The sequence below is a fragment of the Bidens hawaiensis genome, unplaced genomic scaffold (assembly GCF_021521415.1).
Source record: "Bidens hawaiensis isolate Kalapana, Puna unplaced genomic scaffold, B.hawaiensis_p1.1 tig00001179_1, whole genome shotgun sequence".
NCBI lineage: Eukaryota > Viridiplantae > Streptophyta > Magnoliopsida > Asterales > Asteraceae > Bidens > Bidens hawaiensis.
Genome location: NW_027491068.1, coordinates 133863 through 205951, shown reverse-complemented (window position 1 = coordinate 205951; position 72089 = coordinate 133863). Strand labels below are relative to the sequence as shown.

Genomic DNA, 72089 nt, shown 5'->3' with positions numbered 1-72089 from the left:
AAGTTGTATATATATCCAATGAGTATCTGTAACATTAGCAATGGCCAGTACCGGATGATCACGAAACCGATCTGGTCCCTCTCTCATCGGGAAAAAGGTCCGGCTGCTATGCGGCTCGAGAAGTATCAGAATACAATTAAATGCTTGAGCAACGACGTATCCATGAGTGGGTAACTGAAACCAACGGTTGCGAGGCGCATCTTGAACCGTTTCAAAAAAATCTAACTGGCTACGGGCCCTCTTAAAAAACTCTGGTTGCTCCGTATTTAATCTTTCCCTCCACCAATCTGGGTTCCTATCCATCTCATTCATCATGGCAACCCTAAACTCCCTCCAACTCTTTTGACCGATTCCTAAACCCTCCGCAATTGCCCGAAAACCGCAGTTACCATCAGGCTTTACGTCTATGATCCTTGAGATGTAAAGGTAAATCCAGCTGGGAACAAGGCCCTTATACCGATTTACCGCTGCAACATCTTTCGGATAAACCACTAAAGGAAAACCTATGGCAGCTCCAGTCTCCTTTTTCTTAGACGACCATTTTGAAGGTTTAGGAGGGGGGCATCTTAAGCTGTGAATTGGACTGCGACCGCGAACGCACCAAGAATGAGGGGGTTTGCTCAATGTTATGTGAGGACGAACTAGGGTACGAGGAAGGGATATACGAGCTGTGCCTCGCGGCCTCGACCCTTTTTGTTTGCTGGTTTAAGTTTGGACGCACGCGAGGGTCCTCCCGTTTCTCTTGCTCTTTTTTATTTGAGTTGCCGGGAAGAACGGACCAAATCTTCGATAAAAGACTTCTTTTCTGTTTTGGATCTTGACGTATCAAAACCGTCTGTTTAAGCTCTTCCATTTCTGCGTCGAAGTCTTCTTATTCTACCTGTGCGACCACTAGATCGAAGTAAAGCTTCCTCCAGAACAGGTCTATCGATTTTAGTGGAATAGGTACGCACGTATTAAGGTGACGCTCCAACTCACAAGCACACAGCAACCTCATAGACGTTCGCAACTGGTGTCGGGACGTATGTCCGGACTCGGTCATCTTATCAAGCTTTCCATACTCCTTTTCTAGTAGCGTAAGAGCCTTAATCGACACTTTATAATGTAGCCTGTAAAAAACTTGGAGGTTATAGTCTTTCTTCAACTTAATCCGGGATTGTTCAAATGTTGCTCTGATTTGGACCTTCTGGGCTTCTATAAGCTCAAGGGCATAAGCTGCAAGTGCGTGGAGGGTGTTGTTGGCCCCGTTAAGGTGCCTTTTCAAGTTCGCGTACTGACTCTCGACTCAATTTGTTGTAGTCTCGCTGAAGTTTAACCGATCGGTCATCCAGCAAGACACAAACTTTTCCTTGTCTCGTAACAGCCAGCTATGATGGATATAGTCCCATACCTCTGAAAAGGAAACAAAAATAAACTTATGAAATGTACTACTAGATTAACGCTTATTGTATATTAATAATCAGAAGGACTTAATTTCTTTCCAATATTGCATAACATTTCTTGCAACTTTAAGCAGTTATATTCGTAATCATCGAACGTGGGAGACTCACACAAGACCGACCATAATAGAGCAAAATCTTCTCTTGCCTCGTTGTCATAGATAACCTTCCACTTTTTCTTTATATTCTCACGTATGTGCCACCGGCATAGGTTTCTGGTAGCATTCGGGAATACTTGTTTACAAGAATTCATCAGGGCGGAGTCTCTGTCGGTGACTATGACGCACGGCTCAATAGAATCCTCGAGCATACCTTTGAGGTGCCCGAGGGCCCATGTGAAATCCGTCTGTTGTTCACTAAGTAGAACCGCGTGCGCGATACAAAACGACTTCGACGACGACGTCACGCCAATATACTGAACAAACGGCCACTTGTACATGTTGGTGTTGTACGTGGTGTCAATCAGCAACAAATGGGGGAATGCACGCCACATTTTATACGACATATCATGACAAAAAAATACGTCTTCTACGCGGTTTGTGGCAGGGTTGATATAATGCTAAATATTTATGTTTCCCGTGTATATTTTAATTAATATTTTAATAGTTTTTGTTCGTTTTTAGTCGATATTTATATACTACTAACGTTTTTATGTTTCGTAGGTTCCGGGGTTTGATCGTGATGAAAACGGGCGAAAAAGGAGCTAAAACGAGCCGAAACGGAGATCCGGAACGCATCAGGAAGGAACCGGTCAGACCGGTCAGACCGGGCCGGTCTGACCGCCCCCCAAGGAGGAGCACGCCGCGCCGCGCGAAGGCAGAAGGCTAAAAGCCCTTGGCGCGGCGCCTAGGCACAGCTGAGCTAGATTATTTTCGTTTTTGCTTCTTGTCGGGCCTTGTTTTGGGTATTTAAACACCTTTAACTTAATCCTGACAGAACCTTAAGTAGCCAGCTGATTTTGGAGTTCTTGGAAGGATATTTTCGAGTCTTGTGGTGATTTTGAAGGCAAGAGAACATCCGGTGAAGAGCTAGACGTTTAAGATCGAAGAATACGGGTTTTATCGCCTTTAATCTTTCGTTCTCTATTATTACACCATGTTTTCGTTATTATTTACTTTGTTTGAGTTAGACTTTAATATGCTAGGCTAAATTCCATAGACTACCTAGGTCGTGATGAACCTTAGTTCGGTTTGATTTTATTTGGATTTTCGTTTTCGTTATGGATATTATGTTCTAAGTAAACGGTTGAGTTTTATTTAGTTGATGCGTATGATTGCTTGGTTTTGTTTACTTGAATTTATTGTTTCACATTGCCCTTGTTGATTGTTTCATAGGATAGGGTTTTGTTAGGTCATTTACTGTGTGTTCTTGACTAGTTTATGATTGATATCGATTAAGATCATAGAAACAATAAAATCAATTAAACAAATAAAAGTGAGCTGCTAGTCTAAAAAGTTGTAAAGTGATAGGCTATTAATAGATCTTTGCTTGTCGGGATTGCTAGATTTAGTTTTTCGTAAGGAGTCCGTCTAGGTTTGATTGTCAGCTTAGTCTATTAAATTAACTAGGTTTGTTTTGCTATCTTTTGAATTCCGCGCTTTAAGGTAGGTTTTCGTCATAAAAGATACTTAGACATAAGCAATTAAATAACCGTAAGGAAGTTTAATATAAAGCTGGTGAGTCTTAAAACTTGTTAGAAATCCATAGGCGTCTTCTTGAAGTTCAAGGGTCATGTTCGGGTTTTCTGTCAAGGATCTATCTTTTGATCCCGGTTCCATAACTTGCGTCTTTCCAGTTAAATTAATAACCATAACTTTGGGGATTCCGGCCTGGGTAGTTATTTTAATCATCTGAATCAATCCAAGTTTTCTAAATTGTTTATTAGTTAAAACTAATTAGGGTTTAAGTTTTATTAGTTAATTAATAAGTAATGATTATGTTTTATTATTATTATATTAATTAGGGTTAGGTTTAATTAGTTTATTATTAGTTTAATAGTTAAGTAATCATTAGTTAATTATTATTAGAGTTTTAATAATTAGTTTAAATCCCCCTCAAATATTATTAATAAGTAGTCGCGTCTTGTAGTTGAGTCTAATTTAGCTAATTTACGTAATTAAAAGAGTCTCGTGGGTTCGATATCCGGACTTATTTAGCTGTACTAGAGTCGACCGGTTCACTTGCCGGTTAGTAGTTTAAGGGTCTAGAGTATTACTTAGTGTCTAGATTAGTTTATTTTTAGTTAATAATTATTTGACTACTTCAAGCACATCAAGGGTTCTCTCGTGTGTGATAAACGAACCCGTTATTTACAGGAATCTTTCAAATACCTGCAACCGATTTATTTTACATTAATATATTTTTTTAAACATCCATTGCATCAAATCAAATTCAAAATCGTGGACCTGCATTGGGGTATCGCCAACTCTATTTTCTTTTCTCCACTTCTCTATAAGATTGTGTACGTCCTTGTCAATAACGCAGGCTCCGGGAAACCGTTGTCGTAACAGTGGAGCTAATTTTGGCGTCTTCAAGCCACCTCGCAAACATATCAACCATCTCGTCGGACATTCTCCTTAGATACGCGTAACCCTCCTTAAAGACGAACGGGTCGTGGTTGTGCGTCTCGATTACGACCTCAAACTTCCAAAAATTACCAACACGGTTGTGCCTTCCTTTTAGCTTAAATGGACAGCCCTTCTTTATACTGCATGTACGCCTGATTGTGGCGGTGAGTTTTGGTTTGCCGCCGCGATTGCATCCAAGATCCACGGCTTTTGCCCTAGACCGCTAGACAACAACAACACACCCATGTGCGTGCCCTCTTTTCTTAGCCCACTCCTACAGCTCCTCACGGGAAGAAAATAACTGAAACAGTTATAACGTCAAATTTAAAACAAGTTCAAACGACTACTAATTACAAAATATTTTTATTAAACAAAACATATGGTCTCGTACGTTATCCGTTTTATATGACACCCTAGCCTCGCAAATGTAATTATCACCATCGTCGGCATGATCTTTGTAACCAGAATTATGTCCGTCGTAACCTTCGTCAACAGTCTCGTGAGGGGTTTCAAGAATATGGTCTGGTTTTGGTTGTGACCGATACGCGTCACCTACTGGTAATGGGTACGAACGTTGACTACATGAATACGGCTCCTCGGTATTAAAATGGTACGAAGGCTAGGCAACGTAATGCGGGTCTCCTGATAAATGGTATGACGGCTGACCGTAATCATGTTCAGGCTGTGACAAGTACGAACTGCTGCTAGGCGCCACATGCCAATGCGGATGGTCGTGCACAAAATATTCCTAACAAAATATATTGTTAACAAATCTAATTTTAGAAATTAATGACGACGGGTAAACCAATGTGACGATACTTGGTTCAAATTACGGCTGACCGTAATCATGTTCAGGCTGTGACAAGTACGAACTGCTGCTAGGCGCCACATCCCAATGCGGATGGTCGTGCACAAAACATTCCTAACAAAATATACTGTTAACAAATCTAATTTTAGAAATTAATGACGATGGGTAAACCAATGTGACGATACTTGGTTCAAATTTGGTAACGCCCCCCCCCCCCCCCCTCGATCATAATCTACAAACCCCGGCGGCGCCTGATTCAAATCTCAAATACTTGACTCATCGTTTGTCCTCGGCGGGCTCGGAAAATAACCGTCGAACATCCACGACATTTTCTTGAGTTGGGAATTTTGACACTTTGTATATATGCATATTTAGGCTTGCATGCTAATATATACTACCACAAGTCTGGGAACCAACCTAAATAATTGAGAGGACTATACTGGTTAACGCCAGCCTTCGCCAATCAAATCATCCAACGAAGTCGACGTCGTCGATCAAATCAGTCACGTCAAAGAAATCGCCACGGTTAGAGCTATACGCGGCGTCTGATGCGGTGTGGGGTGTGGTTAGCAAGACCCTCAAAAATTTATAACTATGTTATTTAGTATCCAAAGGTGTTATGTTGTGGTACAGTAGTGGTACTGTGGTCGAGGCTGTTTGATGAAATAATATAATAGTGTACCATACAACGTTTAATACATTCGCATTCTTTTTCATATCATCAAATCTAAAGTTATACTAAAAATTATTTTTCTCTTTTTCAATTAAATAATACATTTATATATACTTATCATTACAATTATTTCTCATTCATCCTTAATGACTTTCAAAAAACTAGTAAAAGTTATATAAGGTAAACATTAATTTTTCAAATATACAAAAAATCATTTTATTTTATGACTTCTTCATATCACATGTTTAATAAATCGATAAGATATTAAATTGTTTAAACGCTTTATAAAAATTACACCTTAATTATATAAAGCCTTATTTAAAAAGTGTTAGAATTTTAAATTTCAGTATTTCGAACTTTGTATCCTTTTTTTTGAAATGGCAAATTATTAAACCAGTTTTGTTTATTATCAGACTTAAACCTAGTGATTTGAAACCTGGCCCGACCGGTGGGTCTGGGTATTTGAGTCGTTTCTAAAAACTCGACCGGGTTTTGCTGGTGGAGATTGGCCCGGACCTGGTGAACCGATAAAACCCAGTTTTTTAATAAATCTGAAATGAAATTTGCATGTCGGGATTCGAACTTGAGTCATTTCCGAGATATAAGCTTTGATAATTACCTAATGAGCCACCCAACCAAGCTTCATTCATATCTTTATTTATCGAACATAAATCATATATATTTTAAAAAAAACAATGTATATAACAAAAATAAACATTAAAATTTGTTATTATTATTTTTGGTTATTATTATTATGTATATGAATTATATATAAGATTGAGATCGTGTGAGAACTATTTGAAAATTAAGAACTTTGAGACCTATTTTGGACCACAAAATTAACCTTCAAGAAAAAATAAAAACAATTATAAAACCAAAACAAATGCAAAAATAAAAAAATAATAATAAAACGTTTATCAAGCATCCAAGTTTCATAAAATAAAATAAAAACTCTCAGTTTTGCTAAATTATACACCGGTCCGTTCTCCCGAACCGGTCCGACCTTTGACCCGATAGGACGTTCGGGTCGGGTCTAAAAAAATTGCTTAAACCCTTATCATTTAGATGATCATCATCTTAAGTCATTAACAAACAACTTGTCACTATAATGTCATTGGACTACAAGCCCTTTATAAATGTAATTCCTTATGAGACTAATTAAAGTGAAAATATTATTGATATTCTTTATTGAATTTTATCAAATCATAATCACCAATTTTATTTATTCATTTTAACTATTGATTTGTGAAATGAATTCAATTACAAAAAGACTTTATTTAAGTAAAAGACTTTATTTAAGTTGAAGCAGTTGATTGCTCAACTTGTTACTAAGCATTCTCTAAGACTATGTGTTACCGTTAAATTTATCATATGAATGAGTGATAGGATGTCGATTGGACACTTGTTGAAGCCGCCTGAGCCTATTGTGATTCATACGAACGGTGGTTTCAGTGAATTTTCTAATTTTCTATTCTTTTCTTTTCTTTTCGAAAATATGAAAGAACAATATAAAATAAAAAATAATTTTTCGAATAAAAGATTTATAAATATTTTTTTATCTACCAAACCATCTAAAACTAAATTGAGCCAAGTAATACAAAATAACTTAATAAATTGGGCAAAAAAAATAAGAAATAAAGCCCATGTAGTAAAACAAATTAGGTCACAACTTATTGCCTTCGTCTTCATCGTGATGGCTTGCTGCAACAATATGCCTTCTTCTGCACAAGCCAGCACTCAAAAGGGCAAGATTCAACGACTCTTTCACGAATCACAAGATGCAAAGTCTCTTTACCAACCACAAGTGGGCACGCGCCCCATTGCTTGCGCCTCCCATCGCGCCACTGTGTTACGGTGTGCGCTACTGACGTGACTCACGTCAACATACCTGCGGCTCCGATCACAGACCACAACATGTAGTCTAAGGTAGGGATGAGAAAATTCGGTACTGATTTGGTACCGAATCGGTACCAAAGTATTGAGTTTCAGGATCGGTACCAGTACCGGTAATTCCTGAATTTTTACCTTCAATACCATACCGTGCAGGTACCAAACATAATAATTCGGTACCGGTACCAAGAATTTGGAATTTTTGGGATCGGTATTTTCGGTACCGATACGGTACCGAGCTCATCCCTAGTCTAAGGATAAGAGGTATGGCTCATTTGAGTTATTCCCTATCATTCGTCATGTCTGTCACGTTAGTTTTTCTTCCATTATTTAACCTCACATTTGTAACATCCTACTTTCGATGATAATAATAAAAGAAATTTGGTTTATTTAATTATGCGTTATTATCTAGTTTAGATAAATGAAATATTTCAGTGTGGGCATGGACATTAATTGATGGAATAAGGGATGGTGATGGGCCTTAGGTTCATAGGCTTAAGGGTATATAAACCCCTTAAACAACCCAAAACTCTCATTCTTATCTCTTAGCCTCCATACACTCTCAAAAACACACAAAAACACCTTCCCTTCATCTCGTACCAAGATCCGAAGGAAAAGACCCGAGCTCGTTGGTGTTAGAGCATCGTGACGAGCGAGACATGCATCAAGACGAGATCGTGTTCGTAAAACCGATTCTTTTATGGTACGTTTTATAACGAAAACTTGTTTGTTTATGCTCTGCTAGTTTGGTACCCCTAGATCTGTACAAGTGATAAAGACAAGTTAAACGTGAGGATTCTCGTTGAAATTAGTTCACGTGTAATAGGTTAATTAATCAAACGTTTAGCCGTGTATATATATCGATCAAACTCACCATTTAAACGTAATGTTTTGATGTTTTGTGGACTAGGGTTTGTAGGCGACATGTATACGAACCTATTGTCTCATTGCGATTTGAAGGTTAATTGCAAATCTGGTGCCTGTTGACTATTTTTGTTCATATCGATTTTGACTTTGACAGCTAGAGTCAAATATTGGATAATTTCTGATATCCATTCTTTATGATAAACGAATGGCTGATCATTCGTTAAGCAGTCATAGCGAATAAGATACATTCGTATGTTTTGGTAACGAGCATCCCATTCATCCTATAGAAGTCACAAATGATTTAATTCATTCTTTATCCATTCAATCGCCATGATGAGACAGCGAATCAAACCATTCGTTATATATACACTCGTGTGTTCTTGTAACGAATAGACCTCAGACCAGGCTATCATCAGCTGAAGGTGAAAGAGGCAGACATCCCTAAGATAGCGTTTCATACGCGGTATGGACACTACGAGTTCCTCATGATGTCGTTCGGTCTAACGAATGCTCCCGCAACAGTTATGGATATGATGAATAGGGTATGTCGACCGATGTTAGATAAGTTAGTCGTCGTTTTCATTGAAGATATTTAGATTTATTCTAAGAGCGAGCTTGACCATGCTGAGCATCTAAGAGAAGTATTGGAGATTTTGAAGGACGAGAAACTGTATGCTAGGTTTTCGAAGTGCGCGTTCTGGTTGCTTGAGGTACAGTTTCTAGGTCACGTAATCAACCCTGAAGGGAATACTGTAGACCCAGCTAAGATTGAGGCAATAATGAATTGGAAAAATCTACAGAAACCGCCCGATATACGCAACTTCTTAAGGTTGGATGGCTATTATAGGAGATTCATTGAAGGCTTCTCCAAGATAGCCGCACCGCTGACCGGAATGACTCGGAAGTCTGTAGTATTCAATTGGGGTAAGTTTTAGGAGGAGACTTTTGAGGAATTGAAGAAAAGACTCACACAAGCTCCAATCCTTGCTCTAATCGATGGTGACGAGGATTTGGTTGTTTGTACTGATGCCTCGCATCGTGGGTTAGGTTGCGTGTTAATGCAACGAGGAAAAGTGATAGCTTATGCTTCCAGTCAGTTGAAGGTTCATGAGAGTATTTACCCGACGCATGACTTAGAGCTAGCAGCAGTAGTGCATGCTCTCAAGATACAGAGACGTTACCTATATGGTACTAAGTGTACTATTTACATCGATCATAAGAGTTTGAAGTACTTCTTCGAGCTGAAAAAGTTGAACATGAGACATAGGAGATGGTTAGAGTTGATAAAGGACTATGACTGTGGTATCAAATACGATCTTGGTAAGGCTAATGTGGTTGCTGACGCACTAAGCCGTAAGAATGAAGAAGTCATTGCAATAGTGAAGTCGTATAAGTTGATCATTAACTCAGATCTCTTTGAAGCGATCATCAAAGTACAGTCTGAGGTGCTTAGAAATGAAGGGCTAGTGAAGAAGGAAAGAATCTTCGGACAACAAGTCGAGCTGATGGAAAACAGTCATGGTGTGAAGACTGTGTTTGAACCCATGTGGATTTTGAATCCTAGATGAAGCTCATAAGTCAAGATACTCGATCCATCCAGGATCCACCAAGATGTATTAAGACCTAAAGAGAGACTATTGATGGCCAGGTATGAAGAAGGACGTAGTAGATTATGTTAGTAAGTGCTTAAGTTGTTTGCAAGTCAAGGCTTAACACCAGAAACCTTATGGGAAGATGCAGACTTTTGAGATACCTGAATGGAAATGGGAACACATCACCAGGGATTTCATAACTAAGCTACCGCGTACAGCTAAGCATCATGATACCATTTGGGTGATAGTGGACAGTTTGACTAAAAGTGCTCACTTTCTGCCTATACGAGAGGCTATCTCGTCAAAAACGTTAGCAAATGTGTTCATAAAAGAGTTTGTGGCTAAACATGGAGTGCCATTTTCGATTGTGTCTGATAGAGATACTCGCTTTACTTCAAGATTCTGGAAGAAGTTCCATGAAGCTATGAGAACAAGATTGAACATCAGCACGACGTATTATCCTCAAACAGATGGGAAATCTGAAAGGACTATTCAAACCTTTGAGGATATGCTACATGCTTGTATTTTAGACTTTGGGGGAAGTTGGGATGATCATCTGCATCTTGCAGAATTCTCTTATAACAACAACTACCATTCGAGTATTCGTATGCCACCGTTTGAGATGTTTTATGGTAGACGTTTATAGAACTCATGTATGTTGGGGAGAGATTGGTCAGAAAGAGATTGGAAGCTTGGAAGTTGTGCAAGAAAACTCTTTGAGGTTCGATCAAATCAAGGCAAGAATGAAATCTGCTTAAGATTGTCAGAACTCCTATGCTGATAAGCGGTGACGACCGATTAAGTTTGACGTTGGTGACAATGTGATTCTCAAGGTCTCGCCTTGGAAGGGAATTATTCATTTCAGAAAGAGAGGAAAGTTAAGTCCATGGTATATTGGACCGTTTAGAATCGTAGATCGCGTGGGCGAAGTAGCTTACAAATTAGATTTACCCGAGGAGTTAGAATGAATCCACTCTACCTTTCATGTTTCTCATTTGAGAAAGTGTCTAGCTGATGACACGTCACATGTGCCATTAGTAAACATCGAGGTTGATGAACAGTTAAACTATATCGAACAGCCTGTCGAGATCGTTGACCACAAGGAAAAACAACTCCGTCATATAGTTATCCCTTTGGTGAAGGTGATATGGAAACATCGTAAAGGATCGGACTCTACTTGGGAAGTTGAAAAAGAGATGCGCAAGTTTTACCCAAATTTGTTTAAGTAATAGTAGGTTTCGGGGACGAAACCTCTTTAAGGAGGGAAGGCTTGTAACATCCTACTTTCGATGATAATAATAAAAGAAGTTTTGTTTATTTAATTATACGTTATTATCTAGTTTAGATAAATGAAATTTTTGAGTGTGGACTTGGACATTGATATATGGAATAAGGGACGGTGATGGGCCTTAGGTCCATGGGTTTAAGGGTATATAAACCCCTTAAGCCACCCCTAAAACCCTAGAACTCTCATTCTTATTTCTTAGCCTCCATACACTCTCAAAAACACACACAAACACCTTCCCATCATCTCGTACCAAGATTCGAAGGAAAAGACCCGAGCTCGTTGGTGTTAGAGCATCGTGACGAGCAAGACATGCATCAAGACGAGATCGTGTTCGTAAAACCGATTCATTTATGGTACGTTTTATAACGAATACTTGTTCATTTATGCTCGGCTTGTTTAGTACCCCTAAATCTATACAAGTGATAAAAGACAAGTTAAACGTGAGGATTCTCGTTGAAATTAGTTAACGTTTAATGGGTTTATTAATCAAATGTTTACCCATGTATATATATCGATCAAACGCACCATTTAAACGTAATGCTTTGATGTTTGGTGGATTAGGGTTTGTAGGCGACATGTATACGAACCTATTGATACCAAATTTGTGTTGTTTCATTGCGATTTGAAAGTAAATTGCAAATCTGGTGCCTGTAGATTGTTTTTGTTCATATCGATTTTGACTTTGACAGCTGGAGTCAAAGATTGGATAGTTTCTGATATCCATTTGTTATGATAAACGAGTGGCTGATCATTCGTTAAGCGGGCATAGCGAATAAGATACATTTGTATGTTTTGGTAACGAATGAGCATCTCATTCGTCCTATAGAAGTCACGAATGATTTTATTCATTCGTTATCCATTCATTCGCCATGATGAGACAGCGAATCAAACCATTCGTTATAGGTACACTCGTGTGTTCTTGTAACGAATGAACCTCCCATTCATTCATAGAAGCCACGAATATTTTACTCATTCGTTATTCATTCATGGAACCATTCGTAATAACGAATGAAATAGAGAAAAGAATAATAATTTAAGAATTCTAATGAAATTTGTGTTAAGGACTGTTAATGAAAATAATTTTTTTCCAAGCTACCAAGGGCTCTGTCCCTTGGACCCTGCTAGGGGCTGCTGCGCCTAGACCCGTCTGCCAAGGGCGCTTCCCCCGGACCCCGTTCGTTGAGGGTTATTTTAAACTAGAAATACGATATGGGTAGTGATAGTTAATTGAAACGTGTAATTGTTATACAGTTAGTCGCGCCCCAGTTAAATAGAGGAGTTACCATTAACTCGGAAAGGAATCGAGCTCAAGTGAGTTTCTAGCCCCACTTTCTTGTTATGTTTTCGGGGCTGTGTGCATACTCGATGTGATTAGTTAATACACTTACCTTAAGTGGTAAGTGTATGATATGCGATTGCTTTATAAATGATGTACAAATGATACTTGAATGATATAGAAAAGATTAAGAGTATGTATGAAAGTATATAAATATATATATATATATATATAAAGAAAAGTATGTATGGTTGTATGGTACGAGAGTGGCACACCCTTATAATATCTGTGAAGGAGGGTGGCAGACCCTAATAATATATATGAAGGAGGGTGGCATACCCTAATAATATCTGTGAATGAGGGTGGCAGACCCTAATAATATCTGTGAGGTTATAGGGCGAAAGGCTATTTAAAACGTATAAATATATATTTAAAGCAAGATAGAATATGAAAGTATGAAAGAAATAAAGAATAAAAGAAATAAAGCATATACTTATGTATGTACGAAAGAAAGATGAGCAGGTTAAGTAAGTAATATGTATCTACGGATGCGCATGAGTAAGTATGTGAATGTATTGTATGTTACCTGCTTTAACTAGAATTCACTCAGCGTAACTGACTTTTAGTATGCGCGCGGGTTAATAGACTGAAGCAGTTAGCTTGAGGGAGACACATGACAGGATCTGAAGAAACTGGCATCTGCAGAAAGATTTGTCATGGTGTTAAATAAGATGTTTTATGTTATGTTTTTATAGACAAGTTTGAATGTTTGTAACAAATGACTGAAGTTTTATTTATTCCGCGAAAGTTTTAATCAACTCTGATATTTAGAACTGTGTTTATGAGTAAATCCAACGTCAAAGTAGGGCACCTAGATCGGGGACTTACACCATTTAACCCCTGGTATAGGTCATTCTCATCATTCTCTATTTTCTATTGTTCTATTTTGTTTAATAAAATTTAGATATTTAAAACTATAATATTTATAAAATAAATTAAAATGCATATATTAAAATAGTTGAAACGATTACATTAATTAAAAAATTACAAATCATAAAAAATTATTTAAAAAAAACTAATGAAAACTGAACATACATAACTAAAAAACTAGAAAGTTTTATATGATTTATTTATTTTTAATTTTTCATTTCAATGTCAAAGCCAACTTGAGCTCTTCTCCGTGAAGATGGCTAAGATATCGCATTAAGAGATCGAAATCTTTATGCTCAGCCTCGTTCCTCCACTCGACCTCCTTTAAAAGGATTTTTTCTTGTTCGATCCCGATCGCCTTTTCGCTTATTTTTTATTTCATTTTCATATTCTCAATTTGCAACTTAGGAAACTTTAAAACTTATCCTTTATAACAACCAATTTCGGGTCATCGATTGTATTTATAGGCGATCCTATTCCCTTTGCCTTGTCCCTCCTAATCGGGCACTCTAGTTCAACTAGATCGTTATCGCTAAATTCCATATTAAGATCGTGGTTACAATGGGCATCCGAACCGCCCATTCTATACTCTCCTCTTTCGGATGTTTTTTCCCGCTTCGCCGACACAACTTCATTCGACACCGAATGCTACTTCTTACAAACCCGAACATTCCCAAACTTGTGGGTAGGGAAAGACAGGCTTATGTTTGGCAACAAATTGTTCATTAGCCAACTTGTAAATATCAACGTCACTACTACCACTCTTTGGATTACTCTTGGCGTTGAGGTAACGGGTGTTAAACCTTCCCAACTTTCTACCCATCTCCCTCCACTTTCTGTTTAGGGAACCATGTGACCGATAGGTCGGTACTTGTAAAATTTGATGAAACTTTATTGTGACGGCCTCCTAAGAAAAACTGTTTCGATTGTGCATTACCTAATAACACATATATATAAAACTAAAATATAAAGCAATTTAGACAAATTTAAACTAGTGATATCGTTAAAAAAATTAAAGAATGATAAACAATACCCATTGACGCATTCTCGCTTTCGCTAACCCAAGCTTTTACCAAAGCGACTTATTCGACCGAATTCCACATGACAACATTCTCTCTAATCGGTGGTTCAACTGTTTCTTTAGTGGCTTGCTTTTTCCTCGGTTTGGGTTTCCGGCACCACCTCTTGGATATCTTCTTCGATTTGAAGGGTTTGACTTGAACGGCCTTGTGAACCGAGGTATGTTTTATACTTGACACATTCGTCGTAAGCTAAAACCAAACCTTACGTTACCTCCGGGATCGGGTTAGAGTTCAAATATGTTTTTAGAGTTGTAGAAATTAGTGTGTAGAATAGTAGAGAAATAGAGAGAGTTTTGATTATTTTAGTATGTTGTTTTGGTTTGGAAATGATTTATATATATATATATATATATATATATATTTTGATTTAACATAATAGCCGTTAAACGACCTGGCCCCACAAAAACATGGAAAATGAGCCGTGTGACCGTGTGTCACACCCCGACCAAAGGCGATGAAACATGCCGGGATGCAATGGATTGCTCAAGAACACAATGACACTATTAAAGTGACGATATTTACTCAACTCAATACAACTTGTTCAAAGATTAAATACAAACAATTCCAACAAATTCTAATTCATTAAAATATCTTAAAGGTGTCATCTAAGTGATGAGTCTTCAATCTTCATAAGCAACCTAAAAGCAAAACCTGTAGCATGCATAAAAATATATTTGATCAATACGAATGTTGGTGAGCGATACACTAGTTTTTGTTGTATATATATATTGAGGCAAAAATCACAATTCACATGTGTAAATAGAATACCGCAACAACCATTGTAAATATAATGTAAATAACTGAGGATCCTTTCTAATTGGTAACAACCAACATACTCGGATAATGAGGTCTTATTCTACTAGCACAAGGCTAAAGAAGTTAGGGGTGCGTACGATCATACGTATTGAGGCTCAACAACATTAAAATAAACACTCGTGTACGTAATCAATTTGAGGCATAAACAAAGATCGAGTAAATATTCATATAGACACATAATGTTGAATTGTGGATTTAATAATTAGGTCATTAAACATATAAGTTTGAATAAGGTACACATGCCACCCCCAAAAGTATAAAAGCGTAAAAAGGGGGTGTGTGATCACTCACTTAGAATTTTAGCGAGTGATAAAATAGACGAGCCGTTCCTTAAGCGGACGAACAGGAAGGTTCGGTTTTTAACAAGTGAGTCCGAGAAATAAGTGAGTTTAGGATTGGGGATGTGTCTAGAAGTAAATATTAAATAAATGTAAAATAAGCTAAACTTGAATTCAAATTGAGGTTTTATTTGTAAAATATTGAGTTTAAGTGAAAGTTCGGTTTTGGTTCGGTCCATGACTCGGTATGAGACCGAGGTTAGTTTCCACATATCCAAAACATGATAACTAACCGCAAACTAAACTAAAACAGATACTTGAAAGAAAATACAAGAATCAGTCGCTTGAAACATAACTTGTGATTTTAAGCGAGTGATTAAGATTAAGGCGGATTGCTTGGTTTATTTAATCTGGGGCTTGGTTTGAGACCGAGTCCAGTACCAATCTCCCTTTAACATGAAAAATAACTACAAAACATTAGCCATGAATGATCAAGCAAAAATATATAACATCTAAGGTGTGAAAACAACCAAAAGGATTTTGATCAGTTTTAAACTGAATCTGTCCTTGATTTGAATAATACTTAAAAATATAAATAAATTTCTAAAACTTATAAGAATCACCGGTCTACTTAATTATGGTGTTATGAACATCTTTCATTTAGAAACTTTCCTCAAATTATGAATTGAGATAGGCTTAAACAGCCGGTTTTCTCAGTTGGTACAGATTTACATACTAAAACTAAAACAGTAATTGTGAAACCAGACGAATGAATTAAAACGAAGTTAAATGACCAATGAAACCAGAACTCAATGAAGTTATCATAGGCTTTGGTCGTGCACCATTCCAGTTCTTTATGACTAAGTTATGGTCCAATCTTTGATGAGTAAATTCTGTCCAGAATTGAAACACCATTAGAACCTATGTTCTTGATGTATTGAAATGGTTTTTGATGAAAAACAATTATACCACTCATTGTGTGATGTTAGTATATATTTACCATCTTATTACACAAATCCTCATGGCAAATAACCAGCAAACAAATTCATATAAAAATCAAAAACTTTAAACGAGTAACAATCCCAAATCAGGTCAAGTTAGCCTTTAATAAGCAAAGACGTGCCTTAGGATGACATAAACACCTTAATCAACCAAGGTTGAATAAGGGAAACAATGTAAACTATATGTAACAGTAATTAAACTGAAAACATCCCAAAACATTCCTCAAATCGGATTGAAAAGCGAGCACTTGTTCTGTTTGACTTTTAAAGACAACTTAAGCAAGAACACTTTAATTTGCTTCCACAAATCCAAAAATTAGAGAGAAAGGAAGATATAAGCATTTGGAAATGTTGAGAAGTGTTGGTATTTATAGGAAAAAATGAGAGGAAAATTTGCATTGATGGTTGGACATTAAACCATCTTACAACCACTTTTGCATTCAATGTGGTTAGTTGGTTTTTAAAATAAATTAATTGAATAAATTAAATAAATAAAATAATTAATTAAATAAAATCTGATTTAGAGGTTGGGGAAAGTTTGGTTTTGGTAAAAATGGTCCTTGTACTTTGGTTTGTGTTGGTTTCGAGCATAAAATAAGCGAATTTAAACACCGTTAAAGATATTAAAACAACACGACGAGTATGAGACATGATTATAACATAAAATACACTATTTGATTAATATCAAAGGATCTAAAACACAAAACGGGTCGGGTTTACCGTAAATGTACAAATATGAATCAAATAGAAAATGACGAATGTCATACCGTGGTCCGCCAGCTCATGTCACACGTGACATGAAGAGTGGAAGGGGGCATTGCCACGTAGGATCATTCCCTAGTCTTCACCGGTGTATACCGGTTAGCATAAGCGCTGCTAGTCTTAGCAAGTAAAATTGCCCGAAACATAACACAATTTAAGCATGTCCAACACAAATAAATATGTGGCTCGTGTTAGGGTAGAGCAATTCAACCATTCAATCCAAACCCGTCACAGGATATAACTGTCATTCATGGTTTTAACCCAAAAATTAAAAGAATAAGTTATTAAAAACAAACCTTTAGAATTTTACTTATAGTTGTTTAAGAACTTTGATATTTACTTAAAAAATAGTGGATTCAAGTATCAATTACGCCAAAAGAAATAAAAGGAACCAAGATCAAATTATACTTCTTTTGAGTCACTTGGACAACGATATCAATAAATATGACTCCTTGGTTGGATGAAAGGTTGGTTACTAGTCAAATTCAAGTGGAGACAAATTGAACTTTAGACTAGAGTTTAAAGTTACACGAGCCAGCCAACTCAGTTTTTATAATGTATATAATTCGTATAAACTAACTAAACAATCAGCTTTACAAGAATAATAATAATAATATACCATACATATCACATGTAGCAGATCCATTACAAAACATCTCTCGGAATAAGGAAGACGTAAAAACAGGTTACATGTTCTACAAGTAATCCCCGCCATCCATCCGTACGAACATAACTATAAATTACACCATCCTAAATATATAAAATATGCTTCATCGATCATTAAGATTGTGCACCTAGTCCCAACCATGTCTTGTTGTCATCTTGCTTTGAAACAACCTTAGCTTGGTACGGCGCTCGAGCAGAGATTCTGTCATAATTTCACAAATCCGTTAGAATCTTACAAACCAAACTATCATGGTTGTTCATTACTTAGCATCAAACGACTAAACCGAACAAATTACAAATTTGGTTTTCAGTTTCAGAAATCTGAATTTGGCTCTTAACAAATAAAACAAATATCAAATAACGTTTATTTAAGTTTTGTCATTTAGCGTAATACAAGTACACCTTTTGCTCAATTTCATTTTACTCGAACTAATCGGGTAACAATAATATTATTAAACATTAATAAAAGGTAAAAAAGAAATTTGGGTCGAAAACCGAATCGAATTTAATTACCTATCTTTTCTCTTCTCAAAGAATCTAGCAATGGAATTTCTTCTAGCAATAGGAAGACCTGTAAAAAACATAAAAAAAAAAAACAATCAGTTGTTTTCAAATTATAATCATAATTAAGTTACTTTGTACCAATTTGAAACAGAGATTTTGTTAATTACCAGAACCTGACACAACAATATTCTTGGAAGGTTCTGCTGGTTTTGAGGCTTTCTGTGCAGCCCCTTGCTCAGCTAATGTCATGATTTCCTTAACCTTCTCAGGAGCTAAATCACCAAACACGACAACCTGACCGTTGTAGAATATAGTCATCGTTCTCGACTGATCTTGCTGCTTCTGCGCACGTGGAGTTTCGACCACTGGGAACAGATTCATGGTGGCAGCTGGTGAGACCCTTCTACCTGAACAGATTAAAGCCATTTTTTATGGGTATGTATGAAACTGAAAAAAAAAATGATCTAAAACAAAAAGTTGACGGTTTGATTTTTATATTTTTTAAAAACTGATATAATAAAATCGGGCCAACCGAATATAAATCAAATATTTTATTTCAAATGTATAATGATCAATTATTTATTGATTAAAAATTGATTATTTTTTCAAACCAAAATTTCCAAGCTCAGATGACAAAATTGAAAAAACCGAACCCAAACAGAAAACTGAATAAACTAAACGGTTTTAAAAATTTCAAAAACCGAAAGTTCGGTTGGTTTACAGCCCAAAACCGAACTATGCACACCCCAATTCAATATTTACCTCCATAATAAAGTCGGGCCAACGAATATAACTCAAATTATTTATTCCAAATATATAATAATCAATTACTTATTAATTAAAAAACGACTTTTTTTCTAACCAAAATTTTCAAGCTCATTTGACAAAATTGAAAAAACTGAACCCAAACATAAAACTGAATAAACAAACCAGTTTTCAAAACTCAAAAATTCGCAAACTGACGTTCCGTTTATAGCCCAAAACTGACCCAAACCGAATCGCACACACCCCTAGCTAATTCAATATTTACCTCCATAAGACATCATCAAGAACCAAAATGAATTGAATAATTCAATTAACTAAGAAAGTAAAAAACTTACCAAGGGTTAGATCCGGGAAAGTGGAGTTTTGCTTCAAGTACTGGGAGAAAAGATTACATGTCTGAGTAAAGGTGGAGTTGACCGGCATGTTTTGGCCGGAAAAACTAGTGGAGTCCTGGATTTCCGATGAAGAAGACATGGTATGATATATTTTAAAGAGAAGGATAAAGTTGGAAGTTAAATATACGTAAATGTAACATAACATAACATATATAGAAATAGAAGCAGGAATCACGTTGTTGGCAACTTGCAGGAACCTACCTTGTCCCCCTGTAATATTAATAATATATCTATATTTTTATTTACCACGTGATCTATACCCTAATAGTCGACTTCTTTTCTGTACTACTTTACATATATAATAAAATATTACCACTTTTAAAATATCTTATTTCCGTCACCGTAGGTCTATAGTATATAATATTATAAGTTAGGTTGTGTTTGTTTTTGTTTATAAGGTCTCATGTCTGCGGGCGTGTAAACATAAGTTTTTGAAGACTGTTTATTTAAAAAAAAATCTGAAAACTGTTTTTATGGTCTTAAAAAATAAGCTAATATTATCATCTTCACACTTCTTCATACTTCTTAACATCATATCAACACCCAATGTCCAACACCATCACCACCCACCATCCGCCGCCACCACCACCAACCACAATCGTCCACCACCACCACCCACCGTCCGTCGCCGCCTCCACCACCGTCCACCACCCACCACCACCACCGTCCATCACCGCCACCACCCCATCGGCCACAACCACCGTCCACTACCACCATCATCCACCACCACCACCCACCATCCGTCGCCACCACCACCCGCCACCACCACCCGCCACCATCCACCACCACTACCACCCGTCGTCAGCCGCCACCACCACCCGCCACAAACCATCCACCACCACCCATTCTCGGCCACCATCACCGTCCACCACCCACCACCACAACCGTCCATCACCACCACCCACCGTTCACCGCCTACCACAATAGTCTACCACCACCCACTTTCATAGTTCGTACACCACTACCAATTATTTTAGACGTCTACAAACGTTAAATGAATTTTATCTATTGTAATATATATATGATAGGTAACTAATTTCCAGTTTATGCAGACGATATCCAGTTTATAAAACAAACAGTATTATATTTTCAGATTGCAGACCTTTAGACCACATCTTCAGTTACAGACATTAAATCAGATGAAATCAGATTGTAGACATTTTTTGTCTTCAATAACAAACAGCACCTTAGTTGTACTTTTTAAATCGAAGTGTCGTTTCCATGTTGAATTTAAAGTTGTGCATCAAAAGAGCATAACTATCTGGCGTAACACATGATGGGACGAAACCCGAACGGAAACTGATAACCTCACAAGATCAGCTCAAATCCTTTATTGTTATTGTTATGATTCACCAAATGTGACACTACCCCTAGAGCACAATAGTGATTCATCATCCCAATTATTTTATTTATTTAAAAAAGTTATTTCTTATTCTCGTGTTTATTACATATTGTGTTCATGTCATTTGGGTGTGGAAGTATCCCCGTCCATTTTCAGTCCAAAAATCTAAAAAAACTTTTATGCCATTTATGTTGTCCAATTATGTCCCTATGGTATTCAAGTATGCAGTTTGAGTCCCTTCGTCTATTTTTCCCTCTAGAACTAAAAAATAATAAAACTCAAATAAACATTTACATTTTAACCATCCAAAGTGGTACATAATCATCCTAAACTAGCAATAACATTACGAGATCATATTACATAAAGCCATAATCATTACATAACATTACCATATTATATTAGAAACATACAAGCCGATTGGATATAGTGAATTTAATCAAGAAAATAAATAAAAATTAAAGATAATTGATCAAATAGGGAATGTCTTCCATTCAAATCGTACATATAGAATACCTAACTTTGATGTAAATATGGTGGCAAAACAAAGGAGTGTGTGGTGATTTGGGTTATATAAACTATAAAGAAACTAAACCATTTGGGTGTTAATCCTTGAAAGATGTTGCAAGGTCAAAGACTAAGTATGTTTAGGCATGAGATTCCTCTGCAAATAAAGTGAAGAAAGATGAAAAAGATACTTCACAACGTTTAAAACATAAATTACAAAATGTTTATGCAAGTGACCGTGGAAACTGCCATGTAATTGACCTAAAGTTGTCACTTGTGTTCAACCCTGTCTTTATATACCAAACTCATTCCACACTTTGAACTTACCCCTTTGCTCTAGTAAAACACATACACACATATACATAATCTTTCTCTTGATTCTAGCATCAAATTAAAGAAGATATCAAGATAAAAAAGACTAAAAAGAAGAGCTACAACATCAATTATTCGATCTTGTAGTATTATAGGGCATCACTAGAGGTTGTTATAGTGATTAGTTAGAAAAATATTCATCACTTTGTTGATGACTGGGAAACACTATCTTGATATAGTGTCACTACTGTAATTGGGTTAAAAACTCAAGATTATCTTGGACTTGGTATAGAGTTATGTTAGTTGTAAGGATACACTATCATAATCTAGAATAGCATGTTACATGTGATGTGTTTAAGGGTCAAAATAGGAGGAGTTTTGATTAAATATTGTAACTATGGATAGACATGCATAAAAAAGGATTAAAGAATTGGACAGGGGAAGAGTGGAAAATTGGAAATTGCCGTCTCCCACCTAATGACAGCCAAAATATGAAAATATCAAATAATTACACCAACCCTTTTTATGGATTTTAAAATGCTATTACTTCTCATACTCGTATTTTTTAATTAACACCACTATCACATTTGAATTAAGAATAGTAAAAAGAACCCTAGTTTTATGACTAAATATGTGATTAGTTTTATAATTTTTCATGGATATAAGACATGTATTGTACTAGAGTATTAGATAACACAAAACTACTTATCAAATCTGTTTACCCAACCTAATAAATATATAATTTTATAAATATTGTAAATAGAATGCTAAAGTTGTTACAAACTTGATGATATTATACATATAATTGAGAATTGGATATTTTAAGTCGGTGTTTTAGATGAAGTTAACATCGGATGTTGAGTAATGAGCATTCCAACAAGTATTTTAAAACCACATAAGACAACAAATAGACATCTCACAAACCCAAGACTTAACAATAGATATCCATACCGAACATGTTAAGAGAATTGTGCGTAACAGGTGTTTTCATTATGATAACAAAAAGGCTCCTCAACATATAAGAAGCAAAAAGAATATACCATGGTGACTTCTTAGGGAGGAACACAAAACAGTTTGTGACAAACAAATATAAAAAAGGACTAAACTACCCCTCTAGCTATAATACACAAATGCACACATAAATACTCACTCTCAAACACATACTCGGTACTCCAACAGATATGAACCGAATGTGACACATGATTTACTAGCTTGGCCCCCATGTTTCAACAAAGTCATTTCGTTGTGAAAAACTGGAAATGGAGCAGGTCAAAATAATATTTTATTTAAATATCTAAAAGACTTGACTCATGTGGTTAGGCTAATTATTGACTTAATTGAAGACTAAGTAAACGTGTTAGTTAAATTAACTATTTTTTCTTTGATATTAGTTGCCACTTGTTTTTCTTAATTAATTATTGCCACTATCAACAACTTTAACTTTAAGGGTGCATTTTTTTATTCTTGACTTTTTCAAAGTTCAATACATGTTATGTCCCCTTTATTATTTATTTTTCTCCCAAAGGACTTGTTCTGGTCTTCCAATTTTTGTTCTTGTTTTAATTCATGGGTAACATTAAATATATTTAGAAAGACTTAGATTGTTATCAACATGTTCCTGTTTGATATACTGTTCCAGGAGCAATTAATTCCAGAAGGCCTTTGGCCTAATTATATTGGTGAATGCTCTCAACCAAGTGATAAAGGTTTCTAAGTATCAACATATGATACAGCATTCGCATCATACATGGCTTGGTTGTAATAGAACTAAAGGGGGAAGGCGCAAATTCCGCAAAACAATCATCTAGTATGAGTGTTCCTTGGCAAAATATGTTGGTATACGCTTCTAGTAAACCGATTATTTACCCTCCATCCATCGATCCATCCCTTAAGTTTTTCCTTTTCTTTTGGACAAAAACTGATTACAATTTACAACCAAGCTTTATCTTTGTAGTGTGGAGAATGTTAAGTCATTTAAAGCCTAATATTCATCAATCATCAAACAACATTATATTTATGTAATCAAGATTGTAAAGTGACATGAGTTAATAATTGTTGATCGACATTATCTTCGGTTAATCCAATAGTCTGTAATCAAGTGCATTTAATCAAACTAGTAGAGTGACACGAGTAGAGTCGTTTAGGCTGAGTAACATCATTTAATGTAATTTGAACCTTACCATTAGTTTTGTTAATTAGATACTACGTTTGAGACAAACACAATTATACGCAGTTCTTTTTAATTCACATGCATTAGAGGAGATGGAGTATTTCCGATTTCCCCCATTTTATCACACATGCTACATCAGTTTTTTCCGTTTTTTCCTAATTTCTTCCTACTTTTCCCCAAACGTCAGTGACATCTCATTTTGTCCTAGTTTTTCCCGTTTTGATTTATTTTTGAAAATACAAAAATACTAAACATATTTATTTTTATTTTTTATTGTTAAAATAATAATAAAACTACAATAACTTAAAAAAATTATTTTCAAAGTTACGCCTACTCGTTTCAATAATAATATTCAAAGTTACGCCTACTCGTTACAATATTTTATTCTTCAGAACCTGAAAAATCATACGCAACCAAACTTCGAACTCATTCAAGGATAATGTTTCTTTTAAGTGAACTGCCTTAAATTAAAAAAGAAATAATACAAAATTTTCTTGACACTTTAAATATTTTTTTTCAAATGATTAACACATGAATATGAATTAATTCATGTGGAAACAAAAAAAAATGGCCAAAAAAGGATCGGGAGAAAACTAGGGTTTGTAAATTATTGAACAAAAATCTCAACTGGGTTGGGCTTAGACCCGTCTCCTCTTTTGATTTGAATTAATAAACTGACTCTTTTGATTTGAATTAATAAACTGACTCAAACAAACTAACAAAGCCTACGAAACCCAGCATTCGACAACAAATCTACCGTACTCCTACACTATTCGAAACCAATATGCTACATGCCCGGATTTTTCCCCTAATATAAAGAATAGAAAATCAAAAAGAAAAAGGCACACCATAAGGTTTTGGAGTCTATTTCGTTAGTATAAACATACATGCATTACAAAAACCAAAAGCAAGAACATTAGATCACCACACCTCCTATATCAACATTCCTACACTAGAAAAGTTACATATAAAAAATTAAAAAGTTACACATGATCAGAGCCTACAGTTGGTGGAACAGTGCATAGCCGGCAGTAAAGGAACAGTATACAGCCGGCCTTGTCACTATCGGCCGCAGCCTATCCACCAACCAGCATGGCTTGTGCGTAGCCCACTGTTGGTAGAACAGGAATACTATTCAGCCGGCTGTACCTTCTTGGAAACCTACCTTCGGCTATAAATACTCCAACACCTTGGAATGGTAAGGACATCATCCGATATCTCATTATCTTATCTTCTCTAGCAATCTCTTAATATACACTTATATTCAGAGCAATCTAGTCTGATTCTCACGCCGGAGGGTGGTCACAAGGAGGAACCCCCCCTTCTCAGTGACGAGCTTACGGTGTCTGTTTTGCATGTCACCTGAAGAACAAGTTTCTTTGCTGGACCTCATCCTCGTGGGAAACATCTATTTAACCCCCAGATTATCCGTAATCTACCCGGGGTCGATTAGTGTTTCTTCATTGGCGCCATCCGTGCATAAAAGCTAGAACTAATTCTTAGTTTTTTCAAAATTTCTGAAGAAATGGTTAACGTTACTCCGGTCCCAAAGCCAGTAAGTGACCAAGAAACCCCGGTAACCACAACCCCAGCAACTGGGGGGAACACCGGCGGTTATACAAATTTTACGAACACTACCCCGGTTACCCAAGCCGGGACAAGTGCAGTAAACAATATTTCACTGGGGTTCACTGATGCCCAGTTGGAGAAACGGACGAGTGTCCCTCGCCAAACACTCGATCAAGTTAAGGCGTGGGCCGAAGCACGTCAGAAAGAGTTCCAAGCTGAGTTGGATGAACGCTTGCGTTCACTTCAAAAGGCTGACGAATTCGGCAGTACTCGCCAACATCTCAACATGAACAGTGAGTGCGAGTACTCGGACGATGAGCGGGAAGAATCCGATACTGACGCAAACCCTCGCCATAAGGCAAAAGGGAAGCGTAAGGAAACGGACTTCCAACCGACAAGGAATTTTGGAGAAACCTTTAAACCAACGAACGCGGGGAGAAACCCACGTGACTTCTCCAAAACCTTTAGACCAACTGCTGCAAATGCAGGAAAGTCCAAGTTTGCAAGGGACATTGCGGAAGCAATCGCCCCGAGAAGTGCCAAACAAATGTCCAACATCGGCACTTATGATGGTCTATCCGACCCAGACGACCACTTGAACAGATTCATTGCGGGGGCAACCGTCAGTAACTGGACGGAACCCACGTGGTGTTATATGTTCCAGATGACTCTGGTTAGAGCGGCCAGGGCATGGTTCGATCGTTTATCGGTCCACCACATCTATGATTGGGCAGACTTTCAGAACAAGTTCAGCCAACACTTCAGCCAACAGAGGAAATATACTGAAGAACAGTGGACGATCCTCAACTGCGTCAGAGAGGAGGATGAATCTTTACTAGACTTCATCACTCGCTTCAACTCCAAAAAGCTGAGTCTGGGCAACATAAGTGAAGATCTTGTTCGCGCCGCTTTCATCCAGGGTGCCGAATACCCAGAGCTTATCCGCACATTAACGGGTAAGGACGGCATGCCATCCACATGGGATGCCATCATGACGGCGGCCAAGCGCTTTGCCGAGACGGAGAAGCAACTGGGAAGAGATCTTCCCCAGAGTACACACCTCTACACGCAAAGGACTAGAGAAAACAATGTTCGGATCGCCCGGCAGAACAAAAAGAGGAAGCTAGGTATTTGGCAGTCAAGGGTAAACTTTGACACCTCATCCAGCTCTCACCCTCTTGTTGGCGGAAGAGATAACACACACCCTTCAAGCCGAAAACACCGGTGGACGCCACTCACCAAAAGCGTCACGGAGATATTTGCCACCGAAAAACTACCATGGCCAAAAGCTCCAATGATCCGGCAGCGACCTAATGCGGATCAAAGCAAATCCTGTGACTTCCACGGGACAAAAGGTCATAGTACGGAGGAGTGTACATCCTTGAAGGATATTGTTGAAACATTCGTCAAGGATGGAAGACTTGCACACCTTGTGGCATCAATCAAGAAGGGAGGAAGGAATGATAACCGGTACAGAGGCAACGGACGAAAGCCCGTTGACATCAGCATCAACATGGTTCATGGCAACATCAGAGGAAGAAAAAGGCGAGGGACAGAACCATGCGTGTGGAAGGAAGCTGAGGTGCGCTTCCCGCGAGTGCAAGGAGGACCCAGCAAAGAAGGCCCTATCGTCATCAAAAGCCAGCTGGGGCACTACATCACTTCTCGCACTCTTGCTGACAACGGCGCCTCGTCAACGGTGATGTACAGGCAGTTCTTCGACAAGCTAGATGACGAAGACAAGGAACGCCTGGAAACGATCTACGCCTCGATGGAAGGGTTCGACGGCAGCACAAACACCCCCCTGGGTATCCTATCTTTCCCTGTCACTCTTACGGACGGGAATCACTCACGCACAGAAGACGTGGATTTTGTCGTGATGAGGAAGCCACACCACACATACGACATTCTCTTCGGAAGAGACGGGATGGCAAGATTCAACGCCGTAGTATCTTCAGTCCATGGCATGATGGGATGGCCAACAGCTGAGGGTGTAGCGATGATCACCGGCATTCCCCAGGTATGCCTCGCATCTGTCTCATCTAAACCCAAACCAAAGATGGCTAAACCAACCATCACCGAACCGGAAAATTGGGCCTTCAACGGCAAATACCCTGACCAGGCCGTTACCATTGGCCCAACAGTTGTTGATGCCACACGCACCTTACTCAAACGCTTACTATAGAAAAACGCTGACATCTTCGCGTGGACACCAGCTGACATGACTGGTGTACCCCGAAGTAAGGCAGAGCATAAGCTCAAGTGCGATCCGGCTGTTACGCCAGTCGTACAAAAGCGCAGAGTAATGGGGCCAGAACAAACTAACGCGTGTAGAACCCAAGTCAAGGAACTCCTTGACGCAGGCATCGTACGCGTTAGCAGATATCAAACATGGGTTGCAAATCCTGTTATGGTACCGAAGAATAACAAACAATGGCGCATGTGCATAGATTTCAAGGACTTAAACAAAGCATGCCCCAAAGATTGTTATCTGTTACCCGAAATTGATCTTAAGGTGGATTCGTTAGCACCGTTTCGCCTTAAATGCTTCCTGGATGCGTATAAGGGGTACCATCAAATCCACATGGCCGTTGATGATCAGGACAAAACCGCTTTTCGGACGCCCGATGGCACATTTTGTTACCAAATGATGCCATTTGGACTTAAGAATGCCGGGTCCACATACCAACGCCTGATGGACAACCAGTTTCATGCCCAAATTGGGAGGAACTTGGAAGTCTACATGGATGACTTGGTCATCAAAAGCCCTGACGCAGAAGCGATGTTGAAAGACATCGAAGAAACTTTCAACACGCTCAGGAAGATAAACATGAAGCTCAACCCGAGCAAGTGTTTTTTTGGAATGGAAGAAGGGAAGTTCTTGGGGGTCATCGTCACTAAAGATGGCTTCAGAGCGAACCCTGAAAAGGTCGAAGCCATTATCAAAATGGAATCACCTACTACCATCAAACAGGCTCAGACACTGAATGGACGACTAGTCGCACTTAATCGCTTTTTGGCAAACCACGCGGATAAGTCGTTTCCTTTCGTGTCAACGTTGAGAAACTGTTTAAAGAAAACGCACTTCCGCTGGACACCAGAAGCGGAAGCAGCTTTTCAGGAGATTCGGTCACGCTTGATCGAACTCCCAACGCTCACAGCACCAGAAGCGGGGGAGGTGTTAATCCTATACCTTTCCGCAACAGATAGAGCAACCGGGGCGGTCCTGCTAGTTGAACGGAAAGGCATCCAGATGCCAATCTATTATGTCAGCCGTATCCTAACAGACGTAGAAACCTGGTACTCTACCCTCGAAAAATTAGTCTTAGCACTTATACACGCTTCACGCAGGTTAAGACGATATTTCCAGGGTCACCCAATCACCATTCTCTCCAACTTCAAACTTGCAAACGTTATACGCAAACCCGAGTTATCGGGACGCCTAGCCAAATGGGCAATTGAGTTGGGGGAATACGCGATAAAGTATAAGCCAAGACCAGCCATAAAAGGCCAGGTTTTGGCCGACTTTATTGCGGAAGTGCCTGCATCGCGGGAAAAAGAGTGCCAGGAAGAGGCTCAACCCTCTCCAGCACAAGACATCAATGATGTCTAGCGACTCTACACTGATGGAGCAGCCAGTAACGAGGGTTCAGGCGCAGGGCTGAAACTAACCAACCCAGCAGGCCAAGAATACACTTACGCTATTCAACTGGATTTTCCAAGTACGAATAACGAAGCCGAGTATGAAGCATTCTTGGCCGGGCTGAGAATTGCGCGTAAGATGGGAGTGAAACACTTGGAAGCCCACGTGGATTCCATGTTAGTAGCCAATCAAATCAACGGAACGTACACGGCCGTGAACGACACAATGGCCCTGTACCTCGCACAAGCAAAAACCCTTATGCGCGATTTTAACGATTGCAAAGTCATACACGTCAAGCGTAGTGAAAACAAATCTGTGGATGCGTTAAGCAAGCTTGCATCATTAGCCTTCACCCACTTGGGAAAGGACATCCGCATTGAACTCCTCGAAGCACCTTCGGTCCCGCACAAAGAAATTTGTGTCATCCAAACCGGCACAGAAACGTGGATGACACCAATAATAAAATACCTTGCGGCAGGTACACTACCAAAGTCAAAAACACAGGCAAGAAAACTACGCTGTAAAGCACTGAATTATCAACTCATCGATGACATCCTTTACAGACGTAACTTTCTTGGCCCACTCTTAAGATGTGTGGACAACCAAGATGCTGACTACCTCCTAAGGGAAGTACACGAAGGCATCTGTGGAGTACACGCAGGTCCACGCGCTGTTGTAGCTAAGCTGAACAACGCGGGATACTTTTGGACGGGGATGCATACGGATGCGCTGGCATACATCAGAAAATGCAGGTCTTGTCAGCTCTACGCACCCAACACGCATCGCCCGAAGAATGAACTTGTTCCAGTCACCTCTTCATGGCCATTTCAGAAGTGGGCCATCGATGTGACAGGCCCATTTCCTACAGTAGCAGGAAATGTTCAGTTCCTAGTGGTAGCCATCGACTACTTCACCAAGTGGATAGAAGTAAAACCCTTAGCCCAAACAACCGCGAAACATATCAAAAAATTTATTTGGGAATTTATTATTTGTCGTTTTGGACTTCCACAGAATTTGGTGAGCGATAACGGCACCAACTTTGCTGACAAGAAGCTACAAAAGTGGCTGGAAGAACTTCAAATCACCCACACTTTTACCTCAGTGGCGCACCCGCAGGGTAATGGTGAGGTAGAAAGAGCAAATAAGAGCATCGTCGAAGGCATAAAGAAAAGACTCTTGGAACACAGATCCGGCTGGGTGGACGAGCTTCCGCACGTCCTTTGGGCAAACAGAACGCTGAAAAAGGCCAGTACGGGAGAAACCCCGTTCAGTCTCACTTATGGCACTGAAGCCATGGTCCCGGTCGAAATTGGTTTACCCTCACCAAGGGTCTTGATTCAGCCAGAAGACAATGATGCGGAAAGACGGTTAGACCTTATGCTAACCGAGGAACGCAGAGACTTAGCCGCAGTGCGTGAAGAGAACTACAAGCGACAAATGCAAAAGTACAACAACACGCGGGTAAAACTCTGCAACTTCAATGTAGGAGACTACATACTGCGTAACAACGAGGCTTCGAACCAACAACGCCCAGGAAAACTGGCCCCGGTCTGGGAAGGGCCATACATTATCAAAGAAGTTCTGGGAAAGGGCGCGTACCGGCTCGAAAGGCTCGATGGCACTCCCATCCCAAGAACATGGAATGGAGCTCAATTACGCAAATGTTACATGTAGATCAATTCCAAACTTGTAAAGAAAAGGCCTAGAGCCACTTCTAATGGAAATGATTCTCCTTTCACAATGTGTTGATAGCCTTACCTTTATACTTATGAACTTCCCACACTGATGTGCCGGTATTCACCGCATAAATATGGGAAGAAGTAAGTCATTACGTGTGGAAGGCGGCAAAACCCGCATAAACACAAAACGGAAAAATTTCAAAAGTTTAAGGAAAACCTCCACGCAGGTCAGATGTAGGCAAAGTTTAGCCATCCTACTAAGTGCAAGTGACGGTCTTACCCGCACAATCACGAACAAGGAGGCAAAACTTCAACCTATTATCTACCACGTTCAAAGGTTAACTTATTCTAAACACTTAGAAAATTTCAAAGGAAAACTTCCACGCAGGTCAGATATAAGTAAAGTTAAGCCATCCTACTAAGTGTAAGTGACGGTCATACCCGCACAATCATGAAAGAGGAAGCGAAACAAACTTATAATTTGCCACGTTAAAAAGTTGACTTATCTAAGTACTAAAGAAGTTGCTAAGTTAAATCAAAACATGCGTAAAATAAACAAGGCAAGGAATTAACACAATCTTTATTCCATCAAAATTCAAATATTACAAAGATTGCTGGGTGCATACCCGCATACAAAAGAAGCTATACAAAAATAAAAATCTACTCTAATGGTGGAAAGGGATCTTCAGGATCAAGCTTCAGGACCACTTCCACTTGGACCCGCACCATCAGTAGAGCGTGGCGGTTCAAGGAAAGCTTTAAGGATAGCTAGCCCATCATCAGCAGCAGCGACTTCGTTCACCTTCTCCACCACCGGATGCGGGAAGGCGGCATACTGGTTCACTGCTTGGTCATAAACAGCTTCAGTATCCACATCATACAAAGGGAAGTTGGAAGGCGGGATGCCTTTCTCAACAAACCCTAGACCAAGCAGGAAGCCGGCCTTTTCCCCATCCTCATGAGAAGCGTTGAGGGCTGCGCTCATGGCATCGTCGTATGATGTGTCCGTAAAGACTCGATGCACAACCTACAAGAAAAAATACAAGTATCAAAACCTTTTCTATTTACAAAGAAAAGCGTAAAGACATTATGAAGTTAAACTTACCTGAGACAACGCTTCTCGAAGAAGCCATTCCTTGGCAACCAGAGCCTCTTGGAGGGCGGCTTGAGCTTGGTTACGGGCGCGTTCGGCTTCACTTTTATTGAGGTTGGCAAGCAACACTTCCTTTGCAGCAGCCTCTTCAACGCCCTTTAGCTTCCGCTCAGTGTGGTCAAGCACGCCCCTCTGGTCCAAGATCTCTTGGAGCTTCTTGGCATCTTCCATCGCCAAGGCATCATGAGCCTGTTGGAGCGCCTCTAGTTTGGCTTTAAGTTCCTCATTCTCGAGGCGTAGAGGCTCAGCAACAGCTTCAGCCTTGGTGGCCCTCTCGGTTGCGTTCCGTGCAGTTTCCTTAGCCAGCCGAAGCTGTTCGTTAACAGCTTGGGCAGCCTTGGAACGGGCCTCGAGTCGGGCCTGAACTTCAACCTCGAGGGCCTTGAATGCCTTCTCCTTTTCCGCAGCCACTGCGGTAAGCCTCCTATTCTCCTCCCGGACAGCCCGCGCCTGAGCTACTTCTTGGATGCGAGCTGCTTTTAACTTGTCGTTTTCACGACAAAGCAGCTCGACGCGCGGCTGCATCCGGGCCAGGAGAACCCGAAGCTCATTGGTTAGCCTACCCTCCTGGTAGCTAGCCATGGCTTCCCCCAACGCACCACTGGGAGCTGCGTGACGAGCCCACTCCACGCACTCCACAGGCGTGCGAAGGGTTGTTCCTCGGCGGATGTTCCATCGTGGAACATACACTTCATTGGAATCCGACACTGCAAAAAACAAAAAGCAGTTAGGAAAAGATGATAAAAAAAGGCCAAAAGAACCCTACGCACCTGTAGGGTCGACAACAGGCCGATAGCCGCCAAACCCATCACCTGAACCCAAGGGAAATCCGTCCAAGAGGTCAGGCAGATGGGAAGGAGGCAGAGGTTGGCGAGAAGCCCCAAGCATACCTGAAGGATCGGCCGTCGTTGCCGATGACGGAGGAGGCATGGTGAAGGCCGCCGCGGTAGTAGAAACCAACGGAGGCGAACTCACCGTAGGTGAACTCACAACCGTGGTCGCCGCGGCGGAGTCCGCAGAAAAAGTAACCGCCGGCTCAGTGAATGATTCAGTAAATATGGCACTGACAGCCGGCGGTGATGTCATCACAGTTGGAACAGTTGGCTCAACGGGGTGAGCAACTGAACCAACTGAAGCAGGCGTAGCCGCCTGGGTTGTCGCCTCAGGTAGGCTGACCAAGCCTACCGTCATGGGTCTGGAGGTACTCCTCCCCGCTCCACCCTGGAATGCGGTAGCATCCACGCCTGCACAAAGGAGATAAGTATTAATGATGGAAAGCTATGAAGTTAAAAATGAAGGAAGTTTGTACTTACGGGTTTTCTTGAGCCTAAAAGTGCGGACAGGCGGGGACGAACCCGATGGAGCCGGCCTCTTTACGCCGCTCACCGTCGTCATCCTGGGCTCTCCGGAGGTGACAGTCGTCGCAGCCTCCGGAGCAGTGGTCTTATCACCACCAGGGTTCCCCGCCACCTCCTCGCTCTCGGTCTCTGAATCAGACCGAGGCACCGGATCGGCAGTGGAGGCCACCTTCGCCTTCCCCTTCCCGCCGGCAGCCTTCTTCTTCCGCACCAACGGAGGACCATCTGCGGATTCCTCATCAGAACACAAGATTAGAGGAATTCCAGCAGAGGTTTCAGCATTGAGGGGCCGAGGGTTGAATAACGCCTTACCTGGCCGCCTGGCGCTCAGGATCTCGTGGCCCGGCGGGTAGACCTCCACGAACCGAGCCGCCGTCTGTTCAAGGATGGGCAACTTGTTCTCATCTAGAGCACGAGTACCCATCCGAGCGGGACTATCAGCCTCCCGCGGATATAGGAGCGACTGCAAGTCGTTCCCTCTGAAATAAAAGAAAAACAGTTAGAAGACAAACCTATATAAACAAAGAAGACAGAGCATACCGTAAGGGACAGAGTTCAAACCGTATTCAAGGACGATCGGATCTTTTGCGCCTCCGCATCCTTCCACACCCGGCTCATCCCGAGCATCACCATCCCGGACTCCGCAAAGCGGTAAACCGGAGATTGGACTCGGGAAATCTTTGAGAACAATTCCGCCTCCTGGTAGTTGGAGGCGTGAAGGCTGGGAAGTGCTTGCCCATTCTTGAACTTCATGGCAATGGGGATGGCGCGAGTGGAGATATAAAAGAATTCCCGCTTCCATGAACGAAGACTGCGCTTGGTTGCGCAAATCTTCAAACCCTTGATCCGGGTTATCAGAGTATACCACCCCTGGATGCACCTCCAAGAGTAGAAGGTCATCAGGCGGTCGACGAAGGGCTCAACGCCCAGAATCCGGCACACCCACTCGGAGTGGCGAATCTTCGCGATCGCCATCGGGTGTACCTCGGTCAAGTGTACACCGTGCCTCTCCAGAACACGGTACACAAACTTCGTCAAGGGGAACCTAAGATTCCCATAGACAAAGAATGCGGCATATACCCCGATCTTGCCTCTGGGGGCATCATACACCGTCTGGTGAGGTTCAGGAAACTCAGGCTCGAAAGACTCGAGCATGAACTTCCTGACGATGTACTAATATAGATCGACAGGCAGAGCACACTGGCACTCGCCAGCAGTACTCTTGTCATCCTTGTCGGACGTGGATGACGGGTTCTCGGCGTACACCCCAGCCTCCTGGGCTGTAGCCTCAAGATCGTGAGCAGAAGACATCTTGCAGGTATGAAAGAAGAGAACGATTTCAAGAGAATGCTCGACTGAAAAGGTGAGTATTCGCCGGAAATCGTTTCGAAGATGAAGAGAAAAGTGAAAGTGTGGATTGCAAAGGACCCTCTCCCCCTTTATATACTAATCGCAATTAATGCGATGAATTTAATGCGGAAGAGAGAGAAATCGCAGGTGCAATGAAACTATGACACGTGGCAATAAGCAAGCTGGCAACAGCTGTTGAAAGGACGCGTGCCATTAATTTCGCGGCCACGCGCCCGAAAATTCGCGCCCACGCGCCTGAAAAAACGCCTGGAATGACCATATACTGTCACGTCGCCATAACTTCCTGCACGTCCTGACACTGTCAGAAGAAACCGTCGGACGACGTTTCAATAGTTTGGACTGTTCTTATCCTTTCACCAACTCTTCGAATTTCAAAATTTCAAAAAGATTCAAAAGTAAGCGGGAAAATACCCCTTACCTTGACAACCAAGTAACTATAAGACAAGTGCGGGTACAGTGTTAAGGCAAAACCCTTCACATACTTAGCACCCGCAGGGAATTGACGCCAGGAATACCTTGGAAGTAAAGTAACCGTAAGACGAGTGCGGGTACAGTATCAAGGCAAAACCCTTCACATACTTAGCGCTCCGCAGGGAATTCAAACCAAGAAGGATCTTCTGGGCCATGCTTGCGGAAACGGGAATAACATCCCCACATAGCGGGAACGTCGAGAACTATATTGTTTGAAACTCCAAGATGGAATTGGTGGTTTTAACATAATTGATCACTATGTTCAAAACTACCAAAACCCCATGGAGAATCCACACAAGTGGGACTCAACGCTCCTGACTTGCGAGGAGGTTACAGACCTACCCGCTTCATACCCAAAGATCAAGCAGAAAAGTCGGGAATTTCTGCGTGACATTAGGAAAACCGCGGGAAGAATCCCCACGGAAAACCTTAAAACTAAAAACCCTTTTCAAAACCCCTTGCTAAAGTCCAAAAGTTCACCTCACTTATTAATAATTCATGAGAAGAACATTGGACTGGGGGGACTTGAAGAGGTAGGTCCCAGCAGAGCCCAGTTGGACCCGCAAGACTCACCTTGAAGAGGGACGTCTGCGCAACGACCAACTGCTTCCGCAGGACCCACCATGCTCAGAGATGAAGACCTTACGCGCAGTACGCCAGCTGTTCCCGCAGGGAAAGCCTCCCAATGGTAAAGTACCCCGCCTGTTCCCGCAGCTGCGGATACAAGCCATCAGGGAAGGCTACCCGCACTGATAGCAAGGCTACACGCACAAGGCACTAACTCTTGATACTTCAGTAATGTCACCTGAAGGAATGAGCAAGGCGGGAATACTCCCGCCCAAATGAGCCAGTCCATATGCTTCTGGAAGATCTTTTGTACTATACCTGCCAAGGTATGGGCAAAACAGACGATCTGACCAAAACAGCCCATGAACCAATCACAGGGTGACAGCTCACCGACAACAGTACGAGGAGGAGCACCCTCTAGTACTGTTTGTCACTATTAGCCGCTGCCTACTCACCAACCCTTACTATGGGACGTGCGTAGCCTACAGTTGGTGGAACAGTGCATAGCCGGCAGTAAAGAAACAGTATGCAGCCGGCCTTGTCACTATCGGCCGCAGCCTATCCACCAACCAGCATGGCTTGTGCGTAGCCCACTGTTGGTAGAACAGGAATACTATTCAGCCGGCTGTACCTTCTTGGAAACCTACCTTCGGCTATAAATACTCCAACACCTTGGAATGGTAAGGACATCATCCGATATCTCATTATCTTATCTTCTCTAGCAATCTCTTAATATACACTTATATTCAGAGCAATCTAGTCTGATTCTCACGCCGGAGGGTGGTCACAAGGAGGAACCCCCTCTTCTCAGTGACGAGCTTACGGTGTCTGTTTTGCAGGTCACCTGAAGAACAACTTTCTTTGCTGGACCTCATCCTCGTGGGAAACATCTATTTAACCCCCAGATTATCCGTAATCTGCCCGGGGTCGATTAGTGTTTCTTCAGTCGGTGTTTTAGATGAATTTAACATCGGATGAGCATTCCAACAAGTATTTTAAAACCACATAAGACAACAAATAGACATCTCACAAACCCAAGACTTAACAATAGATATCCATACCGAACATGTTAAGAGAATTGTGCGTAACAGGTGTTTTCATTATGATAACAAAAAGGCTCCTCAAAATATAAGAAGCAAAAAGAATATACCATGGTGACTTCTTAGGGAGGAACACAGAACAGTTTGTGACAAACAAATATAAAAAAGGACTAAACTACCCCTCTAGCTATAATACACAAATGCACACATAAATACTCACTCTCAAACACATACTCGGTACTCCAACAGATATGAACCGAATGTGACACATGATTTACTAGCTTGGCCCCCATGTTTCAACAAAGTCATTTCGTTGTGAAAAACTGGAAATGGAGCAGGTCAAAATAATATTTTATTTAAATATCTAAAAGACTTGACTCATGTGGTTAGGCTAATTATTGACTTAATTGAAGACTAAGTAAACGTGTTAGTTAAATTAACTATTTTTTCTTTGATATTAGTTGCCACTTGTTTTTCTTAATTAATTATTGCCACTATCAACAACTTTAACTTTAAGGGTACATTTTTTTATTTTGACTTTTTCAAAGTTCAATACATGTTATGTCCCCTTTATTATTTATTTTTCTCCCAAAGGACTTGTTCTGGTCTTCCAATTTTTGTTCTTGTTTTAATTCATGGGTAACATTAAATATATTTAGAAAGACTTAGATTGTTATCAACATGTTCCTGTTTGATATACTGTTCCAGGAGCAATTAATTCCAGAAGGCCTTTGGCCTAATTATATTGGTGAATGCTCTCAACCAAGTGATAAAGGTTTCTAAGTATCAACATATGATACAGCATTCGCATCATACATGGCTTGGTTGTAATAGAACTAAAGGGGGAAGGCGCAAATTCCGCAAAACAATCATCTAGTATGAGTGTTCCTTGGCAAAATATGTTGGTATACGCTTCTAGTAAACCGATTATTTACCCTCCATCCATCGATCCATCCCTTAAGTTTTTCCTTTTCTTTTGGACAAAAACTGATTACAATTTACAACCAAGCTTTATCTTTGTAGTGTGGAGAATATTAAGTCATTTAAAGCCTAATATTCATCAATCATCAAACAACATTATATTTATGTTATCAAGATTGTAAAGTGACATGAGTTAATAATTGTTGATCGACATTATCTTCGGTTAATCCAATAGTCTGTAATCAAGTGCATTTAATCAAACTAGTAGAGTGACACGAGTAGAGTCGTTTAGGCTGAGTAACATCATTTTAATGTAATTTGAACCTTACCATTAGTTTTGTTAATTAGATACTACGTTTGAGACAAACACAATTATACGCAGTTCTTTTTCATTCACATGCATTAGAGGAGATGGAGTATTTCCGATTTCCCCCATTTTATCGCACATGCTACATCAGTTTTTTCCGTTTTTTTCCTAATTTCTTCCTACTTTTCCCCAAACGTCAGTGACATCTCATTTTGTCCTAGTTTTTCCCGTTTTGATTTATTTTTGAAAATACAAAAATACTAAACATATTTATTTTTATTTTTTATTGTTAAAATAATAATAAAACTACAATAACTTAAAAAAATTATTTTCAAAGTTACGCCTACTCGTTTCAATAATAATATTCAAAGTTACGCCTACTCGTTTCAATATTTTATTCTTCAGAACCTGAAAAATCATACGCAACCAAACTTCGAACTCATTCAAGGATAATGTTTCTTTTAAGTGAACTGCCTTAAATTATAAAAGAAATAATACAAAATTTTCTAGACACTTTAAATATTTTTTTTCAAATGATTAACACATGAATATGAATTAATTCATGTGGAAACAAAAAAAATGGCCAAAAAAGGATCGGGAGAAAACTAGGGTTTGTAAATTATTGAACAAAAATCTCAACTGGGTTGGGCTTAGACCCATCTCCTCTTTTGATTTGAATTAATAAACTGACTCTTTTGATTTGAATTAATAAACTGACTCAAACAAACTAACAAAGCCTACGAAACCCAACATTCGACAACAAATCTACCGTACTCCTACACTATTCGAAACCAATATGCTACATGCCCGGATTTTTCCCCTAATATAAAGAATAGAAAATCAAAAAGAAAAAGGCACACCATAAGGTTTTGGAGTCTATTTCGTTAGTATAAACATACATGCATTACAAAAACCAAAAGCAAGAACATTAGATCACCACACCTCCTATATCAACATTCCTACACTAGAAAAGTTACATATAAAAAATTAAAAAGTTACACATGATCAGATATCATAGTCTATATCCGAAGCACCTTCAGAAACAGATTTTTTGACAAGTGTTCCATGTTCATCATAAAGATCAAGATTCTCACATGGTTTCGGAAAAACACTCCCAATCACCCGTCCTGAAACATACGAACACTGAAATATATGTTTCTTCTTGTACGTGGTCCCCACCGACATGTCCTTAAATGTAACATTCCTCACTGGAATATCTGCACTGCCATGTATTCTAACGGGCACACGCACACCTTCACCGTGAATGTTGTTATAACTTATGTTACTGATCACAGGAAACGCCTTTGGGTCAAAACCTGAATCAGGGTGCTCATTGTAATCGGTTTTGATTATTATTCCCACCCGCACATTTTCAAATGTAAGATTGTTATATTTGATGTCTCGGATGTATGCACCTCTACCTGCAGCTGTTTTTATTCTAACCGCGCGTCTTGAGTTCCACACTAGAACGTTTTCAACTGTCACATTTGATATCCCACCAGACATTTCACTCCCGATTGATATTCCAGCACTGTTGAGGTTGACCAAACATGGATCCATGTTAAGACTTAGATTTGATTATTTAAGAGTTTGAATAAGCAGTTTATACTAACTGCAACATGATTATCTGAAGGTAAACGGGTAATTTGTCCTAACTTGAGACTTTTATTCCAATTATCCAACCCATAGTCCCTTTTTTTTCCCCTAAAACTGGTCATTTATGCTTATGTTATCTATTAATCTCTTAAACAATCACTATTTTAGGTGTTTAATACTCAAAAACTATACCAAATTAACCAAAACCGACTATAGAACGTAAAGTAGAATTAGTAGTTTACCCCCTTCTTTGACCTAATTTGAAAGACTTTAATTCACATTTTACAGGCTGTACTTAATTATCTTATTCTAATTTCTGTATCACTAAAAGATGGGAAAAAAACTGCATATAAATCTCACCTGACCATAGAACGAACCATAAGATTACGAATAAGAATATTCTTTGATGGTTTGCCATAAGCAATACCATATTGATCCCAACCACTTTTTATTGCAATGGCATCATCACCAACACTTATGTAGCTGTCTTCTATTACCATATCCTCACATGAATCCGTTTAAACCATAACATCCACGGTATCAACAAAATCTTTCTAGCATATAAAAAAAATAACAAACGGAGAAAAGAAATACGTACATACCAGGATCGATACCATCTGTATTAGGAGCTTTAAAAAGAGGAGCCAAAATTGTCATATTTCTTATGGTTACATTCTTACAATCATACGGATGAAGTGTCCAAAAAGGTGGATTTCTTAAAGTAATATTAGATATCACAATGTCACTTGAATACATGATCTGCACAAGCGGGCCTCGTGTATAGTTAAGAAGCTTTTGCCGATACCGTTTCCACCATCTTTCACCCTGCCCATCAATAGTACCATTATACCCTGTTATCATGATTAACATACATATCATAAGCTCAATATGCAACATACAATAAGAATGATCAAAATTGCGTTGACCTGTGATCACAACGTCTCTAAGATTTTGACCATGAATTAAACTCCCGTACCGCGGTCCATGATGCTCTCTACCATAACCATAAGAAGGCAAAGGAGGCATTAAAGTCCAATACTTTTCATCCTGTTAAAACAAAAAGATTTCATAACTACTTATCAGATTCATTTGTGATCATATAATGTGATTAGCATATAATTTTAATAATCAAAATATGATTCCTTTCATGTAGAGGAAAAAGAAAACAGTTCCGAAATGATAAAAACCAAACCGAAACAAAAACTCGAGGTTTGGTTTTATGCTTTTTCAAAAACTAAACTTATGATTCGGTTTTGGCTTCGCATACAATAAAAACCGAAAAAACCAAACTGAACCAAATTTACAGATTTTCATTTTTTTTTAATTTTTATTTCAAGTAATTTATAAAAAAATTAATAAAAATATATAACTCAAAATAATTTTAGTCCAAATGTATAATAATCACATAATTATTAATTAACAATTTAAGCCCAAATTCATTGTTTTCAGAAACATTTTTTTCTGCCCAAAATTTTCAAGTCCAATTGGCAAAACTGAAAAAAACCAAAACAAAACCGAACCCAAACTGAACGGTTTTAAAAAATTCTCGGTTTTTTGTTCGGTTTTAGCCAAAAACCAACTCAAACCGAACCGTGCACACCCCAACTTTTATGCTGTTTAAGTCATCCCCCATTATTCTCCAACCGACTCAAACCGAACCGTGCAAACCCTAATTTGCCAAAAGATGCATAATTTAACTAAATTAAAATCAGAAACAGATTTTGTAAAGTGTAAAGCACTGACATTTACACCAAGTATGAGTGCATCTTGATCAAGAAACAAAGTCATACGACTGGTCAAATTAAACGGTGCAGTCAACCATTTTCCGGCGGGAACATTGAGTTGACCACCACCGCCTTTCTTCCCTAGCTTCGATATGGCAAACACAGCCTTCTCAAAAGCCAATGTATTGACGGTGACTCCATCTCCGACAGCTCCGAAATCGGTGAGATTGAATGAGACCGGCCGGAGATGAGGAAACGGGCGGCCGTGAAGAGGTTGCCGGAAAAAGAAAACTCCGGTGAGGAGATTAGTGTTGCAGAAGAAGAGTGACGTGAGTAGGAGGATCCAGAGGAGTGTGATTAGGGTTTGGTAGGATGTGATCCAACGACGGAGGTTGAATCGAGAGGATGTTGGGGTTTCCGGCATAATAATAATAATAATAAGACATGGGAAGGACGATCGATCTGTATGTATAAAAAAACACCTCATGTGCTTCATCACTTCATGTTTAAAGTGAATAAGCTTTTTTTTCCAGTACACGGGCGGTATAGACCTGTACGAGTTGTATAGACGGCATGTTAGTCTGAACTTTGGCAGGAGATTGAATTACATAAATTGTCCTTTATATTTATCCCAAATTTCACTGGTGGTCTTTTATCTTTTAAATTGATGTTTATTATCTTTTACATTTTAAAACGTAACACATTTTGTCCTTTAGGTCTAACCCAGTTAAAAAATCTCGTTAAGTCTTGTCACATGCTTCTCGCGTGGGGGTATTTCCGTCATTTCAACTCCGGTTATGATTTTCCCTCCATTCCACCGCACATGGTAGTGATTTGCCTGATTTTGAAATGACCGCACATGGAAGTGATTTGCCTGATTTTGAAATGACGGAAATACTCCCACGTGAGAAGCACGTGACAAGACTTAACGAGATTTTTTAATTGGGTTAGGCCTAAAAGACAAAAGGTGTTACTTTTTAAAACGTAAAGGATAATAAACATCAATTTGACAGATAAAGGACCACCAGTGAAATTTAGGGTAAACATAAAGGACAATTTATGTAATTTTGTCTAATTATTTTATGGTCTATACGATATGTACAAACCATGTATCCAGCCTTGCTCCAACCATGTAAGGCATTGAACGACTATTATTTTATAGCGGCTATATTTCAAAAGTTGAGTTAACACGAGTCAAAACATCCACATCAACAAATGAAATTATTTTTCTAACAACTATATTTCAAAAGCTTAGATAACTCGATAGGTGTCAACCGGAACGGATCGCATGAGGACGTCTAAAAAGCCGTTACCATGAAAAGTTCATGTTGTTCGTAGTTATTTGATAACTATGGAGCAAAATTATTTACTTTTAAATTACGTGTTTCTATTTTATAAACTGTTATTTTTATGCTTGGGTCATACCAGGGCCGGCCTAGGGGTGTGGCCGGGTAGTCGACGGCCACAGGCCCGACACCCCGCTAGGCAAGGAAAAAAAATTAGAATTTTTTTATGTATTTTTATAAAAAAAAAATTATGTATAATCAATGTTTTAACATAATTTCATATTCATTAGCTTGGTCTAGTGGTATAGAGGTATGTCATCTAACCAAGAGGTTATGGGTTCAAGTCTTAGTTGAGATATTTTTATGTTTATTTTTATACACAAGTTTTTTACACAACTCAAATCATAACTAAGTAGTAAGTAAGCCCACTTAAAATTAAATTGTTTAAACAAAAAAAAAATGTTTCTTTTACTTAAGGTCCAAAAAAATTTCGCCTTTGGCCAAAAAAAAATTTCGCCTTTTCGAAGCCGGCCCTAAGTTATACACACACCAGGAAGGTTATTCAAACACCGGAAAGAATGGAATGGAATTGAATGGAGTGCGTGGGAAGGACGATTATTATTATTATTATTATTATTATTATTATTATTATTAATTCTGCAACTTTCGTAACAAATACATAAACACTTGAACCAAAATTTACAATATCGGTGACTTCAACTTGTTCCGGTGTACATTTAAGCATTTTTCACCTGTTTTTTATTCATAAATAGCTTAACACTTTGATGTCCCCGATCATGTTCTCTATCTTTACCGGCTTGTTAGAGATAATTTAATTGTTCTGCGCCTTCTAAATGCACCAATACGCTATAAAAAATAATGGATTGGACAATCTTCCCCTTGTGCCCAATAATTGGAAGATGCTTGTGTGTTCAAAATATGTCATGGATAGAAAAGGCAAAAAGACCATAAACTTTTTGCCAAACGATTGATGCAACGACACATGAGATGAACACATGATCAACCAATACACCCGCTGCCAAGAAACAACTACAAACACCCAACCAGGAAAGAATTGGTTGTCGTTGGTAGCTGGTCTTGAAGGGCCCGTCAGGCATGCTAAAACATTCACTTTTAAAAGGACCCAAGAATTCCACTCTAAAATACTTTTAAAAGGAAGGGGAATCGCTTGATAAAGGAGTTTATGTTGGTATAAATAGAGGTGTCGGGTCATTGTATTTTGTGTGATTTTCGTTTTTAAAAAATATTTAGTGTCGTGGTGGGCACCACAAAATATCGTGTTGTTCAATCCAATTTTCCAACAATAAATAGATAGTATGTTGAAGCTGGTAAAAGTTATAGCTATTATGATGCGGTTTACGTAATCTTTGAATATGGTTTGCCAAGAAACAGTTGAAATAGTTTCGGGACAACACATGTGGATATGAAATTAACTCAACTATAAAATATAAAATAAAGTTCTAGTCACCAAAAGTCCAAAACAATACTTTTAGCCTCACGCTTAGATCTTGTTTACTCTCAGCAACTAACACAATATCATATGCGAACATTATATACCACAGGAGTGTCTCCTGAATCGATTTTGATAGCTCGTCCAAGACTACTGCAAGAAGAAACGGACTAACGTTGACCCCTGGTGAAGGCCTACATCCACGGGGAATAAATCGGTATCCCCACGGGCGCACGAACACTTGTTGCACTCTTGGTATACATATCCATAATTATCTCTATATATTTCCTCGGGACCCCTCTATCTTGTAGGCACTTCCAAAGCACTTGGCGTGGCACACTGTAGTAAGTCTTTTCTAGGTCAATAAACACCATATGAAGGTCGTGCTTCTTCTCCCTATACTTTTCCATCAATCTTCTTATAACGTGTATTGACTCTATGGTGGAAAACCCCAACATGAATCCAAATTGGTTCACCATAACCTAAGTTTCCCGTCTAAGTCGAACCTCAATCACTTTTTCCCATAGCTTTATAGTATGGCCTTGTAGTTTGATTCCTTGGTAGTTACCACAATATTGGGCGTCTCAAACACTTTCACACCTGGACTGTTATGAGATTACAATAAATATAACATTTGTTTTTCTCATCTGGACTGTTTTTATATTTATATTTTTAAAGGCTCTTGCTATGAATCATTGCGACAATTGTCACAATTATCTTACCTTTTAAAAGAAAAATAGATATATAAAATGAAGGCACTGGGTCAAAGTCAAAGAAGCAGTAGGTTGAGATTATTTCATATATATATTTATGTTTGTACACCCTTTCCCTTTTTTTTTTATATTCTAACAACAATGGAAGTAGCAATCAAGATTTGTGTGTTTCTTGTTGTTTATTTCATTAATGGTATTCAATCCAATGATCACCATAACAAGCTAACTACATCAGAGATCATTGCCAAGTTGAATCTAGCACCAAATCCAGAAGGTGGTTTTTTTATAGAAACATTTAGAGACACTTCGATCAACCTTTCCACTTCTCAACTTCCTTCCAGATGTAAGTGATGTAATGCAACCTCCTTGTTTCATATGTTTTAGATGATCGAAAATCGGATTATTTTTTCTAAACAAATAAAATAATTTCAAGTTGTAAAACTTAAAGCTTAGAGATTCATTCTAAATAAAAGTCATATTAAACAGCTAAAATAAAGATGGGAATTAATGAAATCCAAGATTCGCATGTTTTATGATCAATAACAGGATAAGATAAAAGCGGGAAATTTCCGGGATGTCTTTAGAGTTAAAATCAAGGATTTAAATCTCTATACGAAAGAATCCGAGTTTGTGAGTCGAGAAAACTCTATGTTCAAGTGTAAGAAAGGTTGAAAGGTTTCGACCACATCTTACAGGTCCTTAAACTAAAAAGTTATGTATGTTTTAAGTTGGGTCGTTTTCTAGCCCTTTTGACTTTTACAGTTTACATAATTGGGACCATATATGACTCCGACTCTTGAATCGGCTCATTAGTCATTATCCATAACTGTTATGCCGAAATGTGTGTAGACGTTTTAAAACCATCATAGTTAACAAAGTAGATAGAATCTATCAATTAATATTCACCATGCATTTACCCATTTAGTGTGACATTAACATTGTTCTTGACTGGGTGAAACGTTTTGTTTGAAACTCGAAACAGTTAAGGTTGATCGTCCTATTAGTACAGCCATATACTTCTTCCTTCCATCCGGGAATGTCTCAAACCTCCACCGTATTCCAAGTGCAGAAACATGGCACTTCTATTTAGGCGAACCTATTACGGTACATATTAAACTAACTAACTACTATGCATTATGTATGTAGTAATATTTTCTCAACAATTATAATATCTTTTTCAACAGATACTAGAAATCAATGATAAAGATGGGGGTGTCAAATTCACATACATGGGACAAGATATCCTAGAAGGCCAACGAGGTCAGTATACGGTCCCACCAGACATGTGGTTTGGTGCCTTCCCGACAAGAGACTATGACGTATTAGCCAACAACCGAGTTGTGAAAAGGGCACCAAGGGATGCAGAAAAACACTTTTCTTTGGTAGGAACAACAGTTGCGCCTGCTTTCGAGTCTGATGACTTTATGTTGGCTAATCGTTCTAAACTCATTTCTCGATTTCCTGCTCTGGAATCTCTCATATCAATTATTACACCTTCGGATTAAACTACATTACTAGTTTCATGCTTTGGACTGCAATCACGTGTAGATTTTTTTCTTCCTTTTTTGTAAGGTATTATAAAAACACAAGTGCGAATAAAATATTAAAATTGGTATTTCAGAACCCGTTTTCAGGCTTTATGCCTTCGGTGATAACAGGCTTTAATCGCTCTATGCCTTTGGTGCTAACAAGTAACAACTAATTCTACGCTATCTTGATAACCGAAGTTTAGGTTCTTCAGCTTTAAAAAGCCTTTCAGTTTTGGCTTTTCGTGTTTTATGGGTTCGATTAAATTATGTATCTGTATACAATTTTGCATTTGTGTTTTTGTATTAAAAAAATTGACACAAAATAATGAACTTAGGCCATAAATTTAATAACAAGGATTCAACAAGTTCGGCGCAGTTCAGTTTTATAGTTCCGTTCGGTTTTGGAGCAAGGCATCACCGAAACCAAACAATAATTTTCAGTTTAAAAAAAACAAAACCAAACCATCGGTTACTAGTTTGGATCAGTTTTGCTGCTTTTTCGGTTTTCGGTCATTCCCGATTCGATTAATAGGCCTTTTTGACTCTTTAACTCTACAAAGCTGCTGGTATGTTTATTTTCTGACTTGAGCTTAGCTTACTCATCTAGCCGGGCTGGCCTCTTTGTTTCTCTTCTGGGCCGCTTCTTCGAGGGCCCGCTATCAGTATCCGTTGACCCAGCTACGGTGGTCTGCTGGTCTGTAACAGATTCTGGAAAAGATAGTAAGTGTTCTAGTTCATCACCAAAACCGTCATCATCATCTTCCTCGGTTGCATTAAAGTTCCCGTCTTGCTCAGTGTCTTGGTTTTCCAATGGGTTGAGTCCTGTTTTTTGATAAAATAATTCTTTCTGTGTATTCCAGTCTTCGGTTGTTTTCTCGACTACATCTCCGATTAATGCATTGTCTTTTGCAATGTGGTTTACACCTTTTGTATCTATCACCTTTTCAGCTCCTTTAGAATGTAAACATAAAAAGAAATTAGAAACACTTCCAAGAAGGACTTAACATTTGACAGCTAATGTCAACCTGTAATATTGACATTAGTAATCAGTCTTTATCAAGACTAGGTTTCTTTATTAGTTAACATAAAACCTAGTAAAAAAACACCATGAAAGTAATAAACCTTATAGAAATCTTATATTTGACTTTTGAGGTCAAACATGTGACTTTTAAGATTCAAAATCTGACAACATGTGACCGCATGGTTACGAATATTTCTTTAAAAGATGAAAACGCTTTCAGCCTTTTTGAAATGAAAGAAACCAAAAGACTCTCGAGAAAATAAAAACTCCGTTTAGAAGATTTTGCTTTTGACTTTAAAGGTTAATTTGTGACCTTTTTAGCTTCAAAATCTGCTATAACTTTTGTTAATGGATCTTTCTACTGAAAATTTCCATGCTCTCGTATCAAATTACCACACTTTTAATGCTAAACACTAGTCGATTTGACACGAGACGTGAGATTGTTCAATAAATTAAGATGTTCAAGATTATATCAGCATGAGAAAGAAAAGAAAACCTTTGATAGCGTGCTCTTTAGCCATAGAATAATCTCTTGACAATTTCTTGAGTGTTTCTACTTCCAGTTCTTTTCCCTGAATCACAAGCACAGTATAAATAATTAAATATGCAGCAAAAGAGTCAACTTTGCAGTGTTTGACAAAACCAATTCCGATTTTCTAATTTCATTTTAATCTAATAATCTGATTTGACTCTTAAAATGACATAAATCACTTGAAAAATATACATTCAAGCACGCCTAGACTATAAAATATTAGAATATACTGTGTATAATAATATTGATGTATACTCACCATGTCCATGTGAATGTACCGTTCAATCTGTGTGTCTGCAAATAACCTGTTCCAAAAAAACAAAAACACAGTTAATAACTGCTCATATCAAAACATTAGTGGCTGCATATGTGGAGAAACAAGTTAACTGTAAAAAATGAATTAAAGACTTGCCTTTTATTTGCATGTTCAATACGTGCATTCTGCATATACGTTAGTTCATTCACTCTGTCATCAACAGAATCTTCCTTCAAATCGTCCCATAGAGGAACAAATTCCTTTATACCATACTATTTACTAAAACAGGTACAACTGATATTTTCATTCTTTGCATCAATAACCAGTTCCTTCAGCCTCTTCATTTCCCCTGCCAAATTATATAGTTTCAGTATATTTCTTTTCTTTTAAAGCAACAAACTTAAAGAGGAAGTGATAACATACGTAGACACAAATAAATTTTAAAGGGCGGTTTAAACGGTTGTGTTTCGTGTAGACAGTAAAGACAATAAAGACCCCCAAGCCTTTGTGAGATAGAAGCCGTAGACGTCATGTAACCTTCAAAATAAATACAATATTATTCATTATGAAAATTATATGAAACTAAACTAAATACAAAATTTGAGGGGCATACGATACCTATGCAATGGGCATACAAAGATTGCATAAAAATCCCGAACTTTGAGGTAGGTTTTGCTTCAAAGATGCACGAGAACTTCTTGGAAAGCCATAGCCTCTTCATATCATCCATGTTACCCTGAAACAATTTCATAAAGTGAAGATAATTAAAGTTACCGAACAAAAGAGGCGTCATTAAATTGAATGTGTACAAGAGTACCTGTGCAAACTCATTAATGAGATCAAAGTCTAAAAGGACTGATGTCCATTGTGTCTAAAAGCTACCGGTCTTTCCACACGTATACAGAATGTCACCTCATCTATTTCCGATCTTAATCTCGCATCTTTAATCAGAATCAAGATTGTTCACAGGTAAGCTTACACTGATATAGCTATGTTTATGAGTTCATTTGCAATCTCCATTATCTTTTTCGGTACAATTGTGCATATGTCGATTGATTTTGGAGTTTAATGAAATAAATATATGTAATTCGATACGATTTTGACTTTTCCACATTTGTCAAACTAAAATTTTGATTGGATATTTGCAGGCTTGTGAATCAAGATTGTGTTTGAAGTAACCAAACTTCATATACTTCAACTGCATTGCTTTTTTAACCCAAAAAAAAAAAAACATGGCTCTTATATACTATTTTGTTGTTGTTTGTTTCTGTTACAGGAACTGAATTGGGTTGTTATGAAAGAAGTAACGTGCACGGATCTCAGTAAGTATTACTTTATAATTTGTTCTCGGTTTATAACAGAGCTTATAAGTAATCGACCATATGACCATTTTTATCATGTAAATGACCAGTTTGCAATATTTATGACCAATTCAAAATTTAAATTACTAAAAATAATATTTTGACGTTCATTTGAGTCATTTTAAAATGTAATTAGTTCTAAACTAAGAGCGATATTTCAATGGGTTTGAGTATTGGGAATTAAACTTTATGGAATATAAAATATGGGTTTTCTTTCAGTCACAACGCTTTTTTTTTCCGGGTTGATTGACTAACAAGAAGGCTCTATATGGGGCTTTGGGTTAGTATATATATCAAAAAGATGGACGGTATTGGGATTTTAACTTTATTGAACACTAAAATGTCCTGTAACTATTCCTTTTGATGATCTATAGTCTTTTTAGAGGTTCATGCTTTTCGGAAATAATGTTATATTGATTTATTTTGGTCATTGACTTAATACTAAATGGCCGTTAACCTTAACTTAAATTGCTGAGGGGTCAGTTCCTAATGCTAATGGCGGTAACTTCAATGCAAAGGTATGGAGATTTCAGGAATTCGGGTTATTACGGTAAGCAGGGGCAGAATGGGAATAATCGTAATCTGGTGCTAGGCCTTTGGGTTGCAGAAATCTAGGCATGAAAATAAGGAAGGGAATGCCAAAACGGGTGGGTCGGATAAAACTTGTAAGGGTCATAATGGGAATTATTTGAAAAAGGGCCATCAACAAAGTGGTTCGGGTTTTGGTGGGAATAAAGATTTGCAACAGAATGTGAAGTGTTAACACATTTATTTTGAAGACTACTACAACAAGGGCTGTTGGTTCTTGGTCTAAACTTTCTAAGTAATTGTGAAAAAATATGATTGCAAACACATTTTGCTATACAAGTCGAATAAATTTCGAGTCAGATAATAAGCTAATATGATCTGACAAGACATAATTGTTTGGGGGCAGTTTTTTACTAAACTTCTTTACCAAGCTTCTTGAAATGAGTAACGTGTCTCATGAACTTATGAAATGATTAATTTGGGTTACTTTCAACTACAAACGGGTCAAATGGGTATAAAAACATATTTTTGACAAATCACAATTGTTCTTAATTAATACTTTGATATTGACTTCTAGATGAAATATTAAGCAAAACTACAGATTGGTTGTCAAAGCTGCAAAGCTAGTTTTCTCTAATTAATGAGAGTCTCTTATGAGCCCTACTTTCTTTGTTTCTTTATGGTTTTTAGATGCGCATTCTGAAAATTATAGTCTTTTTATGTATTCTAATTAAACTTTGTGTTACATTAGCTTTTCTTTTCTTCTATTCATTGTTTAGACTTCAGTGTCTTAATATTTTTCATGTTCTTTATTCTCTAGGATGATGAATTTAATATTGAAAAGGCCATTTAAAGGTATCATATCTCCCGGCTCTTCTTTGCTCTATTCTTTTTATTTTTTGTTAGACATGACCTAAAGAGTGATTCAATCTTTTACCATGTCGATTAGGCCAAAATGAATAGTTTATATTTTTATTACTTGCAGACACGATTACGACATAATATAGTTAAGATATGGGTTGGGTTATTTTTCAAGCATTATACTTCATTGCGAACTCTTACTCTTAAATCTTTATTTTGAAAATGAATACTAACTTTTTTTCAGAAAATCCAAATTGCAGCAAAGAAAAGTAATCCAAATTCAATGGTTGGAGTAAAGTAGAGTAGAGTAAAGAGTAATAATTACATCGAAAAGAAGGCTTATATTAAATTGCCGGCAGTTTAGTTTAGTTGTAAAACCCTAATCGATTATCAGCGTTAGTGAAAGAAACTCAAACGTAGTCTCAATTTCTCTATATGGTAGGTACTGTTACAAATGCCAGCAGCGACAACGGCCGAGGTTGGTGGTCGTGGATGATCAAGTTAAAGTTAGGGCTTCCTTCAACCACCAATTTCCTCGGTTCCGTTAGACTCCCATCGGTTCCAAAAAAATAAATTTCCAAAATAACCCAACAATATTCAAAATTCTCAAATTAAATCCGTCTTCCACGTTATATTGGGAATTTTCCCGTGAGATTTCAACAACCAATTAAAATCTGACACATTTCAATACTCCCACCTACCACCCTATATTTCAAATTAAATCCATCTTACACGTTGTATTTCACATGAAAACTTACCTGACGAAAACAATCTTTAACGTGATGTTTCGGTCGGTTTATATCTTCCACGTGAGTTTTCAAAATAGTTTGTTTTTTGATTTTTTTTTTCATCTACAATCATCTTCATCATCTTCTTCACCCAACCCCCACCATTTCATCATATTCATCACTTTCTAGCACTAATTTGGATCAGATCAAAGGTCCATGAAACAGCGAAGAACATGAATTGTTAGGTAAGCTCATGGAACGACAAGGTGCACGTAACTGGATGTTGATCAGCAGGTCGATTACCGGTAGATTTGGCAAATCATGCCGGTTTCGGTGGTGCAACCAACTCTCGCCGGAGGTGGAGCACCACTCGTTGACCGACGAGGAGGATAAGCTTATTATCGATGCACATGCAAGGTTTGGAAACAGGTGGGTGATAATCGCAAGGCTACTTAACGGCCGTACGGACAACACCGTGAAGAACCACCGGAACTCCACGTTGAAGCGGGAGTGTACAACAACGGATGTTTCCGACGAGCGCTGGCACGTACACCGCCGTCTATTCGCTCTTCATGTTGCTATGATTAACCTCTGTTTCCGGTGATTTCCGATTTTGTATCGGACTTTTAAATTATTATCTAATCTGGTCCGCTTTCACGTTCAGGTTATTTTATAAAATAAAAATATCGCGTTTGTCGAGAAGATTAATTATTAATATATTATTTCTTAATTATTTATATAATATACATTATTAACTTTCAAATTATGACAGTTTTTACCCTGAGTTAAACTTTTACCCATTTATGTTTACATCTTCAAACTGCATGGGCTAAACTGCAAATTGAATTAGCTAATATTATTTATATTTAAATATTTAAAATCCTATCTGGTTCAACCAGCCTCATATTTGCATCCAAATTGCAACCCAGTGTCCCGTTCAAATCTTGGACCACAATTCTCGCAATAAACATAGAAATTGAATCATGCGTTTGATTATGCTTACCATAACGACTCCACCGACTAATCTAATTAGGAAATCGTGATATATTTGATGCGTATTGACATATTTAGTGGATCCGTCCTTAATCAGTTTTGGCATATTACATCTAGAGGTTGTTATATTGCAATGAACCCCGTCTGTGCAATCACCATCACGTTGCAGACGAAACCCCCATAACTGTTTGTGTTATCATAGCTTCTTGTATCTAATTTTGATCGGTTCTTGTGTCGTCTGCTATTCGGCTCCGTTAACCCTCGTTTAGTCATCGAAACAGGTAATTGATTGGTGATTCTTAATCGCCATTGTTTATACATCAAAAACCCTAATACTAATTGGGTTAACGATCACAGATTTGTATGATTGTTAATCCTAGGGTTTATATGATCTGGGTTAAGTCTCTGTTAGTATTTAATAAATCAAATCCAGATTATAACCAGGTGAGACACCAACCCAGTTGGCTGGTGCACACATGGTTAATGTATAAGGAGTATGGGTGTTCAAAGTCGGATATCCGAATTTTGGATATTCGTTCGGCTAGTGAAACGGATATTCGAATTTGTATTGCATTTTATTTATTTATTTTAAGAAACTCTACAACTTAAAAATGAGATCTAATAGCATTCCCAAACATTAATCCAACCATTTTTATAACGTGTTTTCCAAAGTGGAATATCTTAAAAGATGAACATGAATATTTTGACAGACCACATATGTGGTACTCAACATCAGAAGATCATGGCAAATTTAAATCTCTAAATTAAATATTCATTGCAGATTCCCAATTCTAGATAGCCAAAATATCGGGTACCGACTTTGAACACTGGAGATCGATGCTAGAGCAAGGGAGATCCTAGATGCGGCTGGCGGTCCGCGAAGATAACAGTGAAGAACTGGTTGTGAGGGTTTGGTTGTTGGGTCATGGTCTCATGGAGAACTGGAGGCTGAGGGAGAGAACGGTTTTGTATAGAAGTAAAGGGAATTTGGGTTTTCTATCTTTTATGTTGTGATATAAATATATTCAAAAAATATTTAATTTAATTTTCGGATAGTTCGGATATTTCGGATATCCAAAAATCCCAAAATTACTATCCAAATTTGAATTTTCGGATATCCGGGATTTGGATATCCGAATTTTCGAATAGTTCGGATTCGGATTATCGGATACAAATTCAGATTCTGATTCTTTTGAACACCCCTACTGTGGATGTGTGCAGTAATTTCACTTTCGTGTACTTCAAACTTACATCCCAACACTCTATCTTACAAATGAGTTCACAAAATGGCCCTTTTAATTTTTAAACTTACATCCTAATGCTCTATGTATGTAGGGCTATATTTTAAAACTAGGATATAGCACGTTTAATCCATGGGGAGTTAAAGCATATTGTAACAGATAGATTTTGAAACTCTGGAAGAAGAAGAGAGCAACAGAAAAAGATTATCGAGTTTAACCATAAATAGGATCCGATTTAATGAATATGAATTCTAGACAGACTCTTGAACCGCCTAACTTTTCCTAGGCATAAATTTTTGGACGGATTTTGACAAGGAGAATATAAATAATTTTCTTTTTTGTATAAATAGTTTAGATTTGTAAGGTTCAAATAGTTGTGTAATTATTAGTAGCATATCAAAAGGTTGATAGTACATTACATTAATTGGGTTCGGTTCTTAGTGTGGATATGTGCAGTAATTTCACTTCCCTATACTTTAAATTTACATCCCAACACTCTATCTTGCAAATGAATTCACAAAATGACCCTTCTAATTTTTAAAGTTAAATCCTAATGCTTTTTGTACGTAGGGGTATATTTTAAAACTACGATATAGCCCGTGTAATCCATGGGGATTTAAAGCGTATTGTAGCAGATAGATTTTGAAACCTTGGAAGAAGAAGAGAGCAACATAAAAAGATTATCGGGTTTAACCATAAATTGGATCCGATTTAATGAATATGAATTCTAGTCAGACTCTTGAACCGCTTGACTTTTCCTATGCATAAAGTTTTGTGAGGGATTTTGACAAGGGGAATATAAATAATTTTCTATTTTGTATAAATAGTCTACATTTGTAAGGTTCAAATAGTTGTGTAATTATTTGTAACATACCAAAAGGTTGATAGTTACATTACATAAATTGTGTTTGATTCTTAGTGTGGATGTGTGCAGTAATTTCACTTACATGTACTTCAAACTTACATCACAGCACTTTATCTTCCAAATGAATTCACAAAATGCCCCTTCTAATTTTCAAACTTACATCCCAATGCTCTATGTACGTAGGGGTATATTTTAAAACTAGGATACAACCCGTGTAATCCATGGGGAGTTAAAGCATATTGTAACAAATAGATTTTAAAACCCTGGAAGAATAAGAGAGCAACTGAAAAAGATTATCGGGTTTAACCATAAATAGGATCTGATTTAATAAATATGAACTCAAGTCAGACTCTTGAAACACCTAACTTTTCCTAGGCATATATATTTGGGTGGGATTTTGACAACAAGAACACAAATAATTTTCTATTTTTATAAATAGTCTGCATTTGTAAGGTTCAAATAGTTGGATAAGTGTAATTAGTAGTAGCATAACAAAAGGTTGATAGTTACATTGTATAAATTGGGTTCGGTTCTCAGTGTGGATACGTGCAGTAATTTCACTTCCCTATACTTCAGACTTATATACCAGCACTCTATCTTACAAATGAATTCATAAAATGGCCCTTCTATTTATCAAACTTACATCCTAATGATGTATGTACGTGTGAGTATATTTTAAAACTATGATATAGCTCGTGTAATACATGGGGAGTTAAAGCTTATTGTAGCAGATAGATTTTGAAACCCTGGGAAGAAGAGAGCAATAGAAAAAGATTATCGGGTTTAACCATAAATAGGATCTGATTTAATGAATATGAATTCAGGATTTTGACAAGGAGAATATAAATAATTTTCTATTTTGTATAAATAATCTACATTTGTAAGGTTCAAATAGTTGGATAGGTGCAATTATTAGTAGCATACCAAAATATTGATAGTTACATTGCATAAATTAGGTTCAAATCTCAGTGTGGATGTCTGTAGTAATTTCACTTCCGTATACTTTAAACTTACATCCCAGCACTCTATCTTACAAATGAATTCATAAAATAGCACTTCTAATTTTCAAACTTACATCCTAATGCTCTGTGTACGTAGGGATATATTTTAAAATTAGGATATAGCGTGTGTAATACATGGGGAATTAAAAAATACAACAAGAAAATTAAATTTTATAATATACGTAATACCTTACCTTAAATAATGATAAATAGAATTTATAAATATCTAAAAACCTACCATTTGTACATAATTATATTCCTTATTGTAATTGAACATGCCTCCATCTTCATCTTCGATTGTTCTTCCATCGTAAATGTAACTGACATCAGTTGAATTCGCGCCGACTCATCACCGTAACGCTTAAGTTTTACCAATACCCGAGTTTCAGTGTTGGGCTTTTACCAACTGTGAAGAAACACGGATCCAATCCCCACGTATGGGTTCTGGATCCGATGAGTCCATAGGGTAGGATATGATAACAATTAACACAATCAATCAATCAGTCAATCATACCCAGTGGGATCCCACCAATAGCAAGCTATAAGTAGGGTCTGGGGAGGGTGGGATGTAGGCACACAGTACCTCTATCTAAATGGGATAGAGAGGTGGCTTCCAGAGAGACCCTCGGCTCTAAAAACATATGTCTGAGGGAATATAAGAGGAAATTAAAGTTCAACATTAATATAATTAGTAATAGCCCGTAATAGAATTAAAATTACTAATAAATAAAAACTATATAATATATGACATGAAAATAGTATAATGGTGTGTGACCAAAATAAGGTAAAGAGTATCCCCTTAAATAATTCATAACTTCCCAAAGTCCAGTGACCGGAACCTGCAAAACAGACACCGTGAGTCTCGTTACAGGAAGGACAAGAGGGGGGGTCTTCCCGTAACCACCCTTCGGCGTGAGAATCAGTACAGTTCTTAAGAGAAAGTACTAAGTAAACCGAGTAAGTACAGTGAGAGTATCTACGAGTGAATGTGAATGAACACCTCATGCAGGTTGACAAGGTATTTATAGCCGAAGGATGTAGGAAGGTGTTTGGGCCAGCTGTCCTCTTCTAGAAGACCTAGATAACCGCTTGGACGTGTGTCTCTTTGTGATAGGTTGAGCTATACATCCCATGTGCATGGGTATAACAACCTGGACACGCGTCGCCTTATGATAGGACGGACCACACCCTGGCCATGTGTACGGTTATAACAACCTAGCCAGGTGTCCTTCGCTCATTGGATGGCGAGTCACGTATTCTTCAAGTAACAATCGTGGATATTCTTCTAGAGGGCAGATAGTTAATGACAGTTGTCCAGTTGGCATTGTCTTTCGGTCATTTTGGCGGACATATGTCCTGTCCCACGGATGACTTTTGAGGGTGCCCGGATGCTTCCGTGTGTGGTGCAAGGATGTTCTTCCTCTACCATGTTATTCGGGTGATCCATATGTCCCGCGGGTGGTATATGAGGGGTTCCTCTACGATCCGCGGGTGGTACTTAAGGGTATTTGGGTCTTTTTGGTACCCTACCTCTATAAGTCCCCCAGTCTAGTGTTTCTTCCGCGTGAAGTTTTTATGCGGGTGAAATTTTGGACTTAAGGTAAAATTGGGGGTTTTCGAATTTTGAAGTTAGGTAGAAAATATCTTCTGTGGGTGTGGATAATCATGAAAAAGGACAAGTTGGCCACTCGCAGGTGCGTGAACAAATGATGGGACGTTTATGACGGTTGTCACTGTACCCGACCGTGCAACTTTTTCTCTTTTTCGAATTTCCCGCGTGACGTGGCGGTTGTTGATTGGGCGATGACTTTCTCTCTCCAATGTTCATATCCCATCGCATTAATTGCGATGGGTATAAATAGTGGAAGATATCTTCCATTTGAAGTTTTATCGCCTTTGATTTCTAAGTATCCTTCTTCTCGCTTGAGACTTATGATTAACCACTAAACCTCTTCCAAGTTTTATTGTTCTTTCTATTATACGATGGCTGGTTAAACTGAGGTTGACGAGATGGAGATCCAATGGGATAAGTCTGATTTTGAAAAGTTAGTTGAGACTTATGGCATTCCACCGGAGTGGGAACCGGAATTTCCATCCCCTGGTTCTATAGCCAGCCTGTCGCCGCCTGGCAAAATGGCTGTGTATTCCGATTATTTTGTCTGTGGGAATTTCACTTTTCCCATGACAAAATTTTTCAAGAAAATACTGAGTGCATTTAGGATCCATTTGTTCTAATTTCATCCTCGTGCCGTCATGTGAATTCGTCATTACAAATTCGTGTGTACAGCACACGGAATGCTACATCATCTTGATCGGTTTTCGGTCTTTTACCGATTTTCCAACCGTGACGGTTGGTTCACGTGCCAAGGGTTCTCCGATAGGAGTATCGGCTACGAGGTCGAGAAAGGGTCCACGGATTGGCGTAGCATTTTTTTTGGATTTATGAGGACGTGGTGCCTGTTACCATGGTCCGACGTCCGGTCACTAGAGCACTTCCGGATGTTGTTACAGCCCCACATGAGGGACGTTATTGGATCCGCGTCCTCATGTCGGAACTGATGCGAATGCGGGCGTTACCTGAGGAAGCACTTATCTGGGCGGGCATGAGCCACCTATGGCCATCGGAGTTTCTGGAGCATGTTTTTATTGGCTTGGACGAACGTAAGTTATTCTTTCTGATTTTTCTCTTACTTTGAAACTTTATGACTAATTTTTTGTGTTTTCCTATTCAGGTCAAGGTCCCATGATAAACGCTCTTTTCGAGGATAGGGGTTGCGTTCGAAAGGGCAGTCACGATGCGAGTGACAGACCCATCCTTGAGAAGACGAAAGACCGATTCCTTTTTCCAACAAAGGTGCGGGCCGAACCCTTAGTTTCGGACGCGACCTTTGAATCAGGTGCGTACGTTTTAAATCCTCCTCCACTTAATGCTCTCACTTCTGATGGAGTGATCGCCATTCTATCATCGAGTGACGATTCCGCCACTCAAGAAGGGAGGAGCTCTGATGACGATGCCTCTGAATTTTCCTCTGTCTCACATCTATTGGCAGAGTTGGACAAGAAGAGGGATTTCTCGCTCTTTCGGGCGAGTGATGCGGATGCAAGTGCCGCGGACGCCGGGGAAGGATCCTCAAAGAAGAAGCGGATGGCACGTCGTCCTAAAAAGCCGCACTATAGTTTTGCTGAACGTATGGATACGGTAGAAGGTATGTATTTTATATACTTTACTTGATTTTAGTATGTTAGCTAAGTGTAACTCTTGTTATACAGATCCATCGATTGTTGGGGACGGTGTGTTCGAACAGTTAACCTCACCAACCCCCAAATCTGATAAACAACCATCTCTCCTCCTGAGAGGACAACAGAAGATAGGCCGCCTACTCCTCCGGTTGATACTACTACGGAGGAGCCAAACGTCCAGTTTGGGATTGATTGTTCTTTTGACTATCTTTTTCAGACTGGAACTGCTACTGGTTTTCAAGAGGGCGGCCCGGCTGTGAATGCGGTGGGTTTTAAGACTGACGAATCTCCACCTCGTCCTCCTCCCCAGTTTGTTTCTGCCTCCTCACCTTTGACTACGGGTGCAGGAGGAGGTTTTCAATTTGGACCATCTGTCCATGAGGTTGGAGGGGGGGGTTCGACGCAAGGTGGTTTTCAACAGTCTTCTTCATTCCCCGCTCGTCTTGAAAGTTCGGGTTCTCGTTATTATGTGGGGCGAATCTAGGGGACGATTTCGACCATTCGTCCCTCCCTGGGACATTATCAATGGGTCTCGGTTTTCCGACCACGGGACCTGTATGAGGTTTGTGAAACACTGCGTGCTTCCTTCAGAAATGGTGCACCAGCGTGATCGTTCCCGGCATGATCTTTATACCGACCTATCCTTTTCCTTGGCTAACACTTTAGCATGTAGCCAAGAAATTTTACACGCATGGCGTACGATGGGCGGGAAACTAGGTGAAGCTTCTCGGGCTGTTGAAGCTGCGAAGAAAGAGGCTGAAGACAATCGCTTGGCAGCCAGTACAGCCAAGTGGAAGCAGGCGGACGCAGAGATCGCCCTTAAGGGTGAACAAGATCAAAACGCTGCTGCGGCCCGTAAATGGAAGGAAGCCTGTGAAAGGCAAAATTCCGTTCTTGATGCCGCCCGGTCCGAGGCCCAAAAGAAAAAAGATGACTTGGCGCGGGCTCAAAAGGCAACCTCCGTTCTGGAGAACCAAATGACCCTACAAGGTAACCGAATCCAAGAACTTGAGGCGTATCTGAAGTTGCAAAGGGAACAAGTCGAGCTTAAAGAAAAAACTGTTGCTGAAATGCAAGCTGCCTATGACTCCCTTCTGCAAGCTCGCGAAGAGGCAGAGACCCGTGCTACTGCAGCCTTGAGTGAAGGATGACGACAGCTGAGGAGTCACAAGAACTCCGAGAGAGAGCTGAACGTGCAGAGCAGGACCGTCAATGGTTCCTCACTCGAGGGCTTGATTCTGTAAGTTTTCCTCAATTGTTGTTTATTGCATATATATCTCATGTTTTGATGCTGAATGACTTATGTTTTTATTTTGTCAGGTCATCCGTCATATTAAGGGAAGTCCTGAGATGATTGATAGCTTCGCTAATTTGATGACTGCCTCATCCCAGCTTGGACGCGTGAAAGGCTTTAATGAAGGGACGAACTACGCTCAAACTAGTCGCTCCTTTGGAGATCATCCGCTTCATGGCCTTGACGTCAAGCAGGGATATGATATGCGGATTAAAGAACATGATAGCCTAGTGTTCCCGCTGCAAAACATGCTTCCGGAGTTTTCCGGGGCCAATGACGGTTTGCAACAACTGAGGAGTTACCTTGATGATGAATCTGAGGACGCCTCATCTGAGGACACTCCACCAAAGACTCCGGAAGATACATCAGCTCCGAATCCATAGAATAGGATATGCTAGATTTTAAGACTTTTGTAATTGTTTCTCCATGTTTTTGTAACCGTGTTTGATTACTTAATTAAAAGAAACGTTTTGTCTTTTTGAGAATATTATGTTGTTTGTGTGATAATATCCTTGCAAGATATTTTTGAAATTTGAATTTCTGCAAGTTGGATAATCTTGATGACGTGGCGAATAGGGAAGCTTTAAGGTACAACTGACGAGACGTGTATGACGCCTTTGATAGCCTGTTCGCACTTTCTTGAATCTCCCGCCTGACGTGTCAACTATCTGTCGATTCTCTCTCCTCTAACACTCCATCAGTCGTATTAATTGCGATGAGTATAATTAGATCACTCGTGGTTTCCATTTAACTCTTATCGCTTTTCAACCCTCCTTCTCTTAAACATTCAAAACTAGAATCTTCTGAGATTTATTTTCTTCTTATCTTTGATCAAACATATTGAACTAATGGCTGGTAACAAGAAGAATACTCCAGCAATTCATGAAGTTGTTGTGAATTTAAAACAGAAAGACTACGATGACGTCGTCAACGTATATGGTCTTGCACCGGAGTGGGGACCAGAACGTCCGGCCGACGGTTCGATTGCTACCAATCCTCCGGCAGGGAAGATGGCCGTGTACGTTAATTTTTTGACAACGAGGAACTTCCGGTTACCTGTTACGAAATTCATGAGGGACATCTTGACATCTTATGGTCTTCACTTGTCCCATATTCATCCCTTCGAGATGTTGCGGGTTCGTCACTTCGAATTTTGCTATCAGGCTCACGTTATTGAACCTGCAGTTGCCCGATTCGCCGTTTTTTACAAATTAACGAACCGCGATGGATGGTTTGGTTGGGCTTCTACCAAGAAGGGTCCCATTGGTACCAAGTGGTACCAGAGCCTTTATGAATGGAAGCCCAAATTCTTCGGGATTCGGGAAGATGCAATCCCGTTTGCGATGGCCCGTCGCAAAGCGGATGATGTTTCTCCATCCGTTACTGCGACCACCGAGACCAACCTTCCCTGGTACTCCACGCTGACCAAGACTCCTACGCCACTACGGGCAATTCAAGAGGGAGCTTTGGTGCACGCGAAGATGAGCCATTTATGGTCGTTCCCCAATTTGGAACCATATTTTGAGATTTCTGATAAAAGTAAGTCTTTATCTTATTCTTTCAGAACTTCATGTCGTCCGCCTGACATTTTTTATTTTTTTTATTTGTTATTTTTTAATTCAGGTGAAGGCTTTATTCTTTCTACTCTTCTAGATAAGGTTGAGGGTTTGATGGTGTGTCGGCCTATTCATCCTAATGAGTTGCCGTTTCTTGAATGCACCCGGAGTAATTTTTTATTCTCCACCCGCCACGCAGAGCCTGTTGTATCTGAGGCTATGTATGCAAAAGGTGAGAAGATCATCGCTGAAGGTGAGGGCATCCTAAAACATCGACCTCTTACTGTTATAACTTCTAGCGGGGTGATAGTACTTCTATCTTCTAGTGAGGAATTATCACCCCGTGATGGAGGAGTTTTAACTAATACTATTGATTCTACAAATGTCTCGCCTTCGTCTATAGGTCTGACCCGGAAGCTTGGCAAGAATCCATCCGCCAGCGGTACTGCGGGCGATGATGATGTTGACGTCACTACTGAGGGTGATCGTCCAATAGTTGATGACACTACTCCTGAAGGTGAGCATCAAGTTGTTGATGCGGGCGTTTCCAAAGCGGCTCCGTCAAAGAAGTCAAAAAAACGAAAGCCTGCTGCTGACTTGGAGACGTGCCTGCACCAACTTGCCTCGGATGATATCTACTTAGGTAAGTTTAATGTTTCTTAAATTTGTTGATTTTTGTGAGTCAAATATATATATCTGATCCACTATTAACGTTTAACAGTGGCCCTGAATGATTTTTCTGAAGACGTTTCAGGTCTAAAGAGTTCAACAATGCCACCTCCTCCATTATCTCCACCTTCGAACTCCGTTCATGAGCCAATCATTGTAGCGGATGAGTCCCCGTTGAAGAATAAGGAAGTTGATGATACTGATCATGTTAGTATGTCACCCTCCTTCAACGTTCATCGCTTTCGGGATCAAGGAGGTGTGAGCGCATTCACCTATGGGCCTCAGACCTCTCCATCTCCTCATGAGGAAGACCCTTCCCCGCATCATCCCCGTTTGTCTTTATGCCGAGATTCAACGTTTCACGACGTGGATTTATGCTTTGAATATCTGCGGGAAAGTCTTCCTCTCGCTGAAAGGGAGCGACAGCGTCGCCGTATTCACCAAGAGTTGTTAAAATCAAACTCTTATCATATGGCGAATACTATCTCTACCTATCAGGAGATAAACCGGGACTGGTTGGCGATTAATGAGGAGTGGGATGAACTGGCGGCTTCAGCGTCTGACGCTAAGGAAGAAGCCCTCAAGGCTATAAATGAGGCCAGAGAAAGCCGCCAGGCGTTGGAAGCAGAGAAAGCTGCTCGTTCCGCCGCTGAGGAAGCCAAAGTTGTTCTTCAAAAGCAACTGGATGAACAAGCTGAGTTGATAAGGACTCTTCAGGCTGAGTCAGCGGCAAAAGATAAGCGCTTGACTGACCTTGCTGCTAAGAGCCGAGATCAGGCCTTGGAATGTGCAGGTTATAAGATGGAGCTTGTCCGCGCTCAGGTGGACAAGAAGTGGTTGTTGGCGGAAGGAATCCCCAAGGTAATTGGGTTTTTATATTCTCATGATTATTTGTGAAACACTTGCTTACAATTTGTTTGCCAGGTCATCACCCAAGTCCGGGCAAGTGATGAACTCGGGAATTGTGTTGCCATACTGCTAAACGTGTCCAAGCAAGATGGCCGCCAAGTGGGTTTCCAGGAAGGTTATAAATTTGCCTCGGAATCTAAGCTTCCTTAAGAACACATTTTACATGGCAAGGATACTGCTGCCGTACTTATAGAGAAAACAAAAATCTATGATAATTTGAAGTTTTCTCTCGCGGAGCAGATACCGAAACTTGCGGACAAGGAGGACGGCGTTGAACAGCTTAAAGACCTTCTTGATCTTATTGAGGAAGAAGATCGAAATAACGCGGAAGGCAATAACACAGAGCATGAAGATGCAGCGCCATAGATATATTTTTCTTCCTTGTAATTAAGATCTTTTTGTAATCCCTTTTGAGAAGTAATAAGAAGTTTTTGTTGTCCGGTACACTTTGTTTATTCATCATAATATAAGTGTTTGTAGGATCTTCTTGCGCATCAATAAAGGATTACATAATATATGACTGAAATAAAATTTCCATAGATGAAGCATAAGCCGAATTACAAAATATGAAATTACACAACTTTGCTAGTCTATTTAGGCGCGCAGGCCGAAAAGAAAAAACGTTTTACATATAATACTTCTTTAATTGGGCCCCGTTCCAAGTTCTAGGGATCTCAGTTCCATCCAACTTTTCTAACTTGTAGGCACCTTTAGATAACATTTTTTAACTTTATAAGGTCCTTCCCAAGTCGGGGCCAACTTGCCCGGAGGCCTCATTGTTGCGGAAGACAAAGTCTTCCGCATCGAAGTCGCATTTTTGGACCCGCGAATTATAATACTTTTGCAATTGGCGTTTATAATTGTGCTCGCAGATCGATGCTAGTTCTCTCCTCTCCTCAAGGAGGTCAAGATTCATCCGGAGTTCCTGATCATTGTCATCGATCAACAAAACTCTTGCGGATGGAATCCCAATTTCGGCTGGAATCATGGCCTCTGTACCGTAGGTTAAATTAAAGGGAGTTTCAGAATTACTAGAATTCTTTTGGGTGAGAAGGGCCCAAAGTACATAGGGCAACTCGTCAAACCATCCCGTCCGTTTAGTTCCTAACTTTGCTTTGATTCCATCCTTGATTGTCCGTTTGGTTCTCTCAACCTGACCGTTTGCTTGCGGGTGGGCTACAGATGTGAAAACTTGAGATATCTGCAATTCTTTCAACCATTCTTGTAGCCCACTGTCGGCGAACTGAGTACCGTTATCACTAACGAGTTCCAGCAGAATACCAAACCGGCATATTATGAATTCCCAAATGAATTTTTTAACGCTCGCTGCTGTTATGGAAGCAAATGGTTTGGCTTCTACCCACTTCATGAAGTAGTCTATTGCAACTATTAAAAATTTGACGCGTCCCAGGGCTTCGGAGAAAGGTCCCATTATGTCGATAGCCCATTTCTGGAACAGCCAAGCTGAAGTGACTGGAACAACCTCATTCTTTGGTCGTAGCGTGTTAGGAGCATGACGTTGGCATGAATCACACTTTCTGATTTCATGTATCGCGTCCAGATGCATTCCTGGCCAATAATATCCGGCATTCATTAATTTTTCTATGACCATGCGCGGGCCTGCGTGAAGACCACAGATGCCTTCATGAACTTCTCTGATTAAATAGTTCGCGTCCTCGGCATCCACACATCGAAGTAGTGGTCCGAGGAAGGAACGCCGGTATAAAACACCGTCGTGCATTTTATAGTTCAAGGCTTTGTGTTTTATCTTCCGAGCCGCAGCTTTTCCTTCTGGGAGGGCTCCTGATGATAAGTATGCTATGATGGGTGTCATCCAAGATTCCACTCCGGTTTGGATTACCAAAACTTGATGTTGCGGGACAGATGGGCGATCCAGTATTTCAATGCGGATGTCTTTAGCGAAGTGTTCAAAATTCGTTGAAGCCAGCTTGCTGAGGGCATCCGCTGACTTGTTCTCGCTTCGCTTTATGTGAATGACTTTGCACGAAGAAAAGAAGCATCAAATCTCTCGCCCGTGACACATATGAAGCCATTACGTCATTCTTTGCTTCGTAAGTGCCATTGATTTGTCCCGCAATCAACATGGAGTCCACGCGAGCTTCCAAGTGTCGCACCCCAAGCTTTTTGGCTATCCGTAAGCCTGCCAAGAAACCTTCATACTCTGCCTTGTTGTTAGTACTCTTAAAGTAACTTTATAGCATATGTAAACTCGTGGCCTTCAGGATTGACTAGCCTAAGGCCTGCGCCAGATCCCTCACTGCTTGAAGCCCCGTCCGTGAATAATGACCAAATTTGTCCTTGCTCGGGAGGTGCTTGGGGTTGCTGCTCAATAAAACATTCTTTCTCTTTGTGCTACGGAACTTCAGTGACGAAGTCCGCTAACACCTGCCTCTTGATTGTTGGCCTAGGTTTATATTCTATCGCATGTTCACCTAGCTCGATGGCCCACTTTTCCAATCGCCCAGACAATTCTGGCTTACTGAGAACGTTCTTGAGTTTGTATCCGGTTAACACGTTGATGGGGTGTCCCTTGAAGTACATGCGGAGGCGTCGGGCGGCATAAACCAGTGCTAAGACAAGTTTTTCCAACATTGAATATCTAGTCTCTGGGTCTGACAATGTTCTGCTGACGTATCGCGTCTGAACGTTTTTTCATCCGTCATGAGTACAGCCCCAATAGCAATGTCTGATGCCGACAAGTATAAAGTTAAAGGTTCCCCCTCATAATGTGCTGTCAACGTGGATAGTTCCAATGTTCCATCAAGCATTTCTTAACTTCCAAGAAAGCTTGTTCCGCTTCCATGGTCCACTTAAATTGTGCTTTCTTGAGGCAGTTTCTTAACGTTGAGAAACGATTCAGGGCAACCAATCGACCATTAAGCGTTTGGACCTCTTTGAGAGAGGAAGGAGAAGACATGCGGGCTACGGCTTGGACCTTGTCTGGATTAGCCTTGAAGCACGCACTAGTAACAATTACTGCAAGAAATTTCCCTTCTTCCATTCCGAACGAACACTTGGCTGGATTCAACTTCATGTTGATACCTCTTAAGGTTTCGAATGTCTCTTCGATATCCCTCAACATTTGGTCTTCCTCAACACTCTTGATCACAAGGTCATCCATTTAGACCTCCAAATTTCGACCAATCTGATTTTTAAATGCTATGTCCATCATTCGTTGATACAAAATGTTGTTTTGTCCTCATCACCCGCAGCCATACGAATTTGATGATAACCTTTCTAGGCATCCAAAAAGCATTTGAATTTGAATGGGGCTACAACATCAGCCTTGAGATCTATTTTGGGCAACGGATAACAATCCTTGGGACACGCCTTGTTTAGATCCTTGAAATCTATACACATCCGCCACGTCCCATTGCTTTTGGGAATGATAACCGGATTGGCGACCCAGGTCTGATATTGAATTGGACGGATGATACCAGCATGGAGCAAATCTTGTACTTGATCATTCATGGCTTTCGTCTGTTCTGGGCCCATATTTCGCTTTTTCTGGACAATTGGTATAAACATTGGGTTTACGCTTAACCTGTGTTCCGTAATACTCCGCGGGACACCAGTCATGTCCGCAGGTTGCCAAGCGAAGATGTCCATATTTTTGGTCAACAATTGTTTTAAGAAAGTCCGCACTATTTCTGAAATAGCGGGTCCAATTATGACTGTCTGATCGGGGAATTCTTTGTTCAAAACCCATTTTTCTGGTTCAACCCTTTGAGATTGTTTTGGAATCTTACTGGTCTTTGAGCTTTCTGTTGCGAAGCAATGCCGATTAACATGAATTATCGCTACACCGGTGCAAGTTGGAACCCCTACCGCGCCGTGAGCCGTGAATGGGTGAGCATTAAAGTCACCGATTGCTTCTCTTCCTAAGATGATGTCATGTTTGGAAGTTGCTGGAAGAACCAAAAACTCAACTTCCTCAGTTCTTGAGTGGATCCCGTCACTTAAAGTAACCGGGAAGGAAATTACCCCTCACGGATGCATTACCTCCCCTCAAATCCAGATACAGGAGCATGAATAGGCTTCAACCTCTCCTTATCCTCCTCATCAAGCTGTTCAAACCACTGTTCGTACATGATGTCGGATGTACTACCAGTGTCAAAGAAAACATATTGGGAACGATAATGGCTGAAGAGAGCAGTGATAATCAAGGGTTCTTGTTACTGGGACCTCCTTTGATCCGCGGAAAGATCACTGGCTCATTCTTCCACTCTTCCTCGTCGGACTCTCGCCTCTTTCCTCCAATCCTACGTCCACCTTGGATCATGTGCACGTTTAAGTCTTTGACCTGCTTTTTGGACGGGCCCTGGTTGTCCCGCACGGGAGTTTTACCAGTCCCTGATTTTCCATCCTTCACCAAGTGTCCAAGTTTTCCAGACTTTATAGCCGCCTCAATCTCGCTTTTTAAAGCGTTACATTCGTTCATGTTGTGACCGATGTCATTGTGAAACGAACAATGTTTTTTGGCATCGAGGAATGATCTCCTCGTGAGTGGCTGCGGTTTTCTGAAGCTCACATTCTCTGTGGTGAGAATTTCAGCGGGAGTCTTTGAAAGTGGAGTCCAACTGTTGGGACCTCGATTCGAGGGTCCCCCTTTGTTCTTATTACCGATGAGAGATCTTGCATCGAATGGTTTGATGTTTCCGTATTTGGCTGCAGTCTTGACCAGATTGGTCCCTTTGCTTGTTTATTGGGAGTGGCAAATTGGGACGTGGAGTTTGGAAATCTACTTTAAACTTTTGCTTCGAATTATTATATCCCAATGTTTTTTCAGTTCTGGCAAATAATTTTGCCACAGTCATGATATCGTCCCATTCCTTTGGCATTCCATTTTTACCAGTGAGTGTGCGGATCAACGCGTCACGCTTGACGTTTTGCGGAAGGCACCGAAAAGCATGTCCTTGCTGATCCCACCAATGTTCAGACTTTCGTCATTGAACCTGGTAATAAAATCTTCTATGGATTCGTTATCACGGCGGACAATATCCAGAATTTCTGACTGGTCACGCGTGTGCTTCTTCTGCTGGCTGAACTGTTGTGAAAATTTCTTCACCAGATCATCCCAGCTAGAGATTTGACCGTCAGGTAACTTTTCAAACCATTCTCTCGCTGCCCCTGTTAGTGTTAATGCGAACATGTGACACCAATAAGGGAGCGTCCATCCGCTCACACCACCTACCTCCACGAAGTTTTGCAAATGATCGCTCGGATCAGTCATGCCATTGTATTTACCCACCGATGTAGGTATCTTAGCATTGACGGGAAAAGGTGCTGTAGCAATGCTTGCTATAAATTTTGACTTTTCGGCAAAGGCTGCCGGACGGTATGGTTTGGTGAAATCTTCCTCTACATCACTATGATACTCAGTGTGGCGGACTACATCCCACGAACGACTGTTTCTTGTCCGCGAACTCATCCTGCTGTCACATGTATAAAAACTGAAATCTCCCGGGTGATAAATTGAATCATAGTTGTCATACTCATCCAAGTAGGATGGTATTTTCATGTCGATGCGAGGACGAGGACGCAACCTTCGTAGTTTGCCAAACTCTTGTTCCGTTTGTTGACTATAACGGATCTGACTTCCTCTCACTGTTGGTGGATGAGAAAGAGATCTCCGTGGAGATTCTTCATAAGTCAGAGTACGAGCATGAAAACGCTCATTACGCACTCGACGCTCATATTCGGCCACCAAACTTTCTTGTTGTGCTCGGAGCCATTCTTCCGGAGACAATGGTCCTCTAGATCTGGAATTATGACGATGAGCTCTTGCCAACTCAGAATCGGCTGAGTCATCCTCCAGATCTAACACTGAATGAGTTCGGTGAGTGTCCCTCATAATTCGTCCGAGGTCACCCGAATTGAAACCTTTCGGTGCAGTAACACGTCCCAAATTAGTGAGAGTAGGCCCAGTTGGTGCTATGACACGCTCGAGGGTACGACCACCTAGCGTCACATCAACATTTCGTGAACCTAGAGCGGTAACATGTGCAAAAACACTCGAAGCAAAACCGTCAGGTGCTTCAGTATTAATGACATGTGAAGTAGGTGCAGGAGTTCCCGTCGGCCCGTCAGGAAGTTTACTCATATTAAACGAACCAAAAAACCAACAAAAATTTTATGTTGTTCTAACACCAAGACGGATGGCGCCAATGAAGAAACATGGATCCAATCCCCGGGCATGGGTCCTGGATCCGATGAGTCCACAGGGTAGGATATGATAACAATTAACACAGTACGAGTATAACTTCCCAAAGTACAGTGACCGGAACATGCAAAACAGACACCGTGAGTATCGTTACAGGAAGGACAAGAGGGGGGGGGGTCTTCCCGTAACCACCCTCCGGCTTGAGAATCAGTACAGTTCTTAAGAGAAAGTACTAAGTAAACCGAGTAAGTACAGTGAGAGTATATGCGAGTGAATGTGAATGAATACCTCATGCAGGTTGACAAGGTATTTATAGCTGAAGGATGTAGGAAGGTGTTTGGGCCAGCTGTCCTCTTCTAGAAGATCTTTGATAACTGCCTGGACGCGTGTCCTCTTATGATAGGTTAAGCTATACGTCCCATGTGCATGGGTATAACAACCTAGACACGCGTCGCCTTATGATAGGATGGACCACACCCTGGCCATGTGTACGGTTATAACAACCTGATCAGGTGTCCTTCGCTCATTGGCTGGCGAGTCACGTATTCTTCAAGTAACAATCGTGGATATTCTTCTAGAGGGCAGATAGTTAATGACATCTGTCTAGTTGGCATTGCCGTTCGGTCATTTTAGCGGACAGATGTCCTGTCCCGCGGATGACTTTTGAGGGTGCCCGGATGCTTCCGCGTGTGGTGCAAGGATGTTCTTCCTCTACCATGTTATGCGGGTGATCCATATGTCCCGCGGGTGGTATATGAGGGGTTCCTCTACGACCCGCGGGTGGTATTTAAAGGTATTTGGGTCTTTTGGTACCCTACCTCTATAAACTGTTTAACGCAAAAAAAAAAAACTAGTTATTATTATCTATAACAAATATAAACGAAAACACAAAAATCCTACGTGTCGCGATGTGCTCGCTCCCTCTTTTTTTGGAGTCACCAGATTTGCTTGAATTTTAAATGGAGGTTTCTCATGCATTTGACCCGAATTCATGGGTATGGGTCTTACCAAACCCAGATATTCCTTAAACGGGTTATAACATCTCATTAAATTAAAAATTATTCTCACCAAATTATTGACGTAAAATCCTATAAAATAGGATATACTAAAAATTAATATCTTATTTATTTTAATATATATATATTATTTAAATTAAAAAACCAATTTTATAGTAAAAAACAAAACGGGTCTTGGGTCTCATCAAACCATAAGTATATTATTAACTTTCATAAATATTGTTTATAATTAAAAAACCAAGTTAAGAGTAAAAGAAATAAACGGGTATTTGGTCTTACCAAAACCATATAGCTTTTAAATCGGGTTATAACATCTCATTTATTTGTGAAACAATTTATCACCAAACCATAAGTATATTATTAACTTTTATATAATAAAAAAAATTCAAAAAATAAATAAATAAATATTAGAACAAATAATATAAAACAAACTCCGTAATGCGGGGGATAAAAACTAGTAATCTATAATATATATAAACGAAGACATAAAAATCCTACGTGTCGCGATGTGGTCGCTCCCCTTTTTTTTGAGTCACCAGATTTGCTTGATTTTTAAATGGAGACTTCTCATGCATTTGACCCGAATTCATGGGTATGGTTCTTACCAAACCCAGATATTCCTTAAACGGGTTATAACATCTCATTAAATTAATAATTATTCTCACCAAATTATTTATGTAAAAATCCTATAAAATAGGATATAATAAAAAATAATATCTTATTTATTTTAATATATATATATATTAAAAAACCAATTTGATAGTAAAAAAATAAACGGGTCTTGGGTCTCATCAAACCATAAGTATATTATTAACTTTCATAAATATTATTTATAATTAAAAAACCAATTTCATAGAAAAAAAATAAACGGGTCTTGGGTCTCAACAAAACCATATAGCTTTTAAACCGGGTTATAGCATTTCATTTATTTGTGAAACAATTTATCATTAAACCATAAGTTTATTATTAACTTTCATACAATAAAAGTATAAATTAAAAAAATAAATAAATATTAAAACAAACAATATAAAACAAGCCCCGTAATACGGGGGATAAAAACTAGTATAATATAACCAAAGTAAGAAGAAAAAAAAAACAAACAAAAAAAGAATACGAAGTTTATAGGACAAATTATACGGCAACGTGTCACTCTGTAATTCCCATGCGGATGACACGTCAGTTTTCGGTTCAGTGTGATGAACCACGTCCCTGACACACTCGATGCATATCCCGTCTCTTCTTCTTAATTCACATAATATGTATTATTATTATTATTATTATTACTACCCAATTTCCAATTTAGGGTTTCAATTCCTCAACATGAAGGCTTCCCATTTGACGCTCTAATACCATACCACCGGTCAGTTGCTATTCTATCTTTTTATTATTCATTTGAATTGAATTTGAATTCACCACTCAAAACTAAACTAATTAATAATTGTCGCCTTCTTCTAAAATCATATAGTTAAGTGAATCTGATTAACCGACAAACAAAGATGCCAATCATGC

The 72089-nt window shown here is 39.3% G+C and overlaps 5 protein-coding genes and 1 long non-coding RNA gene across 6 annotated transcripts; 1 reads left to right on the top strand and 5 right to left on the bottom strand.

Moving 5' to 3' along the window:
- Nucleotides 1-1452: 1452 nt before the first annotated feature.
- Nucleotides 1453-1932, bottom strand: LOC143561734 (protein FAR1-RELATED SEQUENCE 5-like). The gene has a single exon (XM_077049730.1). It carries the CDS (start codon nt 1930-1932, stop codon nt 1453-1455), a length of 480 nt encoding a protein of 159 aa, XP_076905845.1.
- A 16079-nt stretch (nt 1933-18011) lies between these two features.
- LOC143562273 (protein TIFY 10A-like) lies at nt 18012-19733 on the bottom strand. Its single transcript, XM_077050127.1, has 4 exons — nt 19540-19733; nt 18607-18846; nt 18449-18506; nt 18012-18137 (listed from the first exon to the last, which is right to left on the bottom strand). The coding sequence occupies exons 1-4, from the start codon at nt 19676-19678 to the stop codon at nt 18050-18052; spliced, it is 525 nt and encodes a 174-aa protein (XP_076906242.1). The 5' UTR covers nt 19679-19733; the 3' UTR covers nt 18012-18049.
- A 19200-nt stretch (nt 19734-38933) lies between these two features.
- Nucleotides 38934-41835, bottom strand: LOC143563090 (putative polygalacturonase). The gene is made up of 5 exons (XM_077050718.1): nt 41346-41835; nt 40529-40649; nt 40208-40453; nt 39963-40119; nt 38934-39537 (listed from the first exon to the last, which is right to left on the bottom strand). The coding sequence occupies exons 1-5, from the start codon at nt 41820-41822 to the stop codon at nt 39012-39014; spliced, it is 1527 nt and encodes a 508-aa protein (XP_076906833.1). The 5' UTR covers nt 41823-41835; the 3' UTR covers nt 38934-39011.
- Nucleotides 41836-44937: 3102 nt separating this feature from the next.
- On the top strand, nt 44938-46301 carry LOC143561725 (uncharacterized). Its single transcript, XM_077049720.1, has 3 exons — nt 44938-45139; nt 45779-45900; nt 45981-46301. The coding sequence occupies exons 1-3, from the start codon at nt 44938-44940 to the stop codon at nt 46299-46301; spliced, it is 645 nt and encodes a 214-aa protein (XP_076905835.1).
- Nucleotides 46302-46890: 589 nt separating this feature from the next.
- LOC143562290 (uncharacterized) lies at nt 46891-48366 on the bottom strand. Its single transcript, XM_077050132.1, has 3 exons — nt 48138-48366; nt 47843-47918; nt 46891-47276 (listed from the first exon to the last, which is right to left on the bottom strand). The coding sequence occupies exons 1-3, from the start codon at nt 48144-48146 to the stop codon at nt 46921-46923; spliced, it is 441 nt and encodes a 146-aa protein (XP_076906247.1). The 5' UTR covers nt 48147-48366; the 3' UTR covers nt 46891-46920.
- A 9-nt stretch (nt 48367-48375) lies between these two features.
- Nucleotides 48376-48863, bottom strand: LOC143562282 (uncharacterized). The gene is made up of 3 exons (XR_013140458.1): nt 48753-48863; nt 48558-48671; nt 48376-48483 (listed from the first exon to the last, which is right to left on the bottom strand). It is a non-coding gene; the product is annotated as an uncharacterized LOC143562282 (long non-coding RNA).
- Nucleotides 48864-72089: the final 23226 nt, after the last annotated feature.

Bases quoted from the DNA above. Each gene is read 5' to 3' on its own strand.
- LOC143561734 (XM_077049730.1), bottom strand. From the start codon at position 1,932: ATGTGGCGTGCATTCCCCCATTTGTTGCTGATTGACACCACGTACAAC.
- LOC143562273 (XM_077050127.1), bottom strand. From the start codon at position 19,678: ATGTCTTCTTCATCGGAAATCCAGGACTCCACTAGTTTTTCCGGCCAA. The intron at 18,847-19,539 runs GTAAGTTTTTTA...TAATCTGTTCAG, and splicing joins TTTCCCGGATCTAACCCTTG to GTAGAAGGGTCTCACCAGCT. The intron at 18,138-18,448 runs GTAATTAAATTC...AAATTATGACAG, and splicing joins TTTGAGAAGAGAAAAGATAG to AATCTCTGCTCGAGCGCCGT.
- LOC143563090 (XM_077050718.1), bottom strand. From the start codon at position 41,822: ATGAAGCACATGAGGTGTTTTTTTATACATACAGATCGATCGTCCTTC. The intron at 40,454-40,528 runs GTCAACGCAATT...TCATGATAACAG, and splicing joins TAGAGACGTTGTGATCACAG to GGTATAATGGTACTATTGAT. The intron at 39,538-39,962 runs GTGAGATTTATA...CAACCTCAACAG, and splicing joins ATGGTTCGTTCTATGGTCAG to TGCTGGAATATCAATCGGGA.
- LOC143561725 (XM_077049720.1), top strand. From the start codon at position 44,938: ATGGAAGTAGCAATCAAGATTTGTGTGTTTCTTGTTGTTTATTTCATT. The intron at 45,140-45,778 runs GTAAGTGATGTA...AACTCGAAACAG, and splicing joins TTCTCAACTTCCTTCCAGAT to TTAAGGTTGATCGTCCTATT. The intron at 45,901-45,980 runs GTACATATTAAA...CTTTTTCAACAG, and splicing joins ATTTAGGCGAACCTATTACG to ATACTAGAAATCAATGATAA.
- LOC143562290 (XM_077050132.1), bottom strand. The intron at 47,277-47,842 runs GTTTTCTTTTCT...TACATTCTAAAG, and splicing joins TAAAGAGCACGCTATCAAAG to GAGCTGAAAAGGTGATAGAT.